Raw genomic sequence first — 61349 nt, forward strand, 5'->3', positions numbered from 1 at the left:
TTATCCATCAAAGATAACACACCCTTAAGGTTAAGCTCCAGCTAATTAAGTTAAAGTCAAACAACCGATTCAGACAAGAAACTGCAAGGGATTTGCAACATGTGTAATAATGCTATTTGGACAAAATATATTAGATAACAAATTGTTCAATACTTTTAAAAAATAACTATTCAAATATTTTGGTTCAAAATTAAAAAAGGAGTAGAGAATGTAACTAAAAGATGATGAAATGGATCGTAGAGAGAGAAAAGAAGCTTTGGTTCTCAAATGGCCTTTAAGGACTCTAGCCATAATGCATACAGCAAGAGATCGAGAAAGCTCAAAGGCCTCGATCGGTAGTTATAATAGCTGAAATGCATGTCTCGTGTAGCATATATATATATATCATTCCACGTTCATTGAAAATCGATTTTGAGAAAATAGATATACTAGGATTATCCACATAAAAAGTAGAATCATTCAATTCCTGCATAATTAAATAATAAACCACTACAAAATTAGTCAAAGTCGAATACATACACAAAACCTTTCCAACAAATATTACATGCAACATCTCTTATACATTTGGAGTTTATTGATTTGGATTGTATGGCTCCCAAATTTTGCTTGAGGCATTATGTTGTACTGCATCACCTTAAAGTATATATATATATATATGTATGGGATAGAGAGATATTAATATGGACAAGTGAAGGAAGTTGTGGTGTATATATATATATATATATATTGACTTCTCCTAGCATGACTATGAGATGAGTGCTGAAAATAGCATTATTTTTGCATGCTGGAAAAGTGACTCTTTTGTGCCGAGATGTTTGAACCTATCTTACTATCTTAGAACCTATCTCTATAATCATATACATTGTGAAGCTAGCTGATACAGCTGCAGATGCTTTACCTAAATTTGCCAAAACTTAATGATAGTTGCTAACGAGTATTGTAATTTCAGATTGCTTTGATTGATGAAGATGGTTCGAATGATAATCCAGAAAAGAAAAAAGCTTCAAATAATAAGGCGTGCTAGTTTTGATATAAAATTTCCTTTTCTTTTTGCACTTCCATTTATGACAAGCAGAAAGAGCGTAAATTGTACGTATAAATAAGTATTATTTTTTGCGATAAAAGTAAAAAAATATTGATATACTACCACGTACCCTAAGGCTAATTACAATGCAATACACATCATTGCAATTTTTTCTTGTTTGTGGTCCGCAAAAAAATCTTACGATTGAAAGTTGACGTATCCGGCGAGTATTCAACTTATCAATACGTGTGGCATATTTTAGATGAGGTGGCCATTCTATTGGAAGAAGGGAAAAAAAAAACCACATGGCTATTGTCTTAATGAGAGACAACCGATGTACGCCCCAGGTGGAGACTATCTCTAGCGCTCGCGGCGGAGCAGGCTCCTCCGTCGATGGGCCGGCGGCGAGTGGAGTATGGGCGATCACTTCGTGGATTCGCATCTTCGGATTTCACCTCACATGGTGGTGGCGTTGCTGCTTCCATCTTGCAAGATTCGATTTTTAGCTCTTCTTCGATTTTGGGCTCTTCTTTTTCATGTTTTTTCTTTTTTTCTGTTTTTTCCTGCCACGACCATCACTTCATTTGTCTCCTTTTTTTTCCACCGGCACGAGGACCTCTTTCTCCACGATAGTGGTAATACTCTTTATTTCTTGAAGGGTTCACAAAAATAAATAATTTAAATGTATACAATATGAATATATATAGCTCATATTTAATTCAAAATAAGAGTATATAATATTTTTTATATTTAATTCAAAAGCTAAAATTCATCAATTCATGAGTTAGCATAAGAGTGAAATTTGAACATAATCTATATTTAATTTTTTTATTTAAATTTCAAAATATATAATTATATAAGTAGGAGTATGAATTAATAATTAAAAAAGTTGGGCGGGTCAAAAAGCCCAAATTAAAATCCCATGGGCCATCAGAACAGGCTTTTTAATCTCGAATTTTTTTCGCTACTCTATTTTATCAAGCCCAACCAACCCTAAATCCGGGCAGGTCGGGCTGGACCTTTAGGTTGGACCAATTTTGTTGGCTCTACTTGATACGTATCCTATTTAATTATTTATATAATAGTGATTTATTGTTATTTTCATTTAAGTAGTTAGATTATATAGAATACTTTATTTTTTTTCGATATTTTAAAAAGAATTCCAGATATATATCAAATAGATTTTGAATAAGGTAATGTAATTAATTAATACTCTCTTCGTCCACTAATTCGTGTCCTATAGGGAGGGGCACGAATTTTAAGAAAAAAATGTATTGTTTATTTGTTGAGTGGAGAAAGGGGCACGATAAGAAAAAGTGATTTATTTGTTAAGGAAATAGTTACTAAAAATTGGTAGGACACGAATTGGTGAACGAATCAAAATGAAAATTAGGACACGAATTGGTGGACGGAGGGAGTACTATAATTTATATAATTACCTTTTAAATTAAATATAAATATAATATACATTCTATATTGTATGCCTAATACATTGTTTTTAGGGTTAATTGTAGGTTTTACCCATTCTCTCTCTCTCTCTCTCTCTCTCCAGATTTGCATGGCGCGTCTCTTCCTCACCTCTCCTCTGCCTCGCTATGTCACGCCGCGTCGCTCCTCTGCCTCACCTCGCCGTGTTGCTCCTCCGCCTCTGCTTCGTCTTACATTTGAATTGATTCAGTGCTCGACGCTGACGCTCGAGGTGTCGAGCAATAGTTCATATTGAATTATTGCTCAGTACTCGATACTCGACAGTCTATGCTCGACAATTTACACTTGAGTGCTCGACAATGATGCTCGACGCTTCAATGTCGAGCAATGTACGAAATGGTACATAAGAATAAATTTTTTTAAAAGAAATATAATTTATTATTTTGTAAATAATGAATATTTTTTAAATTTTATCTTTCAAAAATGATGTATCTTATTTTGCTGATTATTCCAATTAATATAGATATATGGAAGAGGCTAATTCGGATGAGCATTTATCTGCATATATTTTATGCGCTAACCCTCTAGACGATATATAATTCTGCATTTAATAACCTTTTATAATCAACTCAATTAATATATGTGATTGGTCAACTCTATTTGTCTATTACATACTACTCCATTCGTCCATGAAAAAACCTCCTATACATACTACTCCATTCGTCCATGAAAGAACTTCCTAGGAGGGAGTGACACGAGTTTTAAGAAAAAATATTGTTGAGTGTATTGAGAGTGGATAAAAGGTAGTTGAGTGTATTGAGAGTGGTGAAAAAGTGTTATAATTAATATTGAGAGTTGTGAAAAGTGAAAAATTAAGAGGATTATAAGTGGTAGGGTATAGTCCAAAAATAGGTAGGAAGTTCTTTTATGGACGTTCCAAAAAAAAAGATAGGAAGTTCTTTCGTGGACGGAGGGGGTATTAATTAATTATCCATGATATCTTACAATTTCATGTGGCCTTAGAAATTCCGCCTTTAAAAATACATGTTATGAATTAAAGAAGTGATCATCATAGGGCCAGTTATATTATGGACCTTCTGGTTTAATAATATATGGAATATGGCAGTTAGCCATAATCAGATGCACATGTACTAAAAGTCAGAAAAGCTTACCTAATAAATCGGAGGCCTTATAATATAATTAACTAAATGGGAGACTATAGTCGTCACAATTGATCACCTTAAAGAATACGACCAAAAGATTATTACTCCCTCCGTCCACAATTTAAAGCCCTACTTCCCCTTAAATTTTTGTCCACAATTTAAAGCCCTATTCTGCTTTTTGTACCTTTTTACCCTCCCTCTTTATTATTTTTATATTCTATATTTATTACACTTTATCACTAGTGGACCCACCACACAACACCTTTAACACTTTAGTCAACTACTTTACCACTTTAGTCAACTACCCTTTTATTTCATCCACATCACCATTTTCAGCTTTCTTAGTCTCCGTGCCCACATCAAAGTGGGGCTTTAAATTGTGGACGGAGGGAGTATATTATATGAACTTTTCTTGTATACAAACAATTAAAATATATTGATTATTTAGTGCAGATTTTGCAAAACGATACATTATAGTTATAATCTTTAAATGTCAGAATTTCAGTTTGTCTGAGGCATACGTGGACCATCATTTTTTTCTCCCTAACTAATTTAACTCTTCTAAAATACTTATACATAAAAAAAAAAAATATGCCATTAATATTGAGACGGAGGGAGTATCTTACGTGTCACATATATTAAACTATTTTTGTTCTACTTCCTAGAATTAGATGGTTTCTAACTCCTATAGAAACTCTCAATTATACGAAATTTGAAACGGATCTTGATCATTGATCTTTTACATAATTTACAATTATCATAAAATTAAATACATCAAGGCGGTTTGGCAATGTTATTCCCGGATGAAATTAGTATATATATATATATTGGCAATGAAAAGATGGATGCATAAAGCATGCAATTTCCAAGAAGACGAAGGCAAACATAGAGAGAGTATTGGTGATTTAGTGTTATAATGTGTTTGGATTTGGAAGATTGCATGAGAAACAAAGAATGAAATCATAGGGGTGTTTTGTATGTGAGTTAATGTTGTATTATGGTGAGAGTATCATGGCATATGGAGATGGGCCCCCCTTCTCACTTGAAAACAAAGCACATGCAATGCCCATTGCCATGTAGATAATTCAAGTCACCAACAACATATATATCATGTCATTTTTTGAATAAAACGCTAAACTACCCTATAATATAGTTATGTGTTTGACCAGCATAATTAATTACGACACAATTTGTCCCACTTTTAGTGGGGACTGTCTTGGATTAAACAAACTTTTGGTTTGGGGTCAATCTTGCTCCCAAATCCTTTACGAATTTTATTTTTGTTTTAATTTCTTTTTCGAGATTTCTCCAATTTTGCAACACTATTGGTGGTCCTTAGTGATGGACTACTTTCTATGGCTATCACCAGAACCTATATCCTAAAATTCATTGTCCATTTATTTTTATATAAAGATTGGGAGCAAATGGAGTTTAAATTTTAGAAATAAATTATCCATATATTAATGATTATATAAAACTATTCGAGGTAAATATGTATTTATGAAATTAAAACTTTTTGTTATATAAATATTGGAGTTCATCTTTTTCCAAGGTTAATTAATTGCGTTTTGGTACAATTATTAGTCAAAAACTGTAATTATAACACTAGCTTTAAACTTTGTTAACATGATTAGTATTTTTTATTGCAATTAGGATCGTTTCGATTGATTCGTCAAATTTTCAATTTCAAACAAGCTCTAATCGTTTAAGCATTTGATTAGAAAAATCAAAGGTCGGGTTTTGACTAATTCGAAAATATGAATATTTTGACATACGAATTGAATTTCAAAAATTTCACAAAATTTACAAGTATATGGTGTTGTTGTCAAATATGTTGGCACTTCAACGAAATTAATTGTGGTTAGTAAATATTGGACATCAACCCATATATCAAAATAATTTCTCTCTTCGATATATATATGATTTCTGAACTTAAAGGCTCAAACGACAAGAATTTATAAAATTGAAACTTTGACAATTATATACTCCCTCCGTCCCGGCCAAGACGCTACATTTGCTTTTCGGCACGGTATTTAAGGAGTTGTAGATTAATGTTTTAAGTGTGTAATAATAAAGTGATAAAGTAGGAGAGAGAAAATAATAAAGTGATAAAGTAAGAAAGAGAACGTAATAAAGTGATAAAGTAGGAGAGATAAGGTAATAAAGAAATACTTAATTAGTGTTAATTAAGTGTTTAAAATTCTGTATTTTTGTCAAATATAGAAATGTAGCATCTTCGTTGGGACGACCCAAAAAGGAATATGTAGCATCTTGAGTGAGACGGAGGGAGTATATATATATGTTTTTGTTTTACAATTATATATATATATGTTGAATTTAGAAGTAATCTCATTTGCAACAAATCAAAAAGTTAGGTGACATGTTTACATGCAAGGTCTAAAAGTGGTATTATAATTGTAATTTGGCTTAAAGCTTATGCCTTGAAATGCAACTAACCTGCAGGCTTACCATCATCTGTCTGATACACCCCCCAATTATTATAGTTTTTTTTCAGAGAGATACTATAATGAGATTTAAATTTATTACTATTTAAAATGAGAACCATATTTTTTATAGCATACTATTTGTCATAAATTATAACATCCCCATTAGGTATAAAATTATACCTTGCTCCAAGAAAAATGTGCTACTTGTCATTTTGTACGGCCTACTCAATTTTTTATTATAACAAAATAAACGAAGTATAAGATGATAAATCAAACTTTATTTCTTTCTTATACTTCAAAGGAAACACAACTGGCCTTGAGGTTTTACCATATATGTTGTATCTGGAATGATTTTGTCTTAAAATTTAGATCTCATCAGAAATGTATATAGTATATACTTTATATGGATTGATTTTGTCTTATAGAATTAGTTATGATGTTCAATTGTTCACTAATGTGTGTAATGTACTCCCTCCGTCTCGGTTTTTGGTATCCAGTTGAGAACGGCACTGGTTTTAATAAAGTGATTGATGTTTTGAGTGGAATAAGGGTCCTACATTTTATGTGAGAGAGCTAAAATAATTAAAGTGGAGTAAGGACTCCACCTACTTTTACTAAAAATAGAAATGGATATCAAAATGTGGGACGGCCAAAAAAGAAAAATTGGATACTAAAAGCTGGGACGGATGGAGTATATATCAAGCGCACTTGAGACTAGAGTGAGAGAATTCTGAAAAGATGGAAGTCTACCTGAGTAGCTTACTACATAATAAATAAAGGGACATTTGCAAAAATGCCCACATCCTTATAAAAACTTGTAAAATTGCCCATTTTCATAAACAAAAGTGGGCAATTTTACAAGTTTTTATAAGAAGGGGCATTTTTCTCTATTAACACATAAATAAAGGCCAAGTTTCAAAAGTTTAAAGATTTCGATTATTTGTCCATCATTCTTTCCTCTTCGAGCAAATGCTAATATAAGTAGTGAGGAAGAATCATATGTTAGATTGTTTGTTAGGTGTATTTATTTTTTATTTTATAAATAAATATATTGATAGATATCTAAAATATAATTATAAAATATACTCCCTCCGTCCCAATATAAGTGACATGTATTTTATTTTGGGTGTCCCACTATAAGTGGTCTGTTTCCACTAATGAAAAATTTTAACCCTTAAACATATGTAGGCCCTACTACTTTTAACCAATTTATATTTTTACTCCTTAATTCTCGTGTCAAAAGTTTTGAGCCACTTATAATGGGATAGATGGAGTAATAATTAAGCACTAGTGGTTTAATCAAGCACTAGTGTTGGAATGGTTCTGGAGATCATCTAAGTGGGAGAGATCTGTTGTGGGCTAGAGTGATCAGATCGCTCTGTGGGGATCTTGATTGGGGAGAGATATCGGTGAGATGCTCTGGAAGAGGTTGGGCTAGGAAGGGCTGGTGGTCTAGTTTAGTTGAGGCGGCTGGGGGATCGCGAGAGTCTTGGTTTTTGAACAACATTAGGCTTAAGGTCGGGAATGGACAGACCACAAAATTTTGGGAACATAGATGGCTGGGTTCTAAACCTCTAAAGTTTGTCTTCCCTAGACTGTACCGTCTTAGTGCAAACAAGAATGCACTGATTTGCGAATCGGGGAGATGGGAAAACGGGGAGTGGCAGTGGGAGTTGAGTTGGAGACGAGAGTTGTTTGAGAGAGAGGGTTGGGGCAAATGAACTATTATCTGCTATTTTTGTGGTTACTCTTAATGCAGATACGGTCGACGGGTGGCAGTGGAGCGCAGGTAAAAATGACATTTTTTCAACAAAATCGGCGTACTCGATCATTAGTGAAGTCAAGAAAGAAACGGTAGCAGAGAATGAGTCCAATGAGAGCCTTGCGAAGGTGTGGAGTATCCCAGCCCCACATAAGGCGAGAACTACAGCTTGGAGGATTTTGAGAAATAGACTACCCACCTGCAATAACCTTTAGAGAAGAAACATTTCGTTGCATGTAACTGACCTTGGATGCAACGCGTGCTTTCATCAAGAGGAGTCCATTAATCACTTGCTTCTCCATTACCCAAAGATCGAAAAGGTTTGGGATGAAATGTATAAGTGGCTTGGCATCTGTTTTGTGCAGCCACAAAATGTGGTATCGCACTTTTTTATGTTCACAGATTGGAGCAAATAGGAAGAGAGCAGGAAGTTCCTAAGGGCGTTATGGTGCTGCATAAACTGGGTCCTTTGGAGGTACCGAAATTCCAATCGATTTGAAGATAAGTCTGGGAAATAAACAATGTGGTTTTGGAGATAAAAGCGAAAATGTGGAGTTGGGGTAGAATCTTTGAAATCTCAATCGTTGGGTCATGTTTTAAGGACTGGATCTCAAGAGATTCATGTCCATTGCTACTGTAAGTTACTATTGGTATCTCTGGTACGTGGTTTTGGTATTTATATAATCCCTTTTCTTACCAAAAAAAAGAAGAGAGAGTAATAATTAATATATATATATATATATATATATATACATATTATTTGCACTTCACAATAAGACCGAAAAATAAAAATACAATAACATAAATATAAATATATCTACTCTGATATACGATAGATGAAAAATTACAATATTTGAAAGTATAAAACTGAAACATTCTATTATAGAGTAAAAATTAGAATTGATTGTTAGAAATCAAATTAAAATTACTCAGCATGCAATATATTTTACTCTACTATAATGTAAAATTAACTCTACAATTAGTGAAGTAGATTATTGGAAATGGCCTAATAATTTATACTCCTAAGAACTTCTTTTCTATTATAACCATCCTATATGTCATGCAAATTTATGGTCTCCCTCGGCATTGGTCATCCTTAAAAATAAAATAAAAATGTAGCTTTTAGGCTTTTATTTAATTGAGTTTATATATGTGTTAGTATAAGATGCATAGGTAGGTAGGTTTGGACAGTTTGGTTGCATGGTCAGTCCTATTAGCCAAAACTTTGGTATTATTGTTCCCCGAGGTAGACAATTTCTAGAAAATTGAGTTGCATGCCACACTATTATTATTATAAATAAATACTACTGCTCACAGTCACAGTTATTTGGACTGTTGCTTTGAAATAATAAAATAAAAAAGTAATAGTTTTTTTCTTTCGAGGAAGACTTTGTTCTTAAAATTTTGTTGGCTTTATCACTTAACAAACAAAAATGTACCTCTTAATTTCTTCATTTATCTGATTGACATCTTTGTCCATTTGCGCATTGCATCCAGTCGACATACTTTTATGTGGGTGGGTCTAGCTAGGATTTTCTTACAAGTATATATAGAGCTCAATGCTTATCCTCGTCTAATCATGTTTATTTGGAATCGGATTAAATTAAGATTCATACTTACTTTATTCATAATTTGATCATATATATATAGTGACAGACTTAAATTCCATAAATGCCGTGCTACAAGTCTACAATAGAATACACATAAACGAAACCAATTAAGCGCGCTACTCAAACTTATTTCGTATATGTTTTCATAAGATAACATCTCATTTTAGCGTCATTTTAAATATAAGTGATGATATTTGAATCAATATGATCGGAAACAAATGTAATAAATATTCAATTTTTAACATAAATTTTTATTTTTAGATAGTAGTAGTATTAAATGTGTGTGTTATTTAATACTAGTATCTTCTATTAATTCTCTACAGTGAACAGATGTTAACATGGTCAACCGAGATTTTCAATATGAATATAGCTTCCGACAAACGACGTTGTTTTGAAATAAGATACTAATATTGACAAAAAAAAATAAATTTTGGGAATATTTGCAAATTAATTAGACACAACCAATGTACTAAAAATGACAATTTTGAATTAGTTTTCAAAAGAAAAAAGAAAGACAAAATAGACCGATATCAAATTTATTTATTTTAAATTATATTCAAAACTGTCAATTCCAATATATTGTTTTACTTTAAAAAAATTACTCACTCCGTCTCACCGAGCTTGAGTCGTATTCCTTTTCAGGCTGTCTAACCGAGCTTGAGTCATTTCTTTTTTTGGCAAAAACTAATTTACAAAACTAATTGCACCTCTTATTACCTTCTCTCTCATACTTTATCACTTTATTACATTCTTTCTTCTACTTTATCACTTTTATACTATACACTTAATACAATAATCTACAATTTTTTAATTCTCGTGCCCAAAAGAAACGCCTCAAACTCGACAGAACGGAGGGAGTATTAAATATCGTGTCTAATTTGCAAGTTGCGACTATTAATTTACAAAGATAGTGATTTTTCCTCTTCTGTTTTTTTTGGTGGCAACAAGAGCAATGACATAATTTTGTAACCAAAAGCTACTACTATATATGTCTACCTAGGTAAGAAAATTTTGTGGGACAGCTTCTATTCAGCGGAGAATTTTGTCGACCAACTTCTATTCAGCTTCCGTTCATTATTACAACTTCAGTTAAAGATTGTGATTTTTAGTGCAATCAACCTACAAATTAATAATACTCCAACTTCATCTTATTTGTAGGTCAAAATTGCCTGCCTTTATTTGACAATGTGGTCGCAAATTTGATATTTTAGCTCTCCCAAAAAGTTGTGAATAAGGTGAAGCGCATTAAAAATAACTTAATCATCAGGAGTACTTTTAGTCTTCCATTAGTATTTTATTTTCTGGTTTTCTAGTTAATTTGATGCATGTATATGTTGTGGTGTAAAAGTTTATAAGCTATTTAAATAATTTTGGCAAACATCATCTTATGAATATGCATTTATGAGCTTATAAAAACTCTGTAAAATAGTATATGATATTCTATAGATAACGTCATCTTGAGTGAGGTGGCATCGATATCAAATCTCTTATAAATTACTACAATATATAAGATGCTAAAAGCTTAGAAATTGTATATAAGGTGAGGAAAATAAGAATATGTGCGAGGTGTTCGGTGATTAATTGGTATGATGCAATGGAGGAATGAATGAAATGATGATTCCTATTTTAAGTCCATTCATTTACAGTATAATTTATGATTGAGAACAATAATTTCAAGTGAAATCACAATTCATTTGCCAATCGGAACAGCCATTTCATCCACAACTCATGGTGTTAGTAATTTCTATTCTCACATATTTGTATATTATTTTATTATTTGATCAAATTATTCATGTACCTTTTATTATTGGTTAAATAATTTTATATATAGGAAAGTTTAGAGAGAGAAAATTATAGAAAAAAATTAGAGAGAGCAAATTTTAGAAAGATATAAATTTATAGAGAGAAATATTTATAAAGATGAATTTTAGAGATATAATATAAAATTTGAGATAGGAAGAAATTTATAGAAAGAGATATTTTTATATATAGAGGGAGAATTTGAAAAAGAGAAAATTATTACGTGAGAAAATTTACAGACTGAAAAATTTTTAGAGTGCAAATTTATCGAGAAAAAAAATTTAGAGAGTGGAAACTTTGGAAATAGAAATTCGTAATGAGAATAAAAATATTGAAAAGAGAAAATTTTCTCTTTCCAAAATTTTCTCTCTATAATTTTTTACTTCTAAACTTTCTCCATTTCTAAAATTTTCATTTCTAAAAAAACGTGGATAGAGAAAGATTCCACAAAAAACGGGATGTTGCTACAAAATAGAAAGCCCTAACCAACCACTCCATTCAACATTTTCAGCACGTTTTTCAAGGCTTGGAGAGCAAGATAGGATGTCTATAAAAGCCAAGGAAGAGCTCTCATAATGTGTGGATTTTGAGAGAGAAAAACTTGATGTCTGTGTACGAGTGTTATACTGGGTGCTTAGATAACATTCTGTTTAACACTCATTGTTTTCGTCGAATTTCGGAATATAGCTCTTGAATCCAGTATGTGTTCTTTTGTGAAAGTGTTCCTAGTTCAATACCTAAGTCATTGTAAAGGTATTGAACTTGAGTTGTGTCCATTCTCGTTTAGTAATTTTACCATAAGGCGTCTTCAAGTTATTTTTATAACTTGAAGAATTTTTCCATCCTTGTGTCTCCATTTATTTCCGCTGCATTATTTACTCCGTGCACTCGTATGTTTCTCTAACACAGTGCATCACATCCAGTTTCTGCAAAGCAACACTTTCAAAAAGTAAACATTCCTTAAAGATATTATGAAGAAGAATGTGTGTGTTTAATCTATATGTTTAGATAGTGTTTACTTTGCATGATTGATAAGATATATAATCGAATATTTTATCCTTTAAATTAGATATTCTATAATCACACATTATTAATGAGATACGAATAAAATAAAACTATTAGCTTCAAAGTTTATAATTCATCTTAATAAATAAATAATCAATATTATTATTTTAATCTATTAAAACTAATCTTAAGAATGAACGCAAAGTTATAAAATTTTATTTGTTTTTAGAGTCTCATACTCTCATTAAGTTAGAAATATATGAGTAGTCATGAATAGAGTGGTCGACGCTACACTCGAAGCATACCACCGATATACACTTCACCACAAAATCGACAAAATTAAATATGTGTATGTCGTGCTAATGAGTTAAAGATGCTCCATTTTTTTGGCCTTTATCAAATATTGATATTAATATACATTTGTCTACGTTTGTAGGCAGTAGGGTTTATTAATTAATGACTTTATCATGAGAGAAACGTAGAAAAAGGAAACAAGGCAGCAGTGAAAGTAGAGTGAGCGGAGACCTAACTCTAAGTCTAAGTCTAGTATAGGCAAGCTTAGCTGGATGGAAATTACGGTAATTAATGATGTTAAAAGTGGCTTTTTATTGCCTAACTCTGATTAATATAATGATTAGGTTAAGATTGGTGGGTGGAATTTTTTTACAATCCCCAATGTCCAAAAAAGTCATATTGACAATTTGGGTTTCCAGAAAGTCACACATTTCAATGATGGAGTTAATATTGGGGTTGGGTAAAACGTCAGCACAAAGAGAGAGAAGATGAAAGGTGTGCGAATAGAATGACAACGCACCCTCATTTACTGTAAATTAGTTGACTTTTACTATCAAGCTTAATTAGCGATTTGGGATTAGAATTACCATAAATCTATTTTATGCACCTACATGGTGGTCACCTTGGGATGACCTAGTGGTTGGGGTGGTTGCCTGTCCTCCAAGAGGTCACAAGTTCGAATACTCTCGGCCACAATAATCACTAGATGGGGTGTGTGTGGTTTGTATTATTTATAATGTAATTTCATCAAAAAAAAAAATAAAGAAAATTTCAATTCATTTAATTCATTTTTTAAAATAAAATTAGGATTTAGTTATTTTACTATATTCTTTAAATAAATTAAATTATTTTTTGTTTAGGTAAATTGTGGGTGTCCACAATGTGGCTGTTCAGCATTACTTTAATTATTAAAAAAATTCTGATTCATAGTTTTAAATATAATGATTTGTACTCTCTTTATTCCACCGAGCTTCAGTCGTATTTCTTTTTGAGTTGTCCCACCGAGCTTGAGTCATTTTCTTTTTTGACAAAAAATAAGTAATTTAAAACACTAATTTAAAAAATTAATTACACCCCTTATTTTTCTTTAATGCTCCCAAATAACCTTCATTTCTCATAAAATCAAAACTCTTGCACATCCATTTTCATTCTCTCCTCCTCCCCCACCATCAAATAATTAGATTTGAAAAGTTTATAGATTTTTGAACGTGTATTTATTTTGCTACAAATAACAATTATTGTCATTGTTGACACAATCTTTAAATTGTTTCTAAAATTAAAATCCGATCAAATTGATGGACTGTTTTTAGCAATTAATCCTAATAGTTATAATGTTAATGAGTACAAATGCCCACATTTATAACTTCTAATTAAAAATGCTCATTTATATATATATAAAAAAATTATCTTATGCTCAAATAGTCAAATTAATGTGAATGGTCTAGATTGCCCTTGGATGTTGATGGCTTTACATCGTTTTTTTAGGGTAGATTGTAAAATATGGCACGAACTTTGACCCATTTTTTTAATTTTAACACCACTTTTAAATCTTTGCAAATAAAAATATATTCTTTTTAGTTTTTTGTAATTGGGACTTCGACTTAAATTTAAGACAGTCGGAAAGATGATATGGCATCTCGTTGCCAGCGTGGACTGAAATAAAACGATGTTGTTTTCTCCACATGAGAGAAGCGACATCGTTTTAGTATTTGGAAAAGTGGAAACGAGATGTCGTGTCATATTTTCTGACCGCCTTAAATTTAAATCGAAGTCCTAATTGCAAAATATATAGATCATCAATGCACTAATAGTGGAATTATTTATTTTAATTTATGGAAATACGATATTTTTTTATTAAGGAAAGGTGAGCATCTATGATGCACGGATTCTTCAAAAATTAGCATGTACGGCGAATCGGATTCTTTTGGGGTGCGATTCTCTCGGATTCTCGTCGGATTCGCACCCGATTCGCCACGTGGCGTATCTTTTAAAACAATTTATAAAAATAAACCGGATTCGCAAATTCCATAGGCGAAATTCACGTATCTCATGCACGAAAGGCCTATACAAGGTTGATTTTGATAATTTTATTGGACTAATAATATTTGAATCGTTATATTGTTGCCCAATTAACTTATATAATTGAAAATATTTAACTTTTGAGTAAAATAAAATTTAAATTACATATAATTAATTTATGAAAATTTAAATTGTATATATTTTATAAGCATTATATAAAATAAAATTTTAATAATTAGATGTATCATTGCCGAATCGCACCCTATAATTTTTTAGAAACCCGTATCCCCGTACTCGTATCGCATCGCCCCCGCATCCGCACCCCGCACCTATGCAACATAGGTGAGCATTTTCCATTTTGAAATTGGAATTGGAAGAACATTGTATCATTTCCTTAATTACCGTAAAGGGGTAATTATGTAAAATAAAATTCAATTGAAATGGATTAATTCCTTAATTTTCGGAAATAGTAAAAAATGACAAAATTGTCTCGATTATCTATCACCTATGATGCACGGATTCTTCAAAAATTAGCATGTACGGCGAATCGGATTCTTTTAGGGTGCGATTCTCTCGGATTCTCGTCAGATTCGCACCCGATTCGCCACGTGGCGTATCTTTTAAAACAATTTATAAAAATAAACCGGATTCGCAAATTTCATAGGCGAAATTCACGTATCTCGTACACGAAAGGTCTACACAAGGTTATTTTGATAATTTTATTTTCAGTTATGACTTATAAATTGGACTAATAATATTTGAATCGTTATATTGTTGCTCAATTAACTTATATAATTGAAAATGCTTAATTTTTGGGTAAAATAGAATGTAAATTACATATAATTAATGTAAGAAAATTTAAATTGTATATATTTTCTAAGCATTATATATCATAAAATTTTAATAATTAGATGTATCCTTGCCGAATCGCACCCTATAATTTTTAAAAACCCGTATCCCCGTACTCGTATCGTATCGCCCCCGCATCCGCACCCCCGTACCTATGCAACATAGTCTATCACGTAAGGAGCGTTCGGTTGTCGAAATTGAATTAATGCGAAATTAATTTTATCATAGAGGTAAGTTAAAACTATTTTTATGTGGCATTGTTCCAAGATTGAATATGTATTCACCCAGTCAAACAAAATATCATAAGATTAATGTAATCAAATCATTAGAACCGATCACCTACCCACCGTGGGCATGCATAACGTGCCCACCATAATGTGGCAATTGTAATTATAGTAAGATAATTTTAATTACAGTAAGATTTATTAGTTATCTTTTCTAATTATAATTGTCACATCAATGGTGGACACGTTATGCTTGCCCACGGTGGGTAGATGATCGGTTGTGATCAAATCCTTTCAAATGACCACCAGTTTCATTCTATGTTAATTTATGACTAGTACTATTTTTTCTTTTTTAATATAAGTGCAAAATATACAAATTTATGATAAGTGACTATATATGAATTTGTGAGTGAAGATACTATAGATTTTTAGAGTTTTTTAATTTTGAAGATACTATAGATATAGTGATATAGATGGAAAGATGCAGTGGAGGGGGGGTGAATGGAATAGGAGACAATCGAAATACAGTTACGAATTAATGAAAAATGGAAGAGGGTATCTGGGTTTTGCAGTGATTCCGTAATTATTTATTAAGGAATCAGGATTTTGCCAAGCTGGAGGCTGGATGCTGACAGCAAGGATTTACCACTCTACCCCTTCAACATTTTTACATCCATTTTCGGAGCATTGCACCGTGTCAAACTGCAGCCAATGATATCAACTTTATGTTCCTCATGAAATGCTCATGCTATTTAATTGAGTCAACATAGATATTTCAAACTTCAAATTGTATTGTTTAGTAGGATATAACTATTTAATTTAATTATAGTATATGTGTAGAAGACAGTTCAAATAAATTTTTTCTTTAATTCTAGCAACTAAATCAATTTGCACTAATAATCATTTTATGATTTATAATTATGAAAAAAATATTTATTATTATAATAAAACTAAAATTTTGATTGTTCGAGAATTCGAACCTAAGTGCTCCATTAAAATAATGCATCAACCGTGGATTTTGATGATCGAAAGGTTGAAAATGATTCTCATTTGAACCTCCTAATATATAGATGAAGAATCAGATCAAAACCATGTATTTTAGTGAGAACTGAGAATCATACACAAACACGTGAAATACATGAATAAGAGATGATCAGATCGTGAATAATTAAATATAATACATGCACGTGATTGAAAATTAACTAATGTGGTTGTTTATGTATTATAAATTTATAATTGGTCATGACCTGATATCTCTTGTTCATGTATTTTATGTGTTTGATCATGATTGTCAATTATTGTGAAAAGATGTGTTCGAATAAATAAATAAAAATTTATGAATAAATCAATGTAACGCACAAGTATTCATTCTCACATGAGTTCAAATTTTGAAAAGTTTAAAAAAAATTATGACATTAACTGAATACAGCTATTTATGTATTCTTCATTACATTGGTTTTTCTTTATAAATTTTATTAATTTATTAATTATTCTCATTTATCACGAAAAATAAAATTCTCATTTATATTTCTTTTACGAGATTTGAGATTTGAACATGAAAAAAATGAAGTGATATAAGAATGGTGAAATCCTCATAGAGATCCATCCTGTTTAGAAGCATATTCAAGTGAGGCAGGGAATAAAAAATGACAAATTGACTTCTCTTATTAGTCGCAGTTCTGATTGGCCAATCAGGCTGGAGGTGGTGGCAGTTGGGAAAGAATATAAAAAAGTATGTTAGTACTTATTAGATGTATCAATAATCAGTTACAATTATATTCTTAAAATAAATCATATGTATATAATTAATATGATTGCATTTGAACTTTTAGGATTCAATAAGATGAGATTTGGATAAAAGGCTTTAAATAACCACACTAACTGGTATCTTCTTGAATTTGCTACAAAAATAACCTTAAAATGAATATGTGAAAATGGATTATGTATGTATCTAGAAATTATTCAATTGACATACAACCAAAATAAAATCACGAATTGTCAGTACAATGTCACGGTGTGAAATTTGAAACCATGCAAATGACTCTGCAAAATGACAATATCAATAACCTTATCTAGTTTTCTACTGAAACTTGCAGTGTATGTGTGTGAGCGCGTGCATAAATAAATGCATATATATAGGAGTAATTTTTATTTATTTATTTTGTTTCAATTCATCGGTAACCGCCACCAAGTTACTCGATTTCTTTTTACTACACAACTTGGTGTAAAAACTACAAGTCAAATTAGGGTACGATTCAACAAAAATCATAGGCTTAATAACAAGTTTAACAACAATTAAGATGAAAACATGGGCACGAGGCCGTGGCATGTGATAACCATGCATTAAAGTTTCACTTATACTAATAATTGAGTATTTGATAGGGAAATTTCAATTCGATGAATCTTTTCAGTTTTCATATACGGATGGTGTCCTTGTATTACTTTTGCGAAAACGTGACCTCTTGCCAACAAATAAATCAACACAAATAAGAAAAAAACAATAGAAAATGGTACTATCAACAACGCCAACTTACGACCTTGGTGACCACATATCAAACGGCCCTGTGTTAAATAAAAATTCATCAACACTCGAAAATACATATCCAACCAAAGAAGAAACACAAATTTTGCAGTTTGCACGTAAATAATGAATGGAGGCTATTATTATTTGGAGAGAGAGAGTTAATAAACACATATCTCGAATGATTGAAAAGATCCGCAGAGAGAGAGGGAGAAGGTTTAATATAATATTTTGTTAGGAGTATTATATGGGGGTTAAATAATGCAAGGCATGTATATATGTGTGTGCATTTCAAGGAAGAATTAATAGTAGAGTAGAAATATAGAAACAGAGCATAGAAATTGTAAAGATAGGGATCCTCTTCTCCAGCCACCGTCCCTCTTCAGATTTACATCCTTTTTTTAATTCACTAAGAAGGAAATCTTTTCATCTCTCTCTTCAGATCTATCCATTCCATCATCTCTCTCTCTCTCTCTCTAGGAAATGGGTACAGGTTGGAGAAGAGCATTTTGCAACACTCTCCCGAGAGACAGGGTCGCGGCGGAGTCGGATCAGCAGAGACCCACCAGAAGCAATCCTTCCACTCCTCGCTTGCGTTGCAAGAGTATGGAGAAGAACAAGATTGATGCGATGAATCCCAAGCTGGAATGCAAAACTACCAACTCCACGCCCACAGCTCATTCCAGAATCCGCTTCAGCTCGGCGCCGTCTTCTCCCAGATCCCCTTTCTCTATCCTCAAAAACACGCTGCGCCTATCCAGAGTCAGTAGCTCTCCTCTCCTGCATATACGTGTCGTCTTAAATCTAATCTAAACTTGATTCAAAATTAATTTGGTGTTTATGTGGTGCAGAACAGTTGTGGAGTGTGTATGCAGAGCGTCAAGAGCGGGCAAGGAACTGCAATCTACACGGCGGAGTGCGGCCACGCCTTCCACTTCCCCTGCATCGCCGCCCACGTCGGGAAGCAGAGCGCGCTCGTCTGCCCCGTCTGCGCCGCCGTCTGGAAGGATGTCCCTCTGCTCGCCATCCACACGCAACAAAACCGCCAACAAGAGGAGAAGATTGTCCGAATCGATCCCGCCGCCGCCCCTCTCTCTAGCCCTAAAATCAACAGAAGGTGCGACGCGGCGGTTTACGCCGACGATGAGCCCTTGCTCACGCCCAAATTCAATCCTATTCGGGAGTCTGTGGTGGATGAAGGGGAGGATGAGGTTGAGGAGTTTCAAGGGTTCTTCGTCAATCCCGTTTCCAGCAGCGACGACGCTTGCTCCTTCAACAACGCCGATTCCAGAACGGTGGAGGTCACCGTCCTCCCCGACGCCGCCGTCATCTCCCAGGGCCGCACGCATGATACCTACGCCGTTGTTTTGAAGGTCAGAGCGCCGCCTCCACCGCACGTCCCCGACGCCGCGAAGCGCGCGCCGATCGACCTGGTCACGGTCCTCGACGTCAGCGGCAGCATGACCGGCGCCAAGCTGGATATGCTCAAGCGAGCCATGCGCCTCGTCATCGCCTCTCTCAGCTCGGCTGACCGCCTCTCCATCCTGGCGTTCGCCGCCGCCCCGAAGCGGCTGCTGCCTCTGCGGCGGATGACGCCTCAGGGCCAGCGAGCGGCGCGGAGGATCATCGATCACCTCGGCTGCAGCCACGGCTCCAGCATGGCGGAGGCTCTCAGGGAAGCCACTCGCGTGCTCGAGGAGCGGCGCGAGAGGAACCCCGTAGCGAGCATTATACTACTATCCGACGGCCGCGATGACGGAGGCGCTGCCGCCAACGACGAGAACAGCCAACGCTGCGCTTCGTCTCACTCAACTCGTTTCTCGCACGTGGAAATACCGGTGCATTCAGCCGGCTTCAGCCGCGAGCCGGCGGAGAACGCCTTCTCGAAATGCGTATCCGGCTTATTGAGCGTTGTGGTTCAAGATGTGAAAATCCAACTCGGGCTGGCGTCCGGGTCGGATCCGGCTGAGATTATGGCGGTTTATTCATGCAATGAGCGGCCATCGGTTCTCGGGTCGAGCTGCATCCGCCTGGGCGATCTGTACGCGGAGGAGGAGAAGGAATTACTCATGGAAATCCGGGTCCCGGCATCCCGGGTCGGGTACGGGTCGCACCACGTGCTTTCGGTTAAATGCTGTTACAAGGAGCCGGCCACGCAGGAGCTGATCTTCGGCAAGGATGAGGCGCTGCTGGTGCCGAGGCCCCAATCCGTCCGATCCGGATTGCCGAGGATCGAACGGCTGAGGAATGTCTTCATCACCAGCCGAGCCGTGGCCGAGTCGCGGCGGCTGATCGAGCACAACGAGCTGTCCAGCGCCATGCAGCTGCTGTCCTCGGCTCGAGCGCTGCTGCTGCAGACGACTTCGGATTTGGCCGGAGAATATGTGAGGGGGTTGGAGGCGGAGCTGGCGGAGTTGCAGTGGAGGAGACACCACCAGCAGCAAGTGGCGCTGCGGCGGCGGCGGAGCAGTGAGGAGAGAGAAATTGGATTGTTTGTTGATGAGAATGGAGAGCCGCTGACGCCGACGTCGGCTTGGAGAGCCGCTGAGAAGCTGGCTAAAGCGGCTCAGGTTAAGAAATCTTTTAACAGAGTCAGCGATTTGCACGGCTTTGAAAATGCTAGATTTTAGCTAATTTCCTCTTTTAAGTATTTTTTTAATCTAATTTTACTCCTTTTCTTGTCCTAGCGAATAAGAATTGGCTGGAAAAAATTTGATTAGAGAGATATTGAAGAAAAGATTGAAAATTTGATACAAAAGCCCGGCCCATTTACCTTGAGCCCACAGCCACAAGTTATGCTTTGGTAGGAAGCTTAATCTTATTCTGTTTGTTGATTTTTACTTATATACAGTACAAAATGAGATCGAAATTTGAAATTTTATTGTGTTTTTCACGTCAATAGCTTAGTGCATTTCCGCCAGACTAAAATATGTACTCCCTCTCCCAAACATCTTCTTAAAAGAGGGTGACACAAATTTTAATAAAAATTAATTATGTATTAAATGAATAAAGAATTAGTCTCACAAATAGTGAAGATTGTAATAGTGACAGTGAGTGCAATTATTTTCAAAAATAGGTTAGCAAGATATTTGGGTACGGATCAAAATAGAAAGAGATGAAGATGTTCGAGGGACAAAGAAAATAGTTTTTAATTGGTGCATTATTTTATTTAGCTATATATATAGAGATCAACAGAGAATGCTAAATGTAGAGAGAACGAAGAATTAAATATCTATTCCTAAAAAGTTAATAATTTTTCCGAATACACCATTAATTTTACTGAACAAGTATTTTCAGGTATTTTCATCCCGAGTTCAAATTCTGGAGGTGGCATGTGTTTTATGTGTAAATATCTGTTCATGCGGCCTTTTAATTTATTCAAAAAAATTATTAACTTATTTATAAATATCAATTTTATTCTCCATTCTCTCAATATCTAGCATTCTCTATTAATCTCTCAATATCTAGCATTCTCGATTTGTATATATATATATGCTGCAGAGTAAATGAGTAAGGAGAATCCCAAGACCCATGTGGCCAACAATTATACTATATAGAGCAGCACATAGTAAAACAATTCTTTAGATGGTTAGCTATGCACGACGAAATACTATTGCTTAATGATTAGAATGTGGAAAAGCCAATTATTGGGCATAATTAAGATTAATCATTACAACTTACAAGCTAAAAAGTAAGACTTCTAATACTAAAAAATTTCCTACCATTCGGATTATGTTGGTGTTTCACTTTGCGGCATTACAGACGAGTACCAGATCCAACATATAGATAACAAGAATGGTAATCTTGCACACAAATTTATTATTGTGATAATTAAAAATATTCATTTTAATAAAAAAAACAATGTATCTCAATAGTATTTCTCTCTTCTACTTTTTTTAGTGTGAGTGGCCTATGGATATTAATCCCTCTATTTTTCAACTCTATATATATATATATATACTAATTTCAAGGAAAACCAAAATATAGTGTTACTCTACTCACTATCAAATGACAATAATCCATCTACTATATCACACTGTAACACCCCAAGATTTCTCTATGGGCCCAGAAAACCAGAGTGGACTAAGAGGGTGTTTGGCTAAGCTTATTTTAAAGAGCTTATAAGCTCTTGTAGCTTATAGTAAGATGTTTCAAGAGCTTATAAGATGTCATTTTTAAGAGCTTATAAGTTGTCAAAGTGTTTGGATAATTGAGCTTATAAGCTAGAGAGAGAATTTTTTTGCTAAACAATGCGCGGCTCTGTTCGCCTCACGACGAACATGCCTAAAATCTAAAACAATACGTTGATGAGCCGTCAAAAAAGCTTCAAAAAGCTCATCAGTCAAAGAATCCATTCCTTTGTAATCTTCATGCACTACGTGAACCGCCAACAAAGAATCTGAATAAACCAACAACGGACCAATATCGCTCTCCAAACAGAAGCCGATACCCAACAACATAGCGTGTAACTCTCCCAAAAGAATCGTCGCCGTTCGACCCACTCGATGTGCAGCAGCAGCGACCACTTCACCACGCCAATTTCGGACCAGAAAACCCACCCCAGCTGTACCAGAAGTTTCATGAAACGAGAAATCAACATCGAGGCGGTAAACCCCTTGTCGAGGCGCAATCCATCTCCTTTCTCCTTCCCTCGGAAGCAACCTATGAAGACCATGAATTTTCATCTTTGCACCTTGAAAAGCATCAAGAAACAGCTCACCATTTGAGAGATTCACCAAAGAGGCCAAATTTGACTTTGCATGCTTAAAGTCACACAACCATTTCCACGCCACCCACAACCCCATGCAAAAAAGTTCAAAACTTTCCAAACTTGTTTTCTCCAAAACCAATCTACAAATCTGCTCCAAAGAGAAACCACGACAGTCCTTAAGAAAGACCCACCACACCGAGCTCTTCCACGCCTTAACTACCCGGTCACAGAAAATAAGGCAGTGTTCAGACGTTCCCCAATCTTTATCACACCAGAAGCAAATGCCGTTGACAGGGAGATGATGTCGAGCTAAGTTAGCTTGAGTCGCAATCAAGTTCTTTACAGCGCGCCACATAAAAATTCTGACTTTAGGAGGTATATTAGCTCCCCAGATAACACTCCACCATTTCTTAGAATCGTCCGTCGTGGTATGAGGGTTCTGCATATAATAGCCAGTGGTACATAAATACCCCGACTTCACCGAGAAGCAACCCTTCTCATCAAAGATCCAGAACCAATCGTCCACCTCACCCAATCTATCCAACTTAATAGAAGAGATGGCCTGCACCTCGTAAGGAAGAAAAGATTCAGCCAGCTTCGGCAGATTCCACTCCCCATTCTCGATAAAGTCCTTAACCACAGCATTCTCCCTGTCAGCCTCCCTACAAACTGCAAAACCTCGTCCTTCTCCCGGCATCCACGGGTCCTTAAAAGCTCGGATCTTAGCGCCGTTTCCCACACGCCATTTCAGTCCTTCTCTCAGCAAATCGCGACCCCAAATAATCGAACGCCAAGAGTAAGAAGCATTAGGAGAAGCTTTAGCATTAATGAAATCCCCATCCTTAAAATATCTAGCCCTCAACACCCTCGCTACAAGAGAATTTGGGAATTTTAGCAATCTCCACGCTTGTTTAGCAAGAAGCGCCTTATTAAAGGCGTTCAATTTCCGAAACCCCAATCCACCTTTCGATTTTTGGATGCACAGCTTATCCCAGGACGCCCAATGCATGCTCTTTCCCGTCGCTGTATCGCCCCACCAAAAATTTGCACAAGCCCTCTCAATATCCTCACAAATAGCCATCGGAATTTTAAAACAGCTCATCGAATAAGTCGGAATAGCTTGGATAATGGACTTAATCAAGACTTCTTTACCACCAGCAGAAAAAAACTTATTTTTCCACGAATTAAACTTCTTACAAACTCTCTCCCTCAAGTAATCAAACTGCACCCGCTTCTGTCTAATAATAAACGTAGGGAGACCAAGATATAAAGAGTGACCTGCTGTTTCCTTAATACCCAGAGTACTGATAACATCATCAACCTCCTGTCTTGAAGTACCTGGGCTGAAAGAAATAGCAGACTTCTCAAAGTTCACCTGCTGACCCGAAGCATTCGAGTAAGAATCAATAATATCCTTCACACAACGCACCCCCCGAGCCGACGTTTTGAAGAAGAGCAGACTGTCATCTGCAAAAAACAAATGAGAGACCACCGGGCTGCCTCTCGAGATACGAATCCCCTCAAAAAGCTTTCTACTTTCATAATAATGTAGAGCCGCCGACAAGCCCTGAGCACAAATCACAAAAAGAAACGGGGATAACGGACAGCCTTGCCTTAGTCCTCGGGAAGGAAAGAGAGACCCATAAACCTTTCTATTAATACAGAAAGAAAATTCCACAGAAGACACACAATCCATAATAACCTCCACCATACGCAAAGGGAAGCCAAGGCGGATAAGCATGGCCCGAAGAAAAGGCCACTCCACCCTATCATATGCCTTTCTCATATCCAGCTTAGCAGCAGCAAAACCCTTCTTACCTTGTTTCTGATTTCGCAGCCAATGCATACATTCATATCCCACAAGGATATTGTCAGAAATCATCCTTCCCGGCACAAACGCACTTTGAGAGTCACTAATTACCCTTCCCATAACACTTCGGATACGGTTAACCAACGCCTTAGTCACAATCTTGTACAGTGTGTTACACAAACTAATCGGGCGAAAATCTCCCACATGTTTAGGGGCTTTAATCTTTGGAATAAGAACTATGATAGTTTTATTCCAATCTTTCACTCCATTACTCCCATTCAAAACTTGGAGGACTTCTCGCGTAATAGCATCTCCAAACTCACCCCAATACTTTTGAAAAAAGATGGGGGGGAAACCGTCTGGTCCCGGGGCCTTATGCGGATGCATCTGGAAAACAGCACGCCGCACTTCCTCCTTCGAAAAAGGTTCCTCCAGCCAGCTAACATCACTGCTCTCAAAACGTTGTGAAACAAGATCTGTGATTTTATCAATATTGCTAACCTGAGGAGCTTCAGTCTTAAAAAGGTTCTCAAAAAACCGTTGCACAATAGCCGCTTTATCCCGATCATCTTTCTTAAGAACCCCATAATGATCAAAAAGAGCATCTATGGAATTCTTTTTCTTTCTTTCTGAAGCAACAGAGTGAAAGTATTTAGTGTTCCTGTCTCCGAAACTCAACCAATTCGACCTCGACCTCTGTTTCCAATGTAATTCCTCTGCCTCCAATGCGCATTCAATCTCAGCATCAATCTTTCTCAACTCAGCCTCATTACTTTTATCTGAAGCCGCCTTTAAAAGTCGCACCCTCTTCTTTCTAAGGTCTTCAATCTTCTTAGTAGGATCATTAAAGTCTGAATTTTTCCACTTTGATAAATAAGACTGACAATGTTCTAGCCGTTTATGAATAGGCAACCCACCACACAGTCGCCACTCCATAAGAAGGTCCGCTGAAAAGTTTTCCGCCACCATCCACTTTTGCTCAAAGTAAAAACGTTTATAGCCACCAGCCGCAGAACCTGCTTTCTCCACAGACAGAATGAGTTTCACAGCTCGATGATCCGAACCATAGTAATCAAGCACTTGAGCACCCGAGTTCCCAAAGTGATGACTGCCTGGCTCATTAATGAAGAACCTATCAAGACACTCAAAAATCGCTGCATCCCCTTCCTTTTTGTTATACCACGTAAATTCACTATCATTTTTAACATCCTTCAGACCGCATGCATAAGTCGCATCCCTGAAATTATCCATACAAGCCCATGATTTGCGCTTACCGCCTCTTTTCTCATGCTGGAATAAGATCTCATTAAAATCCCCGCCTATAATCCACGGCAAAGAGTTAAAAGATTCTCCCAGCCGTTTCAAAAGCTCCCAAGAATGATGCCGTTTAGCTGCTTCTGGATTTCCATAAAAACCAGTAAAACGCCAGACCGAACCATCATTATTCACTCGGCAATCAATGTGGCCCGAGGAATAACTAGAAATAACCACATCTAACGGATGTCTCCAAAATAACATCAATCCTCCACTTGCTCCTCGAGGATCGACAACAAAGTGCCCCTCATAACCTAAAATAAATTTCCAACGATCACACTTTCCCGCAAAAGTCTTCGTTTCTGAAATAAAAAGAAGACTAGGCCTAACACCGGTCACCAACCGGCGTAGCTCATGGAATGCTCGAGGATTGCCCAGACCCCGAGCATTCCATACGACGCAATTCATAATGCTCGGCGGGGCTGCGCCGCAGCCTCCGCCGTTGAAGATATCTCAAGATCCTCATTTAAACGGGCTAACTTTTTCTTAGGAGCTCCCACCTCCGTTTCAGCTGGAGAGCTCCCCTCTTTACGCTTATACCTCCGAGACTGTCCAGAACCATCTTGTTTCAGCCTTTCCAAAACAACCCTCTCACTCTCTTCCTCCAGTCCCTCCTTATCCGCCCTCTCACCCTCCGAGCCCATCACCACTTCCTGAACCCCCAAACCTCTGCCACCCCTCCCTCCTCGACCTCGTCCAGCTCCTGTACGCCCTCCAAAAGACACTACCCGCGCCCTTCTCTTCCAACTAGGGACCCGTTGCTTCACCCTTTTAACACCCTCAGATCCCTCACTCACACCCAGCTTCTCTTTCTCTTTCAAAACCCTCTCCCTATCCACCTCATCTCCCGTCTCCGTCCGCTCCACCACCATGTCCTCCTCCACAACCCCCTCCCCATCCCCTTCCAAAACCTTAGAAACACCAGGAGAAAAAGAGCTATTCTTCTCGTGGATATACTCTGGAGCAGTATTGAGCCCTGTAATACCAAGGGCTGGTGTTACAGATTCTGGCTCCCTATCCTCAGTAGAAGACCTAGAATGCCCTGAAATATCACTTGCAGCGTATCCACCCCCACCCTTCTTCCTAACTTCAAAGCCCTTTGGCGCCATAATCCACGTTCCATAATTAATAGAACCCGACGCCTTCACTGGATCTTCGCAAAATCTCGTGATATGACCCAATCTTCCACACTTAAAGCAAAAATTTGGTAACTTCTCATACTGAAGGATAATAATAGCCTCCTCTATCTCTCCATCTGGCTTGAGTCTGACACACTTAAGTAAAGGTTTAGAAATAGGCCAGGAAACCCGAACACGTGCAAATCTACCCACACATGATCCGCCGTTTCTCATATCAATATCCATAACAGTGCCAACTTGTTGTCCAATACTTTTAATAACCTCCGAGTGCATGCACGCCAAGGGGAGATTATGGCACTGAATCCAACCTGTAAAATTCTCAAACTTGACGTCCGAGGGTTTTTGAAAACCCTCAATCTCCGAAAACAATAATAGATCTTGGAAAAAATGCCACGGCCCTCCACGTAGGGCTTGAAGTTTATCCCCCGTTGATCGAAACGTAACCAGAAAAATATTTGCCCCCACAACTTCAACATCAATGCGATATTTCGGTTGTAAAATATTCGGTAACTGAGCGAGAAGAAGTTCTCGGTTCACTTGGCGGCTAGCGAAGACCTTGCCAGCCAAACACAGCTTCGAGTTCTCCCGTAGAGTCTCGGTTAAAACCGGATTTAACTCTACCGAGGCACCATCCACATCCCCTGACAACTTCAACTGATCAACCAATCTCTGTAACTCATCTGGATCCATCGAACCAAACCAACAACAATCCCTAGCAAGAGGGAAGAACACGCCACGAGGCGACGGCTATTCTCACAAACCCTAGAAAAACCCTAGGAGCTTTGGAGAAAAAATTCCTATTTTTTTTATAAATTGAAACATAATATTCTTTATTCTAGGTTCATCCCGTTAAAATTGGAGTAGGAGTAAATGAGTAAGGATAATTCAAAGACGCATGTGGTGGCCAACAATGGTTACATAGAACATCATATAGTTAAACAATTATTTAGATAATTGCAATGCACAAAGAAAAATTGCTTAATGATTAGAATGTGGAAAATCCAATTATTGGACACAGAGAAGTCAATGGACGGGTTTCACCAGGATTGACTTGGATTCATTGATTATTTATTAAGCTCCAAAACAACAATTTTGGTTTTGATTTTAGACCCGACCCGCACAAACCTAGAAATTGACTGGTCCAAACCCTATTTAACTCGATTCGTGATTTTTTTTTCAGGAATGACACTACAAAAAAATCCGGATTTATCGGCGACAATTGCAGCCGGTAATCAAAGGAAACCCGCCGGTATACAAATTACCGGCAGCGAGTTGCCGTCGGTAAATTGCTCGTCATTGATTCTTATACCAGCGGCGAACGACCGCTGCCAGTAAATAACGGCGGCGGCGCCACCGTTGTTCGGCGGAGCTTTGCCGGACATCTGCGTTCATCTTACTCATGATCTCCAGATCTTGTTGAACATTCAGTACTAAGAATAAATTTCGTGGCTTTTAGTTGATGATCTACTGGAATTTTGCGGTTTAATGGATTGTTTGCGCATAGGAGATCGCAACGGACTGTAGATCTATATTGCATCTAGCTCTAGAAGTAGTCGCAAATTTTAATTTCACTTTTGGTAAATATTTGTGTTTGTAGATCACTTGGATAAGATGTTTCTTCATTCTAGTAGTATAATTTTACCAGATTTTGTGCCTGTGCGTATTCTTTTTTTATGGAAATTGAATGAAATTATTGTTTGTTGCCTACAAAACTCGTTTCCTTGCTTATTAAAATTACGAGCTTCCATTGCCTCTCGTCGACATCCCCACATTCACCAATCGGTGTCCTCAAAACAGCTTCCTGCTCATGTGGCCAGAGCATTTCTTCCATCTTTCCGGTCAGAACGGCGTATCTTCTCGAGCTTGGGTACTTTGACCGAAGCCCTTTTTGCAGTGAGAAAGACAAGAAATTCTGGGGAAGAATGGTTTGGAATCTGTCAGTTCCACCAAAAATTAAAATCTTTTTGTGGAGGGCTTACAACGACTTGATTCCAACGGCGTGCAATCTTCGGGCACACCATGTCCCTGTTGAAGGCATCTGCGAGAGGTGTCGAGACAAATGGGACACCACTGACCATAGTCTTCTGTTTTGCCCGGTGTCAAGGGCAATTTGGAAAGAGACGAGATTCTGGGTTCTCATGGACAAGATGCGTGGTTTGACTCTTCGAGAGGTGGGAGCTGCTGCTATTCTTTCTGAATTCAAACAGGAAACAACTGAACTTTGGGCCATCATTCTTTGGAAAATTTGGAATTTCCACTGTGCTCGCACGCATGGAGATGGCAGCCCCATTGCTCCTCCAACGGAGGGGGACTGCATGACCTTTTGGAATTCTTTTCAAACGGCACGCTTTCTTTCCACAGCAGAGAGCTCGCTGAGAGTGAAGGTGGGGGACAACCGATGGAAACCACCGGCGAAAGGGAGCTTTAGAGTGGACGTTGACTCTTGTTTCAATCCCTGTCGAAACTCTTTTGGGGCGGGGATTGTGATAAGAGATGACAGGGGCAGAGTGGTTCGAGCTGTGGCCAAAGATAGAGGACCTTCCTCCAATGCAATGATCTCGGAAGTCATGGCGGTGGTGGATGGTATTGTGGAAAGTGTCAGAGGTGAGCTGCAACCTGTCGAGATTCATACAGATTCGTTGCTTGCTGCACGAATCATGGCTTCCCCTGATGATGAGAGAGATTTCCTCCCGGACGACATTCTTGAAATTCTCAGTGGAGCGCGAGAGAGCTTGCTCATTGGAGTGTTCCATTCACGCCGCTCAGCCAACAGAGCAGCGCATTTGCTTGCCCAACATGCCGGTAGAACTAGGAAGTATGAGTGCTGGGATTTTTGTTATCCTGAGTGGCTCCATGATGTAATTCTTGATGACTTTGCTTAATCTATGATTACATCCTTTTCAAAAAAAAAAAAAAAAATTACGAGCTTCCATATTCGATCTATAATTGATAAGTGGAAAAAAAAATAATTAAAAAAAATCCACATCATATTCCCCAACCTTCCCCACTCTCAAACCGTAACTTACCCTTCCCGACCTGCCGTCGCCTGCTACCAGGCCGGCCCCCGCCACCCCCCTCCTCCTTCCCCTCCCCAGACCACGTTGGCCCTCTCCCTCCCCAGACCCCGTCAGCCATCCACCCCAAATCTTTGCACCACCTCCTTTCCATTTCTGCCTCTCCCTTTGATTTCCGGTGGTGGGTGTGTGTGTGTGGTGGCGGCAAGGGAAACTGAGCAAGGTGGGGAAGGAGACCGCGATAGACATAAAGGGATCTAGGGCACGACTTGGCGGCGGAAATTTCAGGCGGTGGTTGGCGGCGGGAGAGACCAGAGAGAGAGAGAAAGGGAGTCGGGAATTTCAGGCAGGTGAGATCAGAGCCAGCACGAGCTCGCCGGTTCTCTTGGGCTCGACTGAATAGGGGGGCGGCGAGGTGGGGAGGGGGAGGGGGCGGCGAGCACCGTCGCCGGCGACGGCGGGTAGGGGGAAGATGATGATGTGGATTTTTTTTATTATTATTTTTTTCTACATGTCAATAAAATGCTTAGGTGTCAATTTTCGACTGCCACCGTGTAATTTCCTGCGCCGGCATAAGAAAAAATTGGTGACCGGACAAAAACGAGACAAAATGAAAGAGTATGTATTTTAAAGCTAGATTTTTCAAAATAGGAGCTAAAATCAATTTCGTGTAAACATTATGAATTTACAGGCAATTACCCCTTATTTAAATAATGATATTTCCATTAGAACTTTTCATCCACATAGATTAATATTTTTATTCTGTAAAAACACAATACAAATGAATATTAGTAGTTTTATTAGAAGTTTAATTTTACTAGAATCCTTAAAATTATGACCCAATGGAGACGGCGCAAATTTTAAGAAAAAATATGGTAATTGTATTTGAGTGGAGATTAGGTCCCACATCTTTTTATAAATAGTGAGGAAAAATTTGTGGGATCATTTTTAAATAAGAAAATATTAAAACATTCAGGGACATCAATATAGTAATAAGATCACAATTTTCAAGGACGAAGGGAGTACAGTTTAGAGCGTAAAAGACTTGATTAAATTACAATAAATCCCTCAAGGCCTCAAGTATGGCTGTTGAAACAGCAACTGTATTCATTAGATCAAGTATATCAAAAGCAAATCCTTAGATGCCAAGGTCAACAGAATACAGCAGATGTCAAATGTGGGGAGGATTTTCATAATTCTGAAACTCCAGGGGAGGAAAGTGTAATTCTCCACAACATTTGGTAGTCATTCAATTTCCTTGCAACCAAACTTGTTGCATAATGCATCAGCAGCTGTTGAAATTCTTGATATATCCTATAAACCAAGTTCAATAAATTCTTCAAAAATCAATCTCAAAACAAGTCAAATATCATCAAAAAAGAAAAGAAGGTAAAGATTGATGTACCTTGCCTTTGACTGTTATGATCAAAGAGCCTCCTCTTGATTCGCGATACGCCCCTTCACGTCCCAAGAAAACCGGATTAGGAAACTACGAACGCTGAAATGATCGATGAAAGTATGGTTTTTGATGAAAGAAAAGTGTTCTTACCAATGTGGAGGTCAGGAAATTTACAGCAGATTTCAGACAGAGGCTGAGCAGCATCTAACTGCATTATAGATGATTGAAAATTACATTTCCAAGAAGAAACGAAACCATATGATGCATCTTCGTATTTATATGCGTTCAGCTCTTATGTGAGATCGATTCTAGCTCAATAAGGATAGAAGACGAAAGGAGACGATGGAAAAAGACTTACATCGGAAAGTGTTGTTGCCAGTTTCTTTGAAACAAATGGTTCGGTGATTACTAGAAGTCCGTCAGATGGCATCAGCTCGATCAAGCAATCCCACTCATTTTCCAGCTCAGAGGCATTCGTCGCAGTAAGAATTATCACATTTTGGCACTTAATCTACGAGGCGAAAATGGAGAAGTTTTATAAACTATATATATTGTACTAGATGAGGAAATTACATTTTAAACTTACCAAAGGGACTCTCAGTTTCTCGTGATGCAGCAGCTCGGTGATGCCTTCGGGCAACTGTGCCATCTGAAAGGATAAAACGGGAAAAGTTAATAACTATAGTCTTTATAAATAATCACCCCTTCCTCAACACCAACTGCTACCACTTTTACCAAATTTGATTTTCACATATGATTATACTATTTGAAGAATAATATCCAGGCATTATTATGTAATTGAAAAACAAAATAACATCAAAGAAACATTTTACTGCAGACCAGCAGCATATTAAAAGAAAATAAAAACAGAACAATTTGAACCAAGTGCCGCTGCCAGCTGCGAAATTCCACCTCAGCATAAAATCGTGTTTTAAAACAAAAGAATACTTCGTTGCATAAACATTTCTTCTGATTTTTGCTGATCACTTCTCATGGTGTTTCAAGATGCAGCTTCAGCATAGTATAACAAAGCAGTAAGAAAATATACACTATGTTACCTCGTTCCTATCTCCCGTACACCTTTCACCTAGTATATGCCTCAAATATTCTTCAAATTCTTCGTCAGGGGCCTTCAAGTGGGGAGAAAATAGTAGTGTCAAGTCAAGTAAATGCAGTAACACTGGAATGTACAGCTCGATAAATTTGCAACACCAGCAAAAGAGTCGCGAAGTTTCTTCGGCATTTAGTGCCACAACTATCAAATCATACGTAAAAGCAGATATAAATTATTGATAACAAGATATACCATCCGGACACTGAATGCTTTAGCAACACCAGCTACAGTGAGATCTGAGGGCAGTGGGCCGACCCCTCCATATATGAAAACCTGCAGTGATAGTTTCGAGTATCATGGCCATATCGAGGTGAAATTCTAATCTATAAGCTCCCATGCCAAAAGTTGGTGACAGCCACCTCTCATTCTTGTATACACACACAACAAAAACCATAAAAGCTGACTCTTAGTGCAAAAAGTTTACCATATCACTTGTCGACTTTAGCCGCTCAACTTCATCTGCTACAGAATCAATCTGGAAAGATAAGTCAATGAAAGGGAGGATTAAACACATGATATAGGCAAAGACTTAAAAGCTACACAGCAGTTCCTCCCCCAAAGGCTAAAGCATACTTGATAAGTCTCAACCACATGATATAAATGCAATAGAAAGCTTAGAATACTGTTTCCTCAAAAACATGAACAAAAACAGGTGATTCGGTCAGATTACTGAAAACATAGAGGATTTCCGATTCTTTTACAGCAAGGAAATCCACCTGATGGCTCAGAGACATCATGATGATGACGATGCTTATAAAAATTCAAAAATCAAGCTGCCAATCTAATCGAATGATAGAAATGAGTAGATACTGAGTCAAGTTGCATGGATGAGCCATCCGAACATACAAAAATGATTAAGAGATCCATGCCAACAATGTACGTTGTAACTATATAAACTCCTTCTGTACTCCATACTTTATTGAGAAACAACATAAGGATATATATAAATTCAGTATTTCTCAAAAAACTTACATCATTTCGGGTAACAGAAATATGTGAAACAGCCCACCCAACAGAGTGGAGCTTTCTACACAGTATGGACCTCATCCGATCCTCGACAGTGCCAAACCTGAGCTATGAAGCCAACAGAAAATTCTCACTTAGCAAGAAGTCACTTGTGGCAGCTGCAGTAAAATTATAGACACTAAATTTATGTAGACCACTATTTCCGGATAGGGAATCTAACTGCAACCCTCTTCCTTCAGATGCAAGTTTGTCGTGTCAAGATGCAAATAGGTCGTTTCTAATTATAAAAAAACTGATACCTCTATCAGATATGACCATACAAGACAACTGAGACATTGGAATGAAAAAGACTGAATTCCAAACACAGCAATGCTTGACAGCAGGGGCGGATCCAGGAGGTTTTTTTGTTTTTTTTTAAGAAATAAGATATGAGAGAGAGAGAGAGAACATAACACATTCTTTTAATAATCAAAGTTAGCAAGAAAGTCAGTTCCTACTTTTCAATACAAGCATTTTTTATAGAAGAATTTGTCTTTAATTTATGAGTTTGTAGCATTCATGCTAATTGCTTAACATTTTGCAGTGATTTGTTAATTAGTGTGTTACATTTGTGTTATTTTGTCCCCTTTCCCACTATTAGTTAATTTTCAATGCTGAGTTTGAGTCAATCCTCTAGTTGAAATAAGATTGTGAACTATTTATAATGAAAATTAGTTTTTGTAGAAGATTGGAACATTTATTTTAAAAACGCATAGAGGTGGCTCTTCTCGTTCTTTCAATGTACCTGTTGTTGAATCAATGGAAGAACAACTATTTATAATAGTAAGTGACTGAGCCCTAATCCTAAGCAGCACATTAGGATTCCACCTGGGCCCAAAAAACGAATTGCATTGACTGCACAAAAAAATTTGGCCCGGGGAACCCCCTTGCACCCCCCTTTTCTGGATCCGCCACTGCTTGACAGCCGACCTCATTTATAAGTTATAACAACCACATAATAAGGGCATCAAGGAACATGGAGAAAAGATCTAGTAAATCATATTTTTGCAATAGAACAATCACAAACAAAAGAACTTACAGAATTTCATCTCCCACAGCAATAACCGAGGCGGTAAAATTTCTTTTGAAATGTGAGTCATCATGCTTAAAGCCATTACTAACAGCAGGTGATGGCTTAAAAGTGCCCTTTTTAACCCTCCCTGCTCTTTCCAATCTTCCGTCGGAAAGCAGATATGCAGGTTTGTAATTCTGTTCGTTACCTTTTGTCTTGCTATGGCACAATAGTGCATTAGGAACTGTATCGTGAATGCTACCAATTGAAGTGTAACTGCAGAAACAAATTACAATAATAGAATGACTGAGTACCAAACAAGGAAAACAAGTTTCACATAAAGGAAAAGAAAGAACGGGGGGGGGGGGGGAACAAATTTGTTGCCTGCATATATGTATAGGAAACATAAACATATTTTGTGCATAAATACAAGCAAAATAGCATTAAGTGCATGCTATAAATTTTAACATTTTTATCAGAAGAAATTTTGAAGCATGGAGTAAAGATTTACCCTTGATCATATAGGCTGCAGTATTGAACCTTGCAAGTCAAGAGAAAGGCCCAAACGTCTCTGCCATGAAACATTAAAAGGTAAGACCTCATATTAATGCAGAAAGACAATCCATTCTAAAAAACCAAAATCCTAGAATTGCTTCAGCTATTTCAACAATGTTCAAGTATCAAAGAGCCAATCATCATTGCTCAATGTAAAAAGCTATAAAAATTCTCAAGCACATCATTTTAAGCAACCGTCTAGCTTTATAAAAAGAAAAAAGGAGTAGAATTTGCTTTACAAAATAAAGTGTTCCGACATGATATAAATAGACTATCCGTGATACTCCCTCCTCCATCCACGAAAAATTTGCCACAATTTCCTTTTTAGTTTGTCCACAAATTTTTGCCACTTCCATTTATAGTAGCAGGGTCAACACAACTCCACTCATATTTAAAGTGGGACCCTTACTCTACTAACAACTTCACTCACATTTTATTAAAACTCATGCCGTCCACAATGTGACAATTTTTTTTGTCAACGGAGGGAGTATCATTAGACTATCTCTTTAGCCAGGAGAACAAAATCTTTCGCCTCTCCTCACTCTATTGAATGAGTTCATGCTTTACATTCGCAAACGTATATCAGTTTGGCACTTTGGCTAGTGGGAGTCAGACCAAGCTCCAAACACTAATATACATCCCCTGCGAATTGAGACAATTAAATTTTACTAAAATAGTCTCATTAGCTCCGTAAGTATTATAAAACTAATTAAAAAAAAAAAAAAGAGATCTGAATTTTGGGGGTATTTGAAGGGAAATAGATTAAGAACTAGATTAATTCGTCGCTTTAGTTTCAAATATAAAATTAAAAATAAAAATGCAATGAGTATAGATTTGGAGAAATCTGGACCCCATAATTCTTCTACTTCCTTAATATTTAACCAACCTCAACCGAAAAAGGTATTTGCCGTTATAACATATGAAATTACGAATTCCCTCAATAAAGATACTACTGATCCATACCCATATCAGATTTCATCATCCCACACTCCAGAGTAAGTAGTAAAATAAGGAATAAAATCTTGCTATAACACACCACAAAAATGCGGAAGTCCAATTACTCAGGAAATATGAGAATGTAGAAAAAAATGCACACACAACTTTGATCCACTGAACTAACCTGTATGACCAATCCAAGATGGGATTCACTCTCATGAAAGGCGGCCATCCAGGTGAGCTCGGCGAGAATTGCTCTTGCCCAACCTGAAGATTAAAACCATTTTCTAAGTCGTACTAACTTATTATGCTAAAAAACCCAAGATCAAGAAGCTGTTAACATACAGCAGTTGGATCACCAATTCGAACACCTAGAAAAATAGCTCTAATAGGATGTGCTTTTAAAAGGCCCTCCAAGCCTGACTTGAAATCTAGGCGAATGATGTCCATCTGCAAGTTATAACTGCCAAATTGTAAATAACATATCAATAGTCAATCATAATAACTACAAAACGAAAGATCAGATAAAAAGGGTAAAAAGAAATTGTATGGGGCAGAGGAAGTTATATTCACATACATAGATGCTATGTCATAAGTGAATGAGTTGATTTCAGGGAAAGCCGAAGAACTCTCAAAATAAATGGTCCGTATTGGAAATGTTATTTCAGTATCTGCAGCGGACGGATTCTTTCCAACCTTGTGCAAATAATGGCCTGCCCTAAGAAGGTGCAACAAAACCTGCCAATACAGAATCATATATTCCGTTATTAGATTCTTCAAATTGGGAAAGATATAATGATATTGGCATGGGAGAACTTGTGCATTTATGTAAGAACTTACAGTTGAATCTTTTCCACCATTGAAGCTGAAGGCAACCTCTTCAACACTGTCGATAAAATCACTTTAGTGTTTGGTCTAATTTTTCTCGGTGGCGTTTGATGACATTGCTAAACAACCATTGCCATATACTTGGCATAAATAATTAACATGACATGCTTGCGAGGTTCTATAACATGCCTACAAGACAAGCTTTCGAGTTTCTATAACATTTTTTCCCAAACACAAATTGCATACCAAAAAATGGATTTCCTTATGCTAAAACTAAAAATTCTGTGAAAGCCAACACGTGTCAGCTTCGTGGGCCATTGACTCAAAATCCCCATCCGGCATATGCTCAGAATGATTAAATATCTACATCTCATATTTCCACCAGTTCACCACAATAAAGCATTTGAAATCATCGTTTATACTAAAAATTAACAATAAGCATTTATCAATTCAAATGTGTAATAATCTCTATTTTACAAAATTGACCATTCCAAAAGATCTTTTACGACTTCTGACAGATGAAAACCGAAAGGCAACCATTGACAGACTGATTCTGAGAACCATCAATGCCTCTAAGTTATCACAAACACAGCACACTGAATATCAAATGATGTCAAACTTTAAGCCCGGTAACAAAGATCCCACTCACAATATAAAGATATGAATCAACTCAGCAATAGTCTAAGCAGAATCCTTCTCTGGGAAACAACTTAATACATAGCAAAACCTCAATGCTGAGGGCAAACACAAACGAAAGGCACTTACGAGTAAAGAGCAAGAGCTCTTTGGATTACGTAGACGGCATTGTTGTACTTTGTCTTCAACCTTGTATCATCACTTTCTCTTATGGCCTTATCGATCTCCATTTTGACTTTAAATCAAATGATCCTTCTGCAAGGTTCCTAAAGGACAAAAAAGTTAACAAAAAATCAACCAAAACTATCTTTGAATTCAAGAAACTGAATGTAAACAAGTAGTTTTCGTGAAATTCAATAGTTGAAAAACATAAGTACCCAATTACTAATCAATCCTTTTACTGAAAAAGAAAGAATCAATTTTTACAGAAACTCGAGAAAGAATTCATTGTCAAGAACCACAATTCGCTTACTTCGATGCAAAACGTAAATGGGTTTTCCATGGATTGAAAACATTCAAATTAAACGATTCACATTCAATCAAATAACTAAATCAACATACAAATAAAGGCATATCTAAATACGCAAATTCAGATATATACTTGGAGATTTATGCTGGAAGAAACTGAAGAAATATTTGCCTTATTTCAAGACTCAAAGGAGAGTAGGATTTAAGAAGGTTCGCAAATTTAGAAAAAATCCTTTTGTGCATCACTTGTGCGGCTGTGTCTCGCGGCCCTCGCCTTTTATTTCTTTTTATTCGGATTAACATTCGGATTGCTCTACAATAAATTACTCCCTCCGTCCCAAGAAAGTTGGCCACATTCTTTTCGGCACGGAGATTAAGAAAGGGATAGTTAGTGGATATTAAGGGTGGTCCCCTCAAATTTGATGTACTTTTTGAAACTTAATTAAATTGTTAATTTCAACTAACTTAACAACCACCTTTTTCACTTTTTATAAATTTAATTTATTTTATTTATTAAATTAAAACCAATATTTTCAGTTTTATTTTATTTTCAGTTTTAACTTTCAGTTTTATTTTACTTTCAGTTTTATTTTCACTTTTCAGTTTTATTTTACTTTCAGTTTTATTTTATTTTCAGTTTTAAATTTAATTTTCAGTTTTATTTTATTCAATCATTTAACTTATTCAATCTACCCATTATATTTAAGGAAGTCAATATTTTAAACAATGAGAAAACTTAAACATAAACACTTGCAATGAAAAAAGCGGCTGTTAGATAAACTAATTTAATAATGCACACAAATTTTCAGTTAGATAAACTAAAAAGGCGGCAGTACATAATTTTCATTTGCCACCAAAAATTTTCGGTGCACTAACACAACTAAAAAGGCGGCAGAACATCTATAAAAACAAGGGCTGATTCATTTTTACAAATTCAGCCGATTCCAAATATCCTAGAAAAACACATCTACCAATGAGACCACCTAAGGATCTCTCTAACCAAGATCGAAATAAGATTGTGCAATATCTTCTTGCCAACTTGAAGAATGGCAAGCCTCGGTACGGAGCCATGAAGGAGGCGGCATCCCTCTTCAACACATCACAACGTACGATTACTCGTCTTTGGGCGGCTGCAAAAAAACAAAAGGAGAATGGTCAATAAATTTATCTAGCCAATGCCAAACCAGGTGCAACAAGAAAAAAAAACAATACAAGTCGACATAGAGCTCATACAAAGTCTGGAACTACAAAAAAGATCAACCATACGCCGACTCACAGTGGGGATTAATCAAAGCAAATCAACTGTTTGGAGGTGGGTAAACAAAGGGCTGATCAGAGCGCATTCTAGTGCTATTAAGCCCGACTTAACAGCACCAAACAAATTATTGCGACTACGGTTCTCGCTAGAGGCTTTGGAATTTGATCACATTATGTCGGCTGTGAAGTTTAAGACTATGGACAACACCATTCATGTGGATGAGAAGTGGTTTTACATCACAAAGGCATCAAACAGATTTTATCTAACACCGGGAGAGGGAGATCCTCACCGCACGTGCAAGAGTAAGGCTTTCATAAAGAAGGTAATGTTTGTGTGTGCAGTTTGTAGGCCGGTGTTTTCAAATTCTGGTGAGTGCCTATTTGATGGGAAGATTGGAATCTTCCCACTAATAGAACAACTTCCAGCCAAGAGAAACAGCAAGAACAGACCGGCTGGAACTATGGAAACAAAGCCCATACAGTCCGTGACCAAGGAAATCATGAAAGGATGCTACATAAATCAGGTATGCAAAAATGCAGCTCAAGTATGCAAAGAATGTAGATATGATATGTATTGTATTTTCAAATGCAGCTCAACTGTTCTTTCATCTTTATTACAGCTTCTACCAGCAATATATCAAAAGTGGCCTGAATTTGGAAGTAAATTGATCTATATTCAGCACAATGTACACCAACAAGCAACAATGCAACAATTAATCCCCACTCAATCATCATACAAAATCAAATAAGACACACTAAAAGGAACATTCTCACCGAGTAAGGAAACATTTGCTTCAATGTTTGCCAACGGGTCATTTTCTTCACCGGAGGGGGCTTCGCCGGAGAGGGCTGCATCTCAGTCTCAGGCACTGGCGTCCACCCAGCGGTGTCGACGTCTTCATCGAGGGGCACATCATACTCCCCAAGAGACCACGGTGACAGTGTGTCCGCCACAACACAGCCATCGGAATCGGGTGTTTCAGGCGGAGACTGATACGGCTCTGGCTTTGCCGGAGACTCAGGGCTCGATTGAAACACCAACTTGCGTCGATTTGAGTGTAGATCGACGCCACCCAGAGAGGCGAAAGGCTCCGGTGACGCCGGAACACCAGTGGACGCAACGGACTTCCAGGGAGAACGACGACTACTCAGAGAGGCGAAGGACTCAGGGCTCCATTCAAACACCAATTTGCGGCGATTTGAGTGTAGATCGACGCCAGCCGGAGAGGTGAAAGGCTCCGGTGACGCCGGAACACCAGTGGACGCAACGGAATTCCAGGGAGAACGGCGACCACTCAGAGAGGCGAATGACTCAGGGCTCCATTCAAATTTGCGTCGATTTGAGTGTAGATCGACGCCACCCGGAGAGGCGAATGGCTCCGGTGACGCCGGAACACCAGTGGACGCAGCGGGGTGCCAGGGGGGACGGCCACCGCTCAGAGATGCCGGATCTGCACTTGAGGAGGGTTTTTTCTTCATCGCGGCACCAAATCGGAACAGATCAGAGGCGACGAGCTCTGGCCGAGAAGAACCCAATGATGGGCTCGGGAGAGGAGAATCAAGGGTCGAAACCCTAGATCCGCCGGTCAAAACCCTGAATTTCCGGCGAGAGGGAGGCGCGGTGTGAGAGAGAGAATGAGTGAGGATATGATTGTTTAAATGAGAGAGAGAATGAGTGAGGATAATTAGGTGTAGATTAGTTGATTAATTATAGAGTTTAATTTGGTGTAATTTTTACCCAAAAAGGAAAGTAGCCAACTTTAGTGGGACGCCCAAAAAGGAAATGTGGCCAACTTTCTTGGGACGGAGGGAGTAAAATTATATCCGTCTCCCAAATGCAACTCCCACTTTGTTTTTTTCTAAACCAATAATGTTCCAAGATACCCTTCAAAAAAAATGTTCCAAGATAAAATATTCCATTACAATGAAATTGATGGAAAGAAATGAAAATTTAACGTTGAATTCAAAGATTGCTTTTTTTTTCAACGTTTAAACTTGGGGTGGTACTTCTCATCCACTCTCGTTTAGTTTTATTTTAAATACGTTTTAGCCTAAGCTGAAATACGTGAAAAACATTATTTGTAATATAATATAATTATATTTTACAATAAAATCATAATTAAGTAATGTTCAAGTCACATAGACGAATAAGTGATTAGATTCGCTTGTATATTTATTCGCGTCATGTCTTGGTTTATGATGTGGATTTATATGAAGTATTAGAAAATGATCACAAATTGATACCTAATTTTTTGGGTTATCTTTTAAAAAATACTAAAATAAATGAAAAAAGATGTAGATAGAAATGTATTTTGTGCGTGTGGTGTGTGTAAAATTTTGTGGAGTTTGTGTTTCTTAATTGAAGTCTGTTTTTTTTCTTTTCTTTTCTTCTTTCGGTAAGTGTGTGGAGAATAAAAATGCATTTTAGATATAGCATGGTGTCAAATTGTTTCGATTGTGATATGTAGTAGTCATCCTCAAATATAAATATCTTCATATTTTATGATTTTTACATTTCTTATTGTTAGATATATATACTTAGCTTCGTTTTCTGGTTCTTTCGAATACATACTTATAATATGTAAATATAAATATCACATAAAAACTTTATCAACGCATCAAATTTGACACGATATTATCTCAAACTTTATCATAAATACAAACTCTGTTTCATTACGTAACCATGTTTTTTCAAATAATTAATAAATACAAGCTACAGATGAATGCACTAATTCTGAAAAGTCGAAGCAAAATTCCAAGAAGTTTCTGAAGGAAAACCCACCATGAATTCCACAAAGAAATTTCAATAAGAAATTGCTTAGGAAATTTTAGCAGCCCACAAAAAATACAAGTTGCAATGGAATATGACCTACCAATCGATATTTAAAATTTAAAAGTGCTAGAAAACAAAATCATCATCATCATCATCATCTAACTGAAATTTACGTGGAAATTTCAGTAGACATATATATCATAGTATAATTTTTGAAAAGTCAAAGAAGCATTCAACAACGCAATCAATCTTGGAAAAGAATTGCAAACGAGAAAACCATGCAATATCCATTTTTGAAACTCCTACTACACCAAGAAGTGCAAGATTCAGTTCCAAGATCATCGACTAACAAAAACTCGCACTAGTTAAGACGAAAGCAGCAAGAAAGGCAGACGCGTTTCTTGGTCCAAAAGAGTCGCATTAGTCTTCTTCCCACACTGCAACCAAGAACTCGACCATCTTCTGTTCGTGTATAAAGTAGTTGTGACAAAGTTACCAAACTCAAAAAGGCTAATATGAAAGGGAAAAAAATGGTTATTCTACAAAAACACTAGATCGATCACCTCTCCAAGCTCTTCTCATTTCATGCCAGGCTATTGCAGCTGCAGAGTGAGTACATTGATTCTAAGATAGTGCACTCAAACCACAAAGACAAGAATGAAAGAGACGAGCTGTAAGGAATAGGAAACTAGTTATTCTACAAAAACATATATAATGGTTGCAAGGGAATAACCGTAGTTGACAAAGAGAGTGTTGTGATCATCTTCGTTAGCATTCCTCTTTTCTACATTCACAACGTCCAAACCTCTCAATGGTGGTCTGAGTATAGGCGAGAATTGATAGCATTGGAGTCCATCTTCAAGAAAGATGATGGTGCTTTCCAGATGTTGAAACAACCACCAATTTAATCCGGAAAGAAAAAGGATTAACAACTATGATGATTCAAGACATTACACTCACAAGACAAACTCTTAAACACACGCAACAGTGATCAACGAGGTTACTGAGGTCAAAATAAACATGAAATAAAAGAGAGAGTAAACATCTCCAAAATGCGTGAATTTCATTATTTGATGCCAGAAAGTAAATGATACTAAAAGTTAGTTCGAGCTACTTACCATCAAGAATGATTAGAACAAATTTAAACAACGAGAGCAGGTTAAAGCATTTCAACCACAAGTAATGAGCTCCCAACTATTCTAGGAATGTGAAAAGGTTACTAATCTTCGGTTACCGCTATCCCGTCTGAATGTGTTGAGCAGTAAAATTGTGCCGATAAATTACAGTATAACACTTTACTTCCTCACCCCCATCATCTTGAATCAAGATGCACCAGCACTACCTACATGTATAAACTTTTTTCTTGCATTTACAATTATATCGTTTCCAAAATAAGGCAATACCATCAATTTGATATCCTAGATCCAAAAGTTCATTTAGCACCCAAACATGTTAATATACCACACAAGTTTTTTACATAATCATTCCCAGTCATATCATGCAAGTAAAAGGTTCCTGGTCTCCACAAAACAACTGAGTCATTGTATAAAATGTTGAGCAACTGTCCAATTTCAGAAAGAAGCGACAGAATTTTATCCTAAAACAGAAACACATAAATCAAACTTCTGCTAGATTGTTTACCACAATGAACTAAAACAGAGCCTTCATCCCATTATTTAGGTTCAAATCTATATGAATCTTATCTTGCCATCGCGCTCGATAAAAAGGGTAAAAAGAAATTGTATGGGGTAGAGGAAGTTACACATACATAGATGCTATGTCATAAGTGAATGAGTTGATTTCAGGGAAAGCTGAAGAACTCTCAACCACACGTAACACCCATTCAAATTCTTCACGATGGTGGCCTTCTGGCCGGTGTACCGCCCCTGGACAGGGACGGAGCCAGGGATTCCGATGTTAGAGTTATAGGTTTAACTAATCAATCTTTAGATAGTCAGTTAAATAAGTAACTCTACTCTTTTTACTTACGACTGAAGCTTTACTTGGACTGAAGTTAATTGACCAGCTCAATTAACTGAAGTCACCCACTGAACCTTTGTTTCAGTATCAATAGCCACCTCTTGTCAACTGAACTGTACACTTTCAAAGCAGTAAAACTGTCTTTCAGTACAAAGGTGTTTGTTTTAAGTAAACATTCTTACAAAAATAGCCTACAAGTGTATTCCCCCCCTCCATACACCTGTCCTTTCAACCCTTAAGGACCCAATAGTTGTTTCATGAACGTAAGTGAAGTAAATCATTTTTTATAGATTAAAACATAATATTCTTTGTTCTAGGTTCATCTTGTTAAAAAATGGAATTTGAGTAATGAATCTCCACCAATTTGTGTGGGCATTTGATATTCATGTGTACTAACAACATAACACAACCACTCAAATGAGTATCTAAGCTTGATTGATTTTGAATTTACAGATCGTAGCTAAACTAATATATATAGTGAATATAAGTTTATAAGGGGACAAAATGAAGCAAGAATATTGACTAAAACTACCATGAAGAAGAGCATGACTAAGGGTGATTCAATTCATAGCCCCCATTTTGCTCATAACCTCAAATAAAAGAATAATTCTATTCTTCTCGATATAGCCCCTATACTTGGAAACATGTCGATCAAACTAATAATAACATCTAATTTTTGCTCGAAAAAGAAGAAGATAGCCGCACGATTTTTGTGATTGCTTAAATGATGCAGTCATCGAGAACACAAATTTTCAAGAAATTTAGGATCGCATGTTATTCACATAATCAAATTATATTAAGTTTTCTACAAATTCATAAATAAACCAACATATAACTCATTCAACCAAAACCCTATCCAAACATATACTATCAGTTTCTCACGCAAATTCAATTCAATTCTCATAGTTTCACAACCAAAGCTCTGTTAGTTTTCTTTCAGAGTAGATCTCGACTCTTTATTCTTCTTTGATTGATAGTTATGAAAAAAAACTCTTGTTGACGATTCCGGCTTTGTTAATAAAATATGTGGTGTTGGGCTATAACTTCAGTTATGTGATGGAGAATACCGAATTGATTTACCAAGTATAAAGCGAAGGACAATTAATTATTAAGTTTTTTAATTTAGAATATGAGGGTAAAATAGTATTTTTATAATGATTTTATTATTTTTTTAATATTAGGGGCTATAGAGAATAAAATGGGGGTTATGTATAGAATTACCCCATTACTAAATGTTTGGATAGTTGGTTGATAGGACTAGGAAAAAGTCCTCTCGGATGCAGGTAAGATGGTACTTATCAAGTCTGTCCTCCAGTCTATCCTGACCTATCTCATGAGTTGTTTCGCTCTCCCGAGTCTGACTTGTCAGCGGCTGAACAGTTTAGCGGCAAGCTTCTTTTGGGGTTAAAAAAACGAAGAAAGGCGTATTCATTGGAATAGTTGGAGTAAATTATGTCGGCCCAAAGAAAGGGGTGGTTTGGGCTTTCGTGACCTGGGGTTATTCAATCAAGCGCTCTTGGCAAAGCAAGTTTGGCGTATTCTTCACAATCCTATTTCTCTCCTCACTCGTTCTCTTAAAGCCCGATACTTTCCACGATCGGATATTCTGTTAGCTAGCAATGCTCATTACCCATCATTCACATGGAAAAGCTTGTTAGTGGGTCGGGATCTGCTTGTGGAAGTCATTGCGTGGAAAGTTGGCATTGGGGATAGGATTCGTATTGGACGTGATCGTTGGCTGCCTACGAATCCTGGGAATGGATAGCCCTCTCACTTGGGATATTGATGGACTCTCAAATATTCTCACACCGAGAGAGCTCTGGAAAGTAACAGCTCAACTTTGACCCTTCTTTTCTCAGTCGGATACTCCCTTTTGGCCAGCGAGTAGATTCAACTCATATTCCGTGAAGTCTGGGTACCAGTTGGCTCGCACTTTAAGTCAAAGATCTGAGGCTTCGAGGGTGTTTGGCTGAGCTTATAAGCTCTTTAAAACAGCTTATAAACTGTTTAGAAGCTTATAAGCTCTTTCAAAATGTTTGGCAAAATAAGCTCCTAAACAGCTTATAAGTTGTAAAAATAAGTTCCAAGAGTTTATAAGCTTCCCAAAAAATAAGCTCATCTACGCCCACTTATTTTCTCATTATCTTATAAGAAACACTCATTTAACAAAAATAATTCAAGTATGATTTTTTATTTTCATCATATATAATTATAATTTCATTTTTTTTTTCTCTCTAACAAATATTTTTTCACACTAACTAAAAATTTTCTTTCTAGCTTATAAGCTCAATTACCCAAACACTTTGACAACTTATAAACTCTTAAGAAACTACATCTACAAGAGCTTATAAGCTCTTGTAGCTAAGCCTAGCCAAACAGCCTTACATGCAGAGGATTTTGTTTGGCACTGGATTTAGGGTTTGGAGGTGCTTCCAAAAATGAAGCTTTTATGTGGAGATGGTTGGCGGGGGCGATTCCTACTTCTAAAGCTCTCATCTCTGGCTCCATTCATGTTGATCCGCTCTGGAACATGCGTTGTGGGACTGTGTTTGGGACTTGGTCTACAGCCTGCTCCTTTGAATGGTGACTGCTCTATTGCTGATTGGTTCGAGAGTATTCGGCAAAGCCCTCACGGGGAAGTTTGCTTCTTTAGCATGGTCGATTAATCTGTTGGTGTTCCAGGGAAAGGAATTATCTGTTTCCCAACGAGCTTCTTGGTCGAGGCCGGCGAAATCGTGTAGGCGAACGCAGTTGCTTGTGACGCGGCGATTGGCATGGGGGTGACTGGCCAGTTTATTTGCTTCCCTGGGATCTATTCTGTACCTGCGATGGCTGCCCATGAAGATGTTAAGGCCCAACACGATCCTTCTTCTTTTGGCGATACTGTCTCAAAGATTCAGCTTTTATCTTCGGGATTAAGGAACTGAAATGCTTTGTCTTGCTGCGTTGTTTCTTCGCTTTCTGATGTTCTACCCATTGATGGCAACTTTTCCTCAAGAAAAAAAATTGACTTCAGTTGTTCATCAAGCAAAATACATCAAGTATTTGGACGTCCACCACCTGTTCAACTAAATGTCAAGTAATGGTATAATTGCTAGAGCCATAGAACTTGTATATTCTTTTACAAGTTCCAAAGTTCGTGAGAAAAAATAAGATACACCCAAAATTCGTACATTAGATTCCAATAACCCAATCTTTTATTACTTTTGGAGAAGATCAATCAACAAGCTTTCATGTATCTAGTTCATAAGGAATGTAGAGAAAGCCAACAGTGATATTCTTGGCATGGGACAAAAATCTATTTTCTCATACAACTTAATTATATAGTTTACAGAGAGGGGATACATGGACAAACAGAACCACTGATTAGAGGAAAACTATGCTAAACATCAAAGGTGACATTAACGAGGGAATAATTTTCAAGAAATCTTTTCCCATTAATATATTCATATTAAAAAAATTTAATCAGAATACAAGAAGCTCTCCTCTTATTCACAATGGAGGCCTAACAACAAGAATCGTAGAAGAGAATTTGGTATGATCTTACTTCTGTGTTTGCTCCACCTTAGCTCGAATCTTCTGTTCTAACACAGAAATCTCAGTCTCAAGGCTGAACATTCTGTTAAGAGCATGCATGTTCTCTAGCGTCTCGCTCAAAGTCCGGCTGTCACTCCCGTCACACCTCAGGTGTTGCATCGGGCCGTGTAGAAGTTTGTTGACGATGCCTCTGCTAAGGTCGTCGACAGCCTTCCTCGATTTCTTGGGAATCTCGTCTCCCATCTTCGACAAGCATTTTTCCAGCTCTGCACCTCTTATCCTTTCAGCATATGCCCTCAGTTTCTTGATGGTTGGAACAGTCTCCAGTGAATCGCGCCAGGCTTCAAATTGCTTCGACTCTTCTGCAATGATCTCCTGAGCTTCCATCGCTTTACGTAGACGGTCTTCTTTATTAGCAGCCACAACCTCCTTAAGATCATCCACATTGTACACTCGTGCAGTCTCAAGATCATTAACACAAGCACCGACATTTCTTGGAACGGAGATGTCGACAAACAGCCTCAAGCCCCCCACGTTTGGAGCAACGGGTGGAAGGTCTACAACGTGCTCTTTCAGGAACAATGGAGTCTCGGACGCTGTACTTGTAAAAACTGCATCTGCTTCTGCTGTGCAAGTTAGCATTTCAGTAAGGGGTTTGTAGATTATCTCAACATCCTTGATCTCCTCACGAATGGCAGAAACTCTGTCTTCACTTCGATTCACTACCACCATCTTTGTGCAACCTTTGGCGACCAAGTGTTTGATCACCAATTTTCCCATTTTTCCTGCTCCAACAATTAACATTCGAGCAGTGGAATGTGAGGCTTCGGGGAGTTTCATCAAAGCCAACTCTACAGCAGCTGAACTCACTGAAACTGCACCAGCTGCAATGTTTGTTTCAGTTCTGACCCTCTTCCCCACAGTGATCGCGTGTTTGAAGAGACCACTTATGTTCCGTCCAAAGCCCACTACTCCCTGCCCAACTTTAACTACTTGCTTCACTTGAGCCAGGATTTGACCTTCACCCAAAACCAAGGAGTCAAGTCCAGCTGACACTTCAAATATGTGTTGAGTCGCATCTTGATCATAAAGTAGAAAACGGTGCTCACAGATCTCTGAAGCTGGAATTCCACTAGTCTGACAAGCATACAATCTATCATGAGATTTACAATGATAATATAAACATTCCCAAATTACAAAGAGCTTTAACACAAAAACAATACGAAGTTCAACCATAGGATACAATATAAAAAACAGATACTGATAACAAACTTTCCTCCAGTAGTAAGAAGATGAGAAGTCTCAACAACGGTAACACCTTCCATAGAAAGGTTCAGATAATATCAATGATAAAAACCACCATGAATGAAAGTTGCAGTTGTAAGTAATTTTGTAGGTGAGCTTTGGCTAGTTCAACTTTTGTGGTACTAGAACAAAATATTTCTTAGGAAGGTTAGAAAATTATAAACATTTTAGCTGCCTATGTTAAGAGTAAATAAAACAACAACTATAAGATACAGCTACCTTGGACATCCATTCAGTGACTTCTTTAACCCCTCGGTGGCGAGAAAGAGCTACCACGTAGATTTCCATCCTGTTACAAGTACTCAGAACAGCAGCTTCTTCAATATGATTCAAACCACACAGTTCACTAATAGCTCTTGGCCACTCCGCCTCAGGAATAGCGAGCTTCTCACGCATTTCAACAGGTGCTGTGTGGATACTGAGACCAATCACTACAATACTGCTTCTTTCTTTTGTATATCCTGCGATAAAACCAACAATACAATTTCAACAAGATTCCAATCTCCTAAAAAGAAACAGACAAAAGCAAAAGTTACAATCAAATTAGGTTGAGTTTATTCTTATGCGAGAACAGCATCATATTCTCATTAGTTTGATATTACACCAAAAAGAGCATTTATTTGACAAGTTGGAACCGTATTACATCATCTATATTCTAATTCTAATTCAATTAAATTGAACAACTGAGCTTAAAATCTAAGAAAACGGCGCAATGAAAACACACGATTGCTGAAATCAATTAATTCATCACATCCCAATAAGAGCGCAAGATAATAGGTTGTGAAAAAAGAAAAAGGAGCTAGGGGTTCATACTGTCAGCGGCGGAGGTCTTGAGCTGTTCGAGAGCCGATAAGCTCGAAGCGGAAGCCGAGAAAGAAGCGGCATTGATCGGTTCCGCCGCATCGGCTTGAGCCAGAGCGTCCGGCGCAGCCTCGCACCTGATCACTCCCCAATTCCTCCTGCTCAGCGCCGGTCGCCTGGCTCGAGCCGAAGCCGGCAAGCCGACGTGAGCAGCGGAGGCGGACATCGACGACGACGCCGTATTGCTGACCAGTAAAGCTTCGAGCTTCGCACCCACAAATGCACTCGAGACAGCCATTTTTCGAGGAAAAATTCCAAGATTTCTGAAACCCTGAATTAAGTTGTGATGAATTGAGCGGAAGCCCTAAAATGAAGGAGAAGAAAATCGAGGGTTTTGTGAGTGATTTGGTGGGTTTTTGATCGATGTGGCCAGAAATGAGGAGGGAGCTGATGCCTCGGGGTTGAATGGATGCCTGTTTTGGCAGTTTTATTTGTTTAATTATGATTTTGATTTTGATTTTGATTTGGATGAGAGAGGAAGAGTGGTATTGGTTGGATTTCTTTGAATTGTGATTGGCTGATGAGGGTCGTGTTTTATCCACACTCACTTCCTCTCATCGCTACCACCACCACCAACATATCACATACTCCTATTTACCATCTTTTTTATTTGAGTAAGATTTTGGTATCTTTCATCTTTAATGATTTATATACTTCCTTCGTAGAGTAGAATGACGCAGATTTTATAATTTGACATCAAGGGAGTGACCTCTATTAATAGACAAAAACTTATATGCGCGCTGCTTTAAACTTGCGCTTAGGGATGGCAGTGGATTTTGGACCCGGTCCAGATCCGTGGATCCAGATCCGTTTTTATGGATCTGAATCTCAATTTTTTGGACCCGACGGATCTGGATCTGGATCTCAATTTTGAAAACGGATCTGGATCTGGATCTTGAAATTTTAGATCCGGATCCGGCCCAGATCCGACCCGTGGATCCGTTTTATTTTATATATATATATTTTATATTTTATATTTAGTTTACTAATAATATTAATTAAATTAAAAATAATAAATAAATTATATTCAAAAGAATAAAAACTAAAAGTAATTAGATAAAAGTATTTTGTGTTATGTTTTTCATGATGGAAATTAGATATTGTTGATTTTGTGAAATTTTTTTAATTTAATTTAAAAATAGTAGATCCATGGATCTGGACCCGTGGACCCGCGGATCTGACGGATCTGGATCTGAATCCAAAATTTTCAGATCCACGGATCTGGATCTGGATCTGGATCTGGTATATGAAAACGGATCTGGATCTGGTATTGGCCAGACCCGGTCCAGATCCGGCCCGTTGCCATCCCTACTTGCGCTCACACAATGCGCGCGGGTCTGGGTCGGGTCGGACAAATATGAACCGGGTCAGTTGACCCGATATATATGAAAAAAAAAAAAACGATGCTTTCCTTCTCTCTGGCTTCTCTCCTCCTCTTCTCTCTCTGCGGCAATCCATACCCTAACTTTCTCTATTCTCCCTTCGATCTCCGTCGGAAAAGTTCATCGGCCGACACCGGCTCATGTCATCTCCTCACTCAATCGTCTCCCTCACATTCTTCCTGAATCTACTGAGCCCAAAATAATCCCCAATTTCTAAAATAAAATCCCTAAATCCTCCCCCCAATTTCGGTAAGTCGGCGTCGCGACTCACCACCACCACACCTGGCTCTAAGTCCTGACAAGCTATCTTCCTTCTCCCCAGCTCTGGTGGCGGGTCGCCGCGCGTCGCTCCACCCTCTACCTCTCCAGCCGGCGCCGCATCACCGCAGCAGCTTCTCCAGCCGAAGCCCATTTGTTCCTCCATAAAAAGGAGTTGTCGCACTCTTCAAGTCATGGATGGCTCTGATCCATTATTCCTAATGGCTCATCTTCTTTGTGTAGTTGACTTCCCTCTTTGTTATGTTACATTTCGCTTTAATTTCGACGAGAATCGGCTAGTCACGTGAAGTAGGTTGTGAGCTGGGTGAGTGGCTTTGTTGGATGGGGAAAACCTTGTGATGTGGTGCAGTGAACAACCCTCGTAGCTTTCCCTATTCTAGTTGGTGTGTGCTGTGCAGTCAAATATTTGATGCCAAGAGCATGTTTTTCTGCAGATAAGGTGTTTGTTAAAATGTCTGAATGAAAAAAAATTCAATAAATAGTTTCATTTATTAAGTTAAATAGTGTCATTTATATATATTTAAAGTGTATATACAATTCAACTGGAACACTCACTTGTTTCAGTTGATGGGTTATTGATGAATGTGTGGAATGAAGAATTGGTGGTGTTATTGAAGCCTTGAAGGAGAAGATGTAGATGAGATAGATGAGCAAGCCATATATGATGAGGAGAGATTTGAACAGGTTGTAGTTTGAGCATGGTGCAACTTATTTAAAATTCTACATTACTTTTCTTAGATGAGCATACTATATTTATATATAAATATCACTTTTAATATATAAAATGACACTACTTTTCTTAGTAAATGATATTTTTAATATATTTAAATGACATTATTTTTCTTAATAAAAGACATTATCTGCACTCATAAATTATACTATATTTATTTAAATGACACAATTTTTCTTAGTAAAAGACACTATCTACATCATAATTGACATTGTTTGGATAAATGAATAACACTACTTATGAATGACACTGTTAATACATCGAATTAACACTATGTGCTTTGTAAATGACACTACTTGTAAGAATGACACTATTATTTATTCAAAATAAAACTATGTTACTTGTTAAGTGACACTATTAATACATCGAATCAACACTATAACTTTGCAAATGACAATTCCTATAATTTATACTATTCGAAAATATAAATGACACTACTTGTAATAATTGACATTATAACGTTGTAAATGATACATTTAATAATTGAAACTATTCGGATATACAAATGAAACTACTTATAATAATTGACATTATAATATTGTAAATGGCACTTTATATAATTGACACTATTCGTAAATATAAATGACACTACTTGTCAAGTCACACTATTAATACATTGAATTGACACTATGTGATTTTGAAATTGACACTATAACATTTTAAATGATATTTGAAATGACACTTTAAGATTTAGAATGACACATAGTGTCGTTTTGAAATCTTGTAATCTCATTTTGAATTGTTATAGTGTCATTTGAAGTCTTGTAGTGTCATTTCAATTGTTGAAGTTTCATTTGAAATGTCATAGTGTCATTTGAAATCTTGTAGTGTCATTTGAAATAGCATAGTGTCATTTGAAATATCGTAGTGTCATTTGAAAGTTTGTAATGTCATTCGGAATGTCATAGTGTCATTTAAAATCTCGTAGTGTCTTTTGAAATGTCATTTGAAATCTCGTAGTGTCATTTGAAATCTCGTAGTGTCATTTGAAATGTCATAATGTCATTTAAAATATCATAGTGTCATTTGAAATCTTGTAGTGTCATTTGAAATATCATAGTGTCATTTGAAATCTTGTAGTATCATTTAAAAGGTCATAGTGTCATTTGAAATATCGTAGTGTCATTTGAAAGTTTGTAATGTCATTCGGAATGTCATAGTGTCATTTGAAATCTCGTAGTGTCTTTTGAAATGTCATTTTGAAATTTTGTAGTGTCATTTAAAAGGTCATAGTGTCATTTGAAATATTATAGTGTCATTTAAATGTCATAGTGCCATTTGAAATGTCATAGTGTCATTTGAAATGTCATAGTGTCATTTGAAATGTCATAGTATCATTTGAAATATCATAGTGTCATTTGAAATCTTGTAGTGTCATTTATATACTACATACTTAAAAGAAAGAAACTACAAGTATTAAAAGAAAAAAAAAACTACATACTTAAAAGAAAGAAACTATAGAAACTTATAGAAGAAAGAAACTACAAGTAAAAAGAAAGGAACTATATATTTAAAAGAAAGAAACTATAGAAAAAAAATAAAGAAACTATAGAAATGAAATGATAAAATAAAGAAATTATAGAAATAAAATGAAAAACTGAGAAAAAAGTTTAAAACTATATATATATATATATATATATATAATTTAAAATTAAAAAACAAAAAGAAAGAGAAAAAATACGTATATATATGTCAAAAAAGTGAGAAAAATGTTAAATGAAGAAAGAAACTACATACTTAAAAGAAAGAAACTATAGAAACTTATAAAAGAAAGAAACTACAAGTGAAAAGAAAGAAACTATATACTTAAAAGAAAGAAACTATAGAAATAAAATAAAAAAATGAAACCTAAAATATAGAACAAATGATACCATTTTTCAAACTAAATAAAATAAAAAAATAATTAAAAATTTGAAACGAAAAAGAAAAAAGAAGAAGAAGAAAAAAGAAACTACATACTTAAAAGAAACTACAAGTATTAAAAGAAAGAAACTATAGAAAAAAGAAAAATACTACAAATATTAAAAGAAAGAAACTATAGAAAAAAGAAAGAAACTACAAATATTAAAAGAAAGAAACTATAGAAAAAAGAAAGAAACTACAAGTATTAAAAGAAAGAAACTACATACTTAAAAGAAAGAAACTACAAGTATTTAAAGAAAGAAACTATAGAAAAAAGAAAGAAACTACCGAAAAAAGAAAGAAACTATAAGTATTAAAAGAAAGAAACTATAGAAAAAAGAAAGAAGTATTAAAAGAAAAGAAACTACATACTTAAAAGAGAGAAACTACAATTATTATTTTAATAAAAAAAATTACATATTTAAAAGAAATAAACTGCAAAAAAAAAAAAAAAGCTACATACTTAAAAGAAGAAACTACAAGTATTATTTTAATAAAAAAATACATATTTAAAAGAAAGAGACTATAAAAAAAATTAAAAACTACAAGTATTATTTTAATAAAGAAATTACATACTTAAAAGTAAGAAACTACAAGTATTATTTTAATAAAAAAATTACATATTTTAAAGAAAGAAACTACATACTTAAAATAAAGAAACTACAAGTTGAGAAATATCTAAATGACACTAGACAAAAGTTAAGAAATTAATTACAGAATAGCAATACAAATTAATGCTTCAAGAAAGCAAGAAATAAAACACTTTAATGTGGGTTTGGAAAAGAATGAAACAATGACACTGTTTTTTTTAGTAAAAAACACTTTAAAAACACAAATTAAAACACTTGAAAAGAATGAAACAATGACACTGTAAGAATGAAACAATGACACTGTTTTTTTTAGTAAAAAACACTTTAAAAACACAAATTAAAACACTTGAAACAATGACACTGTTTTTTTTAGTAAAAAACACTTTAAAAACACAAATTAAAACACTTGGAAAAGAATGAAACAATGACACTGTAAGAATGAAACAATGACACAGTTTTTTTTAGTAAAAAACACTTTAAAAACACAAATTAAAACACTTTAATAATGTGGGTGTGGAAAGAAGGAGAGCTGGGATTCGAACCAACAACCAAATGTCTACATATAGGCCCAAACCAACTACGCTATCTTCTCAATCGGTAACAATTCCTTTCGAATTATATATAATTAGTAATAAAGTCATTACATTTTTTTTAATACATAAATTGGAGCCGGATCTCGGGTCCGACCCGGCCCAAACCCGCGCTCACTGTGCGCGCAGAAATTGCACGGCGCTCACCTAAGTGCGTCTCCTATTAATATATCATTCTTATTAATTTCTCATACGTCAAAACGATTCTTCCTCAAATTAGATGCTACTTAATTCTTGAAAGAATTATTGCTCGCAAAAGGCTTTCAAAAACAAAAATGCACCTTATATATAATTTTAGCATTATTATAGATAATTAAACTACAAAATATGATTCGCTCATGTATATGTATATGTATACATAAGAGCAATTTAATGGTACTTAAACTTAAAAATATAGTATATTAATAATACTTCCTGTCTGCGTACGGTGATGTTTTTCATTTTTTGTGGTGTTGTATTCTTGTCTGCATGTGGTGTTGTATTGTTTGGTGTTGAGGACTCACACACAAGGCATTTTTCGTCTGTATGCGGTGATGTTTTCTCACTGTTTGGGTGATGGTGAGGTTCCCGCCTGCATGTAGATTACGTAATTGATTATATTCAGATATATCTTGTAATTTCAAAAAAATAAAATACCTAAAAAATTGTTTTCTTAAATAAGTGTAAATTCGACCGTAACATCCAATAAAATCAAAGCGGGGAATCAATGAAAAAGTTCTACCATTTTCTATGGAAAACTTTAATCTTGCTAGACAGGGAATCGATAGAATATAGGATCTTAGATTCCTTATTTTAAATGTATTTACAAGATTTTGACTGGGAACGGATATTAATGGAAGCACGCATAAAACATGCTTGTTCTTATGCATGATTTGCACTATTAATAACAAAATTGCTTTGGCTGTTCCACTAAATTTTTTAATATAAACAAATATTAGTTCTATTTTCTGTTTCTAATTAGTACTCTCCCCGTCTCACAAATCTTGACACGTTTTCATTTTGGATAATAATTACTCCCTCCGTCCACCAAAAATATGCCACTTTACTTTCGGCACGAGTTTTAATAAAATGTGAGTGAAGTTGGTAGTGGAGTAAGGGTCCCACTTTAAATGTGAGTGGAATGGTGTGGACCCTACTACTAAAAATGGATGTGGCATATTTTTTGTGGACAGACGAAAAAGGAAATTGTGGCATGTTTTTGGTGGACGGAGGGAGTATTACCTTCTCTCCTATTTTATTACTCTCTCTCTCTCCTACTTTATCACTTTTATTACCTTCTCTCTTCTACTTTATCACTTTTATATTTTATTAACTACACACTTAAAACACTAATCTACAATTTCTTAATTCTCGTGCCGAATCCAAACGTATCAAGATTCGTGGGATGGATGGAGTATAAATTAAAATGAACAATTTATTAAAATGTGAACTTATCTTTGGACATAGAGTCGGGCCTAGAAATAAATGAAATATGGTCCATTTATACAAAAAGAGGAAACATGGATCAAAAAATACACAAAACTTCATGGTCTAGTCTCATTAAAACATCTTAAGGCAAAAATTCATAAGATGTCATCTAAGAGTTGGGCAAGGAACGATAAATTGGAATTGATATCTAAATATCATCAACTAAACATAAATATGAAACCGATATTATTCAAGTTTTCAACTTGATTTGAAATCGTGTTGATGGGTGGTAGTAAGTCCAAAAATACTAATTAGAGATGTATTTTGTGACAACGAGTATGATAGATGCAAAGAAAGAGGATAAGAGACGAAAAAGGGGAAATTGTGAAGGATTTTGGATGTTGGGGATTGGCTCATAGGATTTCGTGGGGTGTTTGCGCCACAACTTTCAACCATCAGTCGTGGAAAAGATTTGTTCTCACACGTCAAGATGTGGACATGTAATCAACATTTTATACTACTTCTATTTTTTGCCCCTTTTCTTTTCTTTGTCGTAACACACTCAACTTTTTTTCCTACATTATAACATTAGGCATTGATTGCAAAAATATGAGAAAGAAAACCCACCTCTAACTAATTACTATTACATTCGATACATGACGTCCATTGAAATTGAATGATTAATTTTACACTCTTGCGCACGAACTATACTATATTTTGAAATTTTAAAAATATATATATAAATGTAAAAAATATAATCATTTATGATTTAGATCAATTGATAAGTATATTATTTTGTTTAAATATTATTTGTTTGAAATAGTGCATGATCACAACAATATTTATCAACTCAATGAATATAATACTATTAAATTCAATGAGTATCATATAGTAATAATTAAACTACAAAGAAAAAAAAGTAGAACTATGATAACAATAACACAATTTGAGATTTTTTTTTATATATAAATCATTTGTTTTATATACATATTACATACTTTACTGCATATAATCTAGGGTTAATTGTCTGTAAATCCATAACGTTTTCTCAGATTTGGTTTTTGCTCCTAACTTAAAAAATCTACTTTTAAATATATAACCTTTCATTTTTGTCTTGTTTTTGTTCGATCACCGTTTTTTTCTTACGGCGGCGCCGGAAATAACACAGTGACAGCCAAAATCGACAAGGTGGTAGCCGAAATTGACACCTAAGCACAATTTTGACACGTGGAATAAAAAAAACAAAAATAGGAAAAACCTTCCCCCCTCCCATCGTCTTCTTCCCTCTTCCACACTTCCAAACCCTAATTCCCCTGCCGCCACCACCACTGGCGCCACACACACACACACACACCACGCCGACGCCGCCCCCTGCCCTCCCTTTCCCCACCAGCGCTACACACACACGACCGCAACATCCCCTCTCACAAACAATTCTCAAACGGCGGTGCGCCCTCCAAACGCCCCAAACGCAACAAATTCAACAAAAATGCAACATAAAAATCCAATCTTTATCCCTTCAAAGCTTCGAATCTTTGTTCCCTCCGTGAGCATTCTGAAGCCTAGATCCGCCCAGAGATTTGCAGAGATCGGCGTTCTGGGGCTAGGGCTGGGGTTGCGTGGCTGATTTGCAGAGATCGGCATGTGGTGTGTTTAACGAGAAGAAGAATCGGCCTGAGAAGGCCATCGACTCGCCGATTCTCGAACCACTAGCAGCGACTTCCGAGAGCTGAGAATTAGGGCTCGTTCCAGTGGACAAAATTGAGAGAAGAAGGTGAATGAGGCAACGCCTGACAGCGTGGACCAGTCGCCAGAGTACCGGAGCCGCAGATGCGGCAGATTTCTTGACAAGAGGAGGGGCGGACCTTCGGTCTTGGCGAGGCGAAAGAGGGAGGAAAGAGCCGAGTTCAGGCGAGGTGTGAAGGGAGAGAGAGAATGTCAGGTAAGATGAGGAGGGGGCGGCGGAGGTCGGCGGTTGGCAGGGGGTGGCGGGTGCCGGCGTGTGGTGGCGGCTGGCGGCAGGTGGGGGGAGGGGAATTAGGGTTTGGGAGTGGGGGAGGTTGGAGAAGATGATGATATGGTTTTTTTTTTCTTTTTTAAATTTTTCCCACGTGTTAAAATTATGCTTAGGTGTCAATTTCCGACTGCCACCACATCAATTCCGGCTGCCATCGTGTCATTTCCGGCGCCGAAAATGAAAGGTTATATATTTAAAAGCATAGTTTTTAAATTGGGAGCAAAAACCAATTTCGTGAAAACGTTATGGATTTACAAGCAATTAACCCTATAATCTACTATATGTAATCAACAATAAAATAATTATTACTATCATATAATTACTTGAACTCTGTCAAAATTTAACATATCATTGAAAAAATTAAAAACTTAAAAATAAATATAAATCATATTTAAATTTTCATTTTTATTACAAATATTAATCTAAAAGTTGACATCTATAATGGTGCGTTTACTTTGGATGACTATTTATAGATAAAAATTATAAGATTAATTCTATGTTTATTTTGATTGATTGAAACTTTGAGATATCTTAATGATGAGGAGTAATATGTGCAGAGTAGAGAAATGATATAAATCAGGGGAGCAAGCTTTATCAGAGAAACGAGCCTCACTAGTGGAATGAATACATCAAAGAAATGGACTATGCCAGAGGAACCACCTTTGCCAGAGGAACCACCTTTGATCAGAGAAATCACCTTCGCCAGAGAAATGAACTTCACCAGAGAAACGGGCTCTCGCAGAGAAGTCAGAGGAACGACCTACACCAGAGAAGCCGCTCTCGCCAGGGGAACGGTCTTCGCCAGAGGAATCACCAGAAATGCGGGAAAATCTCCCACGTGAGGGCAATTTTACTATTTTGCCTCTGACCACGCAAGGCGCATGCTCCAATGATGAATTTACTCTTTTACCCTTTACGTGTAATCTATAAATAGTTGCCTACGTGCTCTTTGTAATGTTACGTTATTCTGACTCTCAATACTACATCAGTTTTCTCTTAAGCTCTCAATCTTACTTTTCTCTCCCGATCTTCAAGCAACACTAGGTATAATTCATAGTTTTACAATAATTCTCCGATAAAATCCTTCTCCGTTTAACCATGCTTCACAACTTAAGGTCCTTAATTATTCTTATCATTTAAGCTAATTTTGTTCGATTTTTATCCTATTGAAAAAGTGGAATTTGAGAAATCATTTTTTTGAGAATAAAAATATTCAATTATGCAAAGTAAACGTCCCCTAAAATAGATCAATTTTTAAATCAATTTGGAGGAGTTTGCACGTTAACTTAACGATGAGAGTTGTTTAGGAACTTATAAGTTCTTTTAAAGTGTTTGGTAAAATATGACATTTGATTTGAGTGATAAAACATAACTGATAAAATAATTCATCTTAATCAAGGGTTTGATTTGAATGATTGGACTCGTGATTGATAGCTCGACCCGCATCTAATTATCCAAATAAATGATTATTTACCACCCCAAAGTTGGGTGAATTATTTTATCACCTATACAATCCTATCAATCTTATCAGTTTTATCTATCACATCCACCAAACCTAAACGCCTCCTAAATAGCTTATAAGCAAGGATGCACGGATTCGCCGGAAATCACCCCCGTGCAGTATCCGATTCGCGCGGGGGGCGGGTGCGGGCGCGATTCGCGTGGGATTCGCACGGGATTCGCCACCTGGCGAATCCCCCCAAAAATCAAAAAAAAAAAATCGGATTCGCGAATCGGGTGCGCCAATCTCACGAATCCGGCTGCGAGGGACGGTGGTGCGGTGGCTTTGGCCGCTGTTGTGCTGTTCCGGCTAGATCTGGAAAGGAGGGGAGGCGGCTGGGCGGTGGTAGATCTGGAAAGGAGGGGAGGCGGCTGGGACGGTGGTGCGGTGGCTTCGGCTGCAAAGGGAGGAGACGGATGGGCGGTGCTAGATCTGGAAAGGAGGGGAGGCGGCTGGGCGCGCCTCTGTGGAAGCAGGGGCGGCGATTGTCGCCGGAAAAGGGAGGAGGCCGCGACTGGGAGGAAAGGACGGAGAGGATGGTGAGGAGAGATAAGGGGGAAGAGGGAGAAGTCGATGGAGCAAGAGGGAGAGGAGGCGGAGCTGCCGGTCTCCGCCGACGGTGCTGCCGTCCGGTGGCGCGGCAGCCAGAGGCCGAGAGGGAGAGGGCCGAGGGAGGAAGAGAGAAGGAGAGTGAGCAGCGTGAGTTGTGTGTGTGTGTTGTGGTGTGAGTGAGTTTTAAATTAGGGTAAAAAGGAAAATGGGCTTTGGGCTTCACTTAGGTTAATGGGCTTAATTTTATTAAATGATGAACATGGGCTTCTAATTAATTAATTGCTTTGGGCCTTTAACAAATTTTAATTCTTTAAATGGTCATATATAATAACAATATATATATATATATATATATATATAACACAGACGTATCCTTTACGAATCGCACCCTACCATTTTTGAAAAATCCGTATCCCCGCACTGGAATCGTATCGCTCCCGCACCCGCCCCCCCGCACCTATGCAATCTAGCTTATAAGCTATAAAAATAGGCTCTCAAAAAAATATGTTATTTTACCCCAATTTATTTTTTCATAATTTTATATGTAACAATTATTTTGTAAATATTATTCAATTATGATTTGTCATTTTCATCATATA

General features: G+C 36.9%; 3 protein-coding genes across 4 annotated transcripts; 1 reads left to right on the forward strand and 2 right to left on the reverse strand.

Annotated features, from left to right (window-relative positions):
* Positions 1-18224: 18224 nt before the first annotated feature.
* LOC130992564 (E3 ubiquitin-protein ligase WAV3-like) lies at positions 18225-21022 on the forward strand. Its single transcript, XM_057917246.1, has 2 exons — positions 18225-18908; positions 18998-21022. Exons 1-2 carry the CDS (start codon positions 18630-18632, stop codon positions 20774-20776), a joined length of 2058 nt encoding a protein of 685 aa, XP_057773229.1. The 5' UTR covers positions 18225-18629; the 3' UTR covers positions 20777-21022.
* A 10099-nt stretch (positions 21023-31121) lies between these two features.
* LOC130992595 (uncharacterized) lies at positions 31122-38405 on the reverse strand. Of its 2 annotated transcripts, none has more exons than XM_057917295.1 (17): positions 38260-38405; positions 37749-37885; positions 36996-37041; positions 36733-36893; positions 36501-36618; positions 36340-36422; positions 35176-35235; positions 34692-34940; positions 33620-33716; positions 33072-33122; positions 32840-32920; positions 32592-32663; positions 32120-32182; positions 31892-32044; positions 31684-31741; positions 31540-31592; positions 31122-31448 (listed from the first exon to the last, which is right to left on the reverse strand). In XM_057917295.1, exons 2-17 carry the CDS (start codon positions 37847-37849, stop codon positions 31380-31382), a joined length of 1515 nt encoding a protein of 504 aa, XP_057773278.1. In that variant the 5' UTR covers positions 37850-37885; positions 38260-38405; the 3' UTR covers positions 31122-31379. The 2 variants fall into 2 exon arrangements, with proteins under 2 accessions (XP_057773278.1, XP_057773277.1); XM_057917294.1 differs by having other exon boundaries at positions 38221-38379.
* Positions 38406-47383: 8978 nt separating this feature from the next.
* On the reverse strand, positions 47384-50412 carry LOC130992583 (glutamyl-tRNA reductase 1, chloroplastic-like). The gene is made up of 3 exons (XM_057917271.1): positions 49753-50412; positions 49159-49400; positions 47384-48771 (listed from the first exon to the last, which is right to left on the reverse strand). Exons 1-3 carry the CDS (start codon positions 50036-50038, stop codon positions 47641-47643), a joined length of 1659 nt encoding a protein of 552 aa, XP_057773254.1. The 5' UTR covers positions 50039-50412; the 3' UTR covers positions 47384-47640.
* Positions 50413-61349: the final 10937 nt, after the last annotated feature.

Source organism: Salvia miltiorrhiza, chromosome 7, assembly GCF_028751815.1.
Source record: "Salvia miltiorrhiza cultivar Shanhuang (shh) chromosome 7, IMPLAD_Smil_shh, whole genome shotgun sequence".
Classification (NCBI taxonomy): domain Eukaryota; kingdom Viridiplantae; phylum Streptophyta; class Magnoliopsida; order Lamiales; family Lamiaceae; genus Salvia; species Salvia miltiorrhiza.

Bases quoted from the DNA above. Each gene is read 5' to 3' on its own strand.
- LOC130992564 (XM_057917246.1), top strand. From the start codon at position 18,630: ATGGGTACAGGTTGGAGAAGAGCATTTTGCAACACTCTCCCGAGAGAC. The intron at 18,909-18,997 runs GTCAGTAGCTCT...TATGTGGTGCAG, and splicing joins ACACGCTGCGCCTATCCAGA to AACAGTTGTGGAGTGTGTAT.
- LOC130992583 (XM_057917271.1), bottom strand. From the start codon at position 50,038: ATGGCTGTCTCGAGTGCATTTGTGGGTGCGAAGCTCGAAGCTTTACTG. The intron at 49,401-49,752 runs GTATGAACCCCT...GTTTTATCGCAG, and splicing joins CAAGACCTCCGCCGCTGACA to GATATACAAAAGAAAGAAGC. The intron at 48,772-49,158 runs GTAGCTGTATCT...TATGCTTGTCAG, and splicing joins TCACTGAATGGATGTCCAAG to ACTAGTGGAATTCCAGCTTC.
- LOC130992595 (XM_057917295.1), bottom strand. From the start codon at position 37,849: ATGGAGATCGATAAGGCCATAAGAGAAAGTGATGATACAAGGTTGAAG. The intron at 36,619-36,732 runs GTATGTGAATAT...ACAATTTGGCAG, and splicing joins ACTTATGACATAGCATCTAT to TTATAACTTGCAGATGGACA. The intron at 31,593-31,683 runs GTAAGAACACTT...TGGGACGTGAAG, and splicing joins ATTTCCTGACCTCCACATTG to GGGCGTATCGCGAATCAAGA.